Raw genomic sequence first — 72,089 nt, 5'->3', positions numbered from 1 at the left:
ACAAAAAACATTCTTTTGTAATTACTAAATAAAAAACATTAGTGGGGCAAAACAGGGCTTGCTCTGGCCCTGTTTAGCCCCACTAATGTTTTTTTAAAGCTTCTGTTAATCATCGCTATATAGCAATGTTTACCAGTGTCGCTATATAGCGACACTTATGTAGCGATCGTTCTTTTTCAATGCTTATAGCAACATAAATACCGACCTTTGCGCCCGTCAAAAAAAAACTTTTTAGTGTAAAAAAGGTCTGTTTTTTTGTCGAAAAAGGACCTATGCCTTGTAGTGGCTACTGATGACCTAGCACTGATGAGGTGGCATTGGTCAAAGATAACCAGCGTTGGGCAACCATGTGGTCATAGGTAGCTAGGATGATGTGGTAGTATATAAGGTTTAGTTGCAATGTGGCCAAACATTGATCACTCCTTAAACGTAAGGTCAACTTGGCCTAACCATGGGTGTGACCACACACTTCACCAAGGGTATGTCCATTTAACCTTGGTTAGTTGGTACCTGCCATGTGTCCAATGGGTAACCATTCTTGTGTGTCTTACTAGATTGCCACGTGTCGATCAAAGGAACAACCTTGGTGAGGATAAGATTTTAGTCAGAATCTGCCAAAGATTTCATTGGTGTTCCTTCTCCATCAATGAAATAAGCACTAATATTAGCAAAGGTTGCCTTGGTTGTAAGGCTTTCTAGAGCTGCTAGGAGATTTCGATGGTCATCGAGTGCAAAGCATGACTGCAAGGGTCATTTGTGGCACCCATTGCTTGTTGCTAGTGGGCGCTCTGGCTATAGCGATTGTGATGTTGGAGCGTATAGGAGCTCATTCATCATTGCTAGCATGTAGTTGTAGAAAGGGCCTATCATGGAAGGCCATTGAAGGAATCGTTGCTGCTGGCTAGAGTTGTGGGGAGGTCATACGTTGAAGGAGGATGGATATAGGAGGCTTGCGCTTAGTGAGCCACTTGGCTCATGGCACATCGTTAGATTTGGCATTGAGGAGGCCAGTGAGGTCGCCCTGTTCGCTAAGGTGGAGAAGCCATTGCTATTTGTTGGTGTACAATATGCCATTGTCTACATGGGAGCTATGGTTGCCGAGTTGCTTCTGTTGGCCATAAAGGGCTGATGCTCATAGCTATAGAGGTGAGTCATCGCTTGTGAGTTGATTGCTGAGAGGGTTGCTGGCCGAGGAAGCCTTGGAGGTTGGAGTTCTTTTGTTGGAGATCACTCCAGGTGGCTCTAGTTGCAGTCCTTCCTTGTGGATCCATCCATCAACCACTTGATGTAGGTCATGGTGCATTGGAGCTCGGAGGAGCTGTGTAGACGCTTGTAGCTGGTGTTCCATCGTGGAGGCATTGCAGCTTGATAGGGTCATTGGATTTGGTCAAGAGGATGGAGAGCATGGGAGATGCTGGTTGCCATCTGTCGTGGGAACTATTGATGGCACTAGGAGCTTGGCTCAATGGCGTGCTCCGCCTCTATCATGGGAGCCATTGGAGATGCCTAGGTCCTCTGCTACTTGTTGGCTGAGTTGGAGCTTGCTGAAGGCATCGTGTAGGTACCTCAAGAGAAGGAGCTCATTTTGATGTGGAGAGTTGTGTCGCCTTCATAGAGGAGATGGCTATCACGATCATTACAACATATGCAGTTGCTCTATCATGGTGGAAGGAGCTTCTCTTATGCATTGTCTATGTGCCTGGATTCTTGTTGAATAAGGTCGCTTGGTGGAGGTGGCTCATTGCATGGAGAAGAAGAAGACAACAAGCTTGCCTTTAGTTCTTTGCTTGAAGTGTGTGTAGACTTGCTCAAGATGCCCAAGAAGAAAGAAGCAAGAACATGCTAAGCTTAAATAGCACCAGATGCTCCACAAGCAGTCTTTTGAGTTGTCCTTCGATAGAACAGTTTGTAAATCTCTCTCTCTCTCAAGGAAATGAAAGCTTATAGAATCTTAGAGTCTCTTAGACTAAAAAATGAACCTTTCTCTCTCACAAAACCTTACAAGATCTCTCAAAGAAATCTACGGAACAACATAACTTGACCTCCATGAAGCGGAATGGAGAGATTTTTTATTCGAAACGGAGATGAGAAGGGGCTCTATGATGAGAGCTAGTTGAGAGATGAAGATGCCTCACGAAAGAGGGCTTGTTGTCTCGATTGAGCAAGGTCTTGTGTGCCTTAACAGAATAAGCGCCTTCATTATCTCTGATAGAAATCTCTCTGTCAATGGAAGATTCCTCACACAAGGAGGGCTTGACACTCATGAAGGGAGTGGAGCACCATCGGTTATGATACCATGATAGCGGAAGTGAGAGAGGAAGAGAGAGAGAGGAGTACACATGATATTGCTACCTGTACACACTGTGTATTGACAAATGAACATGAAGATATACATGTGTACCCCTTAGGATTAGGGTTAGAGTTTGCCCCTATGCCCTATGTGGATAGTGCAATTTGCACTATCTTTAACAATACACATATGTATGGGGTTATGCACAAACCTGTAGCATCAATGGCTCACTTTACTACCTGACTTTCATCGATGACTATAATAGCAGATATTGTTGGGTCTAATTTTTAAAAGAGAAATCTAAAGTTTTTTCCAAATTTCAATAATTCCAAGCGATGGTAGAGAACCATAAAGGTAGAAAGATCAAAGTCATGAGATCAAATAGAGGAGATGAATACATGTCTTCAGCATTCATGAACTTTTGTAGCACAGTAATGGCATTGAAAGACAATTCACATGTGCAGATACAATTGTGTCGAAAGAAAGTCTTTCTTCAATTTTTTCTTCGATTCCTTCCAAGTAGTTGATCGTCTTTTACTGATTTTGACCACATTCCACCATAGTGCTGCATTGTCAACAAGATGGTTAAGAGCACATTTAATTTTTTCTTTTTCAAGAAACCTTTCACCCTGGAAATAATCATCATGCTTACTAATCCATGCAGCTAAAACAAAATTTGCATCTTTCTTCAAAGTAAAAGATTTTCCACTAATTTTATTTTCCTTCTTTTCTCTCAATGCAAATTTAACAGCTGTATGAATCACTTCCTCAGCATTGCATCTTGAAGTACTCTCATCTCTCGCATGTCTCTTCCTTTTCTTGTTCTTAGTTCTTGAGATCAAGCTCTTTCTCTAATTTTTCTCGATGATCTCTCTCTTGCAAAAGTTGAAGGTGAAGGAGAGGTGAAGTGCATTAATTTGCTCTTGAACCATTGGAGATGGTGGGAAATGTTGTGCCATTTTGTAAAAGAAAATAAACTCTCTTACAATCAATAAAACAAAATTTACTCAAGGGTCTTTGTTTGCTTGGGTATAGCCATTTTTGGTGAGATTCAGGAACTTTTCTGTGTATGGATATCTTGCATGACCCATAACTTATGCATTGCTCAATGTAATTCGCAAAACTGTCTTCAAGTTGTAGTACACATTCCAAACTTGAACATGAGAGCAAAAAATTATAGAATAAGGATTTGGAACGAGACCGTTAAAGCATTAGAAGTGCTATGTTGCATCTGAAGCATGCATCTTGCATCTGAAGCATGCATCTTGAAGACTATAGGATATAGCAATTTATTCAAAAACATCAAAATTTTGTTCTATGTATACATGCAACCAAGTAATCATTCTAAAGTACCTATGTGAGCTTCTCCTCAACCCAAGGACACACCTAAATGAGATCATTATGCATGGATTAATGGGCCTCCAATGTTGTGCTAAAGTGATGCATATCCATTTGAGGGCACGCTCCATAACTTTTTTTTTATTTGTTGAAAACCAAAACGGATTAAAAATTTGGAATCCAAACTATTGGGACTAGTGCATGGTGGTCTTAAAACATTGATAGTTATTGGTATTGGTATCTAGATTCACCCTAAAATGGAAGAAGTTGGAAAAGTGCAATTTGTGCATGTGCAAATACATTTTAATAAATCCAACACTATTTACAATTTTGAATTGTTTCTTTTTCCATGCACTTGCTTGCTATATGGCTTATAAGCATGCCAAAGGTCATTGCATTTAATAATACACAGCATTAAACCTGATAGCATGCCCTTTGGCCTATTTGTGTTTTGAAGCATTTTAGGCCACATTGCACTTGTTTGGGATATCCAAGTCTGTTGACGTGTATCGCCGGAGGGGAGGGAATCGGCGGCTAACATTTCACTACTCCGGTGAATTTCAAATTTTCACACCTCTCGCCCATCAAATCTTGGAAGATTAAGTACCTGCAACCTCTGCCTCAGCCTTACAACCCGCACGCACCTCGATGTGACCTTGTGCAGACTTTGGTTTGCCATTGTCCTTTTTCGGGTAAGTTGTCTTCTATTCTTTGCTTGCCTTACCAGCTAGCTTCTCTTGGTCTATTATGGACTAATGGTGGCCATGGCATGAATGGCAACATGCAGCTTGCCATGGCTTGCAAGAGAAACAAACAGAGGCTGTGAGACAAGAAAGCCAAAAAGCCAGGTCAAGGCACAAGGAACAGAGTGCAGGCCGAGGAAAGCACTGGCACGGTATTGAATCGGCAGCGGAAGACACTTTTGCAACATCTGTAAAGGGAGAAACAATGAGAAGAAAGAAGACTCCTTACAGAGCAGTAGCAAGAAGAGGTTGCAGATGCATGCTTTTGATCATTGCCATTGGAGCAAAGAACACGAGTTGTGGTGTCACAATTGGTGGCACTACTACACACGAGCCTTATTTTGACCGTTAAGCACCGACGTTTACACAACAACACAAAGCAACTATAGACACGCTTGGTAGATGCGTAAAATAGCAGGCGCGTCTATAAGCGTTGCTTGAATAGAGAAATTACGGGCGCATCTAATAGCGCATCTAACAGCTCATCTATTTGTGTGTATTAACACATCTATTTGCGCATCTACACTGAGAAAATACAGGCCCGTCTAACATTGCGTTTATCAATGCATCTATTTGCGCGTGTATTAGCATGTTTATTAGTGCATTTACACTGAGAATTAGACGGGTATTTAGACACAAAACATAGAATACAGAAAGTGAGATTTTGGTGTACATCATTGCTTTCCAAACATTGCCCATGATTACCAAAGCACATAATTTTAACAAAAACATCAATGCTTTTTTGCAAGCCCACATATACAAGAATTAAGTGAGGTGAGGAGAATGAGACAATATGTAAAATAGTTTTGCCAATATCAATGATGGGCTACGGTTCAATCTCATCCTCAATGAGATCAACCCTTGCCAAACTATCTACTTCAAAATCCAAACAAGTGTTTGGATCTACAAATACATTCAACCCACTACTACTTGTGCTACTCATGTGCTCATCGAAATCAACATCACCAATGGTAGGCTCGTCCTCACGGGTAATGGCCTCAATATCTGTATCTCCTATCTCATGATCATCCTCCTCTCTCGTATCACGGTCATCATCACGTCCATGGCCATGATCATCCTCCATACACTCCATATTAGTAAATGTACTATACATCACTTTGGAACGTGGCATAAAGGTATGACATGCCACCATCTATTATTATCCACCATTGGTTGATAGACAACCTAACTCAAACAGAAATACAATCATGTTATTTTCCTTACATCAAATATTTAAAAGCGAGTATTTTTATATATGTGCATAGTACCTGTCCACATTGTTGCAGTAGTACTAGTGTGTCCTTCCTACTTTGCCAAAACTTTGTGAAGTCAACAGTTACAAAGCCACTTGCATGGCGTTTGATTGTTGCATTAGGGCCTCTTTCCACCACGTCCTTAAACCACTTTACATCCAAAACATACACAAAGAAGCATCGAAAGTCAAGCTTAATAATATCTTGGCTCCTAACTTATGCATAACATTCTATATACTGACCTTGCTCATGCATCCCCTAGCATACTCCCATTCTTCCATTATGATATGCATCCCCTCGTCTTTCTCTGCTTTCTCCATTTCATCAAGTAGCCAATCCACATGAATATCCTTTGGAAGTGCTCTTGGATACTGAGGGTATGGCAAACAAGATCCGTGGTGTGTACAAAAGAGGGCCCTTTCTTCTTGTCTTCTTGCCTTTGCATCCTCGTATCTTGTCACCCATCTTTTCATCACATCACTATTAAGCACGCAATAGAGGTTGGAGAGAGGTTGATACTATTATGCAACTCCGTGTCTATTACTTTGTTGCATCCTTTCCCTTGAGGCACAATAGAGGTCATCCTTAGGTCTTCATCATCTCTCCATAGTCGTGGGAGAGAGCTATCCACATCAACAAGAAACTCAGAAATATATACAAGTGACTCTTGTACCAACCAACCCTCTGCCATGCTACCTTCGGGTCTTGCATTTTGTCTCACGAAGCCCTTCAAGGTCTTCATGAAGCGCTCGAGGAAGAACAACCATCGTGCATGTATAGTACGCATATAGCAATCTCATCCACCAAATGCACTATAAGATGTAGTTGGCTTGTGAGAATAGAACGTGGAAATGTCTCCTCCACTAAACAAACCACCTCCACTGACATAACTCAAGCATTCTCAAGCGTGGTGGGATCTATTTCCTTTGAGCTCACATACCTAGAAATGAAAAAGTACACCATATTAGCAATATTAACACCTTGCATGGAGCATTGATACGCATCATATTTTGTATCATGTAAAGTACCTCACAAGCTCGCCCATCTTGTAAATACAATCTTTCACGTCCTTCGATGCACTACGTGAAATGCTAGTAGGTAGTATGAACTGAACCCACGAGGAGGTGGTTGATTAGTTGCTTATAATTATTCACTCACAAATTTGAAAGGAAAAAGATATTATGCACATAAAATACTTACTTGGAGCATCTTGTGCCAATCATGAGATTTCAAGCCATATAATTGCTCTACACCTCTTTTCTTGCTCTTTGTAAAGGCTCCCTTCAAACACGTCATGCATCTAGTGGGAGTACGAATTGTAGTAATAGGGTGCGTCACCGCCGCCATCTCTAGCTTTGATAACCTCCATGGTGCATGAGGTAAAAAAACACGCCCATTTGGTCTCTCTTGTGGCCAAGCTTCACGCATCCTCCTTATGGTACGTAGATCCTCCCTTATGCCTACGGAATCTCATGTCCCATTCAAATGCTCCCAAATGGTAGATGCCACATTCTTGAAGATATGCATGGGATCAAGCAGGTGATTGATCTTGAGGTGGGACCAATATGGTAAACGATAAAAGATGGAGTATCTAAACAAAATAAAGTATTAGCGGGCAATCTTTATTTCCAGCCAATATAGCACACAATAGTTACAAACCCTTACCGGCTCATGCCAAGTGGTGGAGGAGTCGTGGAACCGTCCCAAATTCTCATCCAATCTCCCACGGTGAGTGATTGTGGGAGGAATTCATTCCAAGGGGCAACATATCTAGGATGATTAGGTGGGAGAAATCGATGGTGATTCTCATAGATGATCTTATTCAATGCGTCTGCCTATGAGGTTGTCGGAGCGTGTCTATAGGCGTGTCTCAAAGCGCATCTAAGACCGTGTCTACAGGCGCGTCTAGATGTGCATCTAGCCTGTTTGTAGACATAGACAGCCGCGTCTATAAACGCGCTGTTATACGCGAAAATAGATGCACTTCTCAGATGCATCTATAGATGTGCTCCGACAGTAATCTTTTCTTCCCTTCCCCTTTCTTCTCAGCTCATCAGTAATCATCTTTTTTCTTTTTTCTAGTTCATCATGTGGCTAGGAAGCTCTTTGGGCTCACTTGATCTCCGGAAGTCTATTTTTAGGGACTTATATAACCTTTTAGGGCACCCTCCTAGTCCTGTGGAGTTATACGGGTATATGACGGGTACTCTCAACACCCCCCAGGAGTCGGCACTACAGACTCCAAACCACTCCACACCAGCTGAGATTACTCCAGCAGAGTCAGCACAGCCCAGCTGGCTACATAGTGCGAGCCCATCTCCCATGCCGTCTTATGCTCCTTCCCCCATGCCGTCTTATGCCCATTCCGCCATGCCATCTTATGCCCCTTGCCCCATGCCGTCAGGAGGTCCTTCTGTCTCGCAGAGCCGTCGGCGTACTCCTGTGCAGTCGAGACTCGGTTCTCCAGCTACGAGTGGTCCACGTAGTCCCGTGCAGTCTCCAGCTACGAGTGGCCAGCGTACTAGCTCGACACGACACAGTAGCAGGGAGAGCGATGGGGATGCATGGCACAGTGCTTTGGGAGGGGTGGTGGTGGGGATGATGATGATTCAGATGATTTAGACGTGCCCCCGGGTGATGGTACGATATTCTATGACATTACTCAGACAAGAGGAATCTTGATGGATGCACGGTGGAAGGACATCATGGCCTTCATGCGCTCTGTAATTGCTAACAATTACAGAGATTGCTTTATCCACTACAAAGACTAGCCAAAGAGGTTGGCTGATGAGACCCTCGCTGCTATTCGCTCTAGGTATCCTAACCCCCCCAATCGTCAGTTCACAGATAAATGGGCCAAGTCAAAGATTGTTATGATACTTGGTAATAAAAGATCTTTGCTTAAGAGGTAGGCACTAGCGAAGCTTGCCAGGCTCGAGGGAGGTCAACCACCAAGGGGCCCGCCCCACACCACTCACAAGCATGAGTGGAAGAAAGCAATGAAGTTAGCAAGGGAGGACCCCAGTCTGTAGCATGTAGAGGCATGAAGGATCCAGATGGAGCAATATGGAAGCGTACAGTTTGGAGCAGGGGGTGTTGAATCATGGGAGGTCCAATTTGTAAGTATCGATCTCAAATTATATTGCTTACGTAGTTTATTAGGAGGTTGTTTCTTTGTACTAACCCCTCCGCAAATTGTGTCATCTCAAGTGCAGCTTGATATCGTGGGCAGATACCCTACTCCTGTCGAGACAACCTACCACCGCCACCATCGCAGAGGAGATACATGGAAGCACTTCTATCATGACGGGTTGATTACTGAGGAGCAGTATATCCAGGCTACTGGAGTGGCCCCCGAGGTATTTGAAAGTAATTAAATAATGTCAATATTATAAGTAAAGATTTGATTTTCCATACATTGATATATGTTGTCCCTTATTTAGAGGTCCCTGCACAAGAAGACGAGGAAGGAGGTGGAGAAGGGAGCACAGAAGGGAGCGTAGTGAGGATTAGTCATAGAAGTAGTGCTAGCTACTCTTTTTTGTACTTAAAGCCACTGGCTTGGCTTCATGCCTCTTGTATATACACTCCTCTTATTTTTTGTACTTGAATCCACATGACGTGGCTTAGCTTCGTGCTATATGTACATACAAGCACTTTTTGAGCTTTCAATTTTATTGTGTTTTGGAGTTGTAATGTTTTATTTGGAATTGTAATTAAAATGCGGTTGGCTGTAAGAATTGAATTACACAATGTGGAAATGGGATTCTTGTAACTATATAGCATACACAACATACACAGCATTCTGTAAATTTTATAAAAAAAATTATGTAGCGTGTCTATCAGTGCGTCTATAAATGCGTCTATATACGCGTCTGTCTGTTCAAGAAGCATTTATTTGCACATCTATAAATGCGTCTATAAGACCGTTTAAAAACACATCCATACACGCGTTTAACGATGCATCTGTCTATTTTTTAAATTTTTTAGCAGAGCATGTATTTATGCATCTAGATGCGCGTCTATATGTGCGTCTGTCTGCTATATAGACGCGCTGTCAGATGCGGGCCTCTAGATATAGAAATAGATGCACAAATAGATGCGCCCGTAAGTTTTTTTTTAGTTCAGTAAATGCGTCTATGTGCACGTCTGTGGATGCTTTGTCTTGTTGTGTTAGCGTGCACGAGGCGCTAATCATCGGTATGCAAAGCGGGCTTAAAAAGTGTTGCTATATAGCAACACTTTTATAAACATCATTATATAGCAACACTTGCTAGACTTGTATAAGGTCATTATATAGCGACATTTTACAGAGTGTTTTTTTCCCCATACCGACCTTTAAAGATAGTTTTACCCAATGACAAAAAAAATTTCTTTTCATACATGTTTGATCCTTTGAAATAATAAAAGTACAAGAGCATGTACATCAAGTTTGAAGCTCATATATTCATGTCCATGTTTGAGACTTGTTTGAGACTTGGCTCCATCCTGAGCCAAGTCTAGTGTGCCAAACAAGTCTATCTCCAACTCTATATGGAGTTGATCTCCTATATCATCATCTTACTCTGGCATCATACGTTCACCATAGACTTGATCATTTTCTTCAATAAAGTGGGGTGATTCTTGATGATCGTCATCTTCTTCCTCAATATTGTGACCTCCATCTTCCTCCCATATGATGTCATTATGCACATCTTCCTCTTGGCTCATATTGTGATCTTCATCTTCTTCTCTAATTAATCCATCTGGATCAATTCGATCCGGCATTGGTAGTGGCATCTCCATATCCACATCTCTATCTTCAAAAATTTTCTTACTTCATGGTATAACTTGGATCATGTACCACCATCTTGGATCAGAATGATTTCGATGAAAAACCACCTATATTGAAGATGGGTGCCAAATGCCATCAATTATATGAAACTATGCTTAAGTACATGTACCAATTGATATTTAAAAATAAAAGATTCAATTAATTAAATCATTAGTATCCGCCTGCTCACAATGCTCGGGAAGAACAAAGACCGTCGTAAAATAGTTCTAAACCTTTTTACATCAAGAATGAAAATACTAAACGTCTGAAATCAATTTCATAGATTTTGTGTATGGTCCCACAATAATCCAACTGTGAGAAGAGAAGATTGGTATCCGAAGCACTTGCTTGGCTATCTTGTGTGAAGTTAGCCATGACTCTACAATCATATGCGACTCTCTTTCAATCGGTGTGTTCCACACAAAAATGTCATTGGTATGTCTAGGAGCTCTAGAAATATCAAAGATCCGTGTCATCATCTAGCACATCCGGGAGACTATACTCCTTCTCAAAGTGTGAAGGTGTACGCACACCACCCTCCTCATCCTGTCTCAAGGTTTCGTGTAAATATAAGATCTTCTCTCAAGATTTTATGTCGTGTACGCATGCAATATTAATCATGAACTCAAATAGCATTGACTTTCTGATGATCCATCACCACGTGCACTACCAATGGTGGGTACTCGTTTGGGCTCCTCCACATACATCCTCAAGTGGCGCATGACAATATGGCGTTGATGTCATACTTCTCGCTTGCAATGAGTGCAATGACAATACAACCTCTCTGTAAGCCACTCTGCGCTCCCAAGCATTGGTGCATCATCTAACAAGCTTCCACTCCCTTCCATCTGCACACCTCCAAAATCACAACACAAAATGAAAGGAAATCCATTAAGATCCAAAAAATAGGCACCCATGAGCTCCTTCCCTCTCTTCTTAGATCAAGTGCCCTGAACCGTCGCTATATAGTGATGCTTTGCCCTACTTTGTGTGAAGTTAGCCATGACTCCACAATCATACGTGACTCTTTCAATCGATGTGTTCCACACAGAAATGTCATTGGTATGTTTAGGAGCTCTAGAAATATCAAAGATCTGCACTCCTATCCATAAGATCTGTAACTCCTCTATCAAAGGTACCATGTACATGGCCTCACACTCGGACATCACGTGCATTGCCCCTAAAAATAGAATCCATCATGTCCATCATACCCTCCTCATCATTTGGCACATCTGGGAGACTATACTCCTTCTCAAAGTGTAAAGGTATACGCACACCACCCTCGCCACCCTCCTCATCCTATCTCAAGGTTTCGTGTAAATATAAGATCTTGTCTCAAGATTTCGTGTTGTGTACATATGAAATATTAATCACGCACTCAAATAGCATTGACTTTCTGATGATCCATCACCACGTGCACCACCAACGGTGGGTATTGGTTTGGGCTCCTCCCCATACATCCTCAAGTGGTGCATGACAATATGGCATTGATGTCATACTCGGTTGCAATGAGTGCAATGACAATACAACCTCTCCGTAAGCCACTCTGCACTCCCAAGCATTGGCGCATCATCTGACAAGCTTCCACTCGTCCCTTCCCTTCTTTTCATAAGCATATGCATTTGCCTATGCTTATGCTCATATGCTTATGCTTATGCATGAGCATATGATCATATGCTCATATGCTTTTCCCCTCTCTTATTTACTTCTCTTTTCTCATCTTCCTTTCTTCTCCTTCTCTTCTTTTCCCCTCTCTTATTTCCTCTCTTTCATCCTCTTTTCTATTCTTTTCACAAGCATATGCATTTGCCTATGCTTATTCTCATATGCTTATGCTTATTCATGAGCATATGCTCATATGCTTTTCCCCTCTCTTTTTTCCTTCTCTTTTCCCCTCTTCCTTTCTCTTCTTTCTCTTCTTTTTCCCTCTCTTATTTCCTCTCTTTCATTTTCTTTTCTCTTCTTTTCATAAGCATATGGTTTCTCTCTTTTTCTCTTTTTTCCCCTCTTTTCTTCGTCTCTCCTCTCTTTCGAAAGGGTAATTTTGTAACAAACAATGTTGTATATCTTGGACATGTATATGCTTCTGTCGCTCGGTTCGTTTGAGCGATTTTGTATCACCCTTTTCACAAAGCAAATTTTGTAACAAACGACATTCTTTTGTAATTACTTTAAAAAAACATTAGTGGGGCAAAATAGGGCTTGTTATGGCCTTGTTTAGCCCCACTAATGTTTCTTTTAAGCTTCTATTAGTCGTCACTATATAGCGATGTTTACGAGTGTCGCTATATAGCGACGTTCCCTAGTGTTGCTATATAGCGACGTTTATTAGTATCGCTATATAGTGACGCTTATATAGTGACCATTCTTTTCTGATGCTAATAGTGACGTTTTTGGGTCCATTAAAAACAAACTTTTTAGTGTAAAAAAGGTTGGTATTTCCGTCGGAAAAGGGCCTGCGCCTTGTAGTGTGGGAGTATTTGAGGCAACAACATCAGGCCATTCAGATGATTACCAATCTTGAGTCTTCACAAGCCTTAGCCTGCATCCTAAAGTTCATAGAGTAACAACCCTCCCAACACCTAGGGAGATGCACGCCCAAGAGGCGTTGCTCTCCAACCTGAGAAATGGCCTACAGAAAGTGAAAGGGGTGCACATCTTAGATCAACCAGCTGCAAAGAGGGCGACATTAGCTATGTTGGTGTCCCCTAAAACAAAGGAGAAATGGCTTAGGTGCACACAATGTCGAAGATGTTAATCAGAAGGAACAACATGGCGTGAGTGGTTGAACATAGAGCAGAAGCAATGCACAATCATCTTGATTCGGGAAGTCTGTGGGCTTCAACAGAACGCAAGAAAAGGAGAGACAGCCTAAGTGTGGAAGTCATTGCTACAGTGAATATGTTTTGGCATGAAAATACGAGAGTTTCTCCAAGTAGAAAGGACATCTCTAAGAAGCGAACGGGACACAAGGTGTTTGAGGAGTACGTCATACACATGCTGGATACAACATGGGTCAATGGTGCCTAAACCAACCCGGTGGTTGTTTGTGATTGAGCTTTGGGATAGTTTACTTGTTTCATTTCTTAAACCAGTCTTGGACTAAATGTGATTGTCCTAAACCAACCCGGTGGTTGGAACATCATGCAACCGTAGGTTGGTTTAGCTCAATCGCCAGTTATGTGATTGTCCTGAACCAATGTGGTTGAATAGACATTAGTTGTTGTCCAACCCGGTGGCATGGTTGAGCAGAAATTAATAGCAATATATTTCTAATATATTGTTATTTTACTAAACTACCCCCGTGGTTAGAACATCATGTAACCGTGGCTACTTCAGCTCAATCACTAGTTATGTGATTGTCCCAACAACCACCGCACTGGTTTGCCATAATGAATCCACACATCCTGCAAATCCATTCATCTTGTAATAATAAAAGCAAACCACTGTGCTGGTGGCTATTCATATCCTAGTGCAAACCAACCACTGCGCTGGCGATAACTTATCCTACACTACTACCGTGCTATCCCTACACTACTGCCATGCTAACCTAAAATCTGTTGCTCAATACTATACTAAAATAGTGCCCTTTAGACTGTTTATCGTTTCGTTAGTTAACCATTAGATTTCATCCCATGCTTGCTTTTAGTATATCCCAACAACCACCATGCTAGTTTCCCATAATGAATCCATTCATATTGTACTAATAGAAGCAAACCACTGCATTGGTGGTTGTTCATATTCTATTGCAACCAATCACCGTGCTGGCGATAACTTATCCTGCACTACTACCGTGCTATCCCTACACTACTGCCGTGCTATCCTAAAATTTTCTGCACAGTGCTAGTGCCCTTTAGACTGGTTATAGGTAACCGTCAAATTTCAACCACTCGGCTACTTAAAACATTTAAGTACTAACATGGAAGCAGGTCGATACAAAATCAGGTATTACAAGCACCATGAGAATATCCAAAATTTCAAGAAATGTATGCAAGATTTTTATTATTTCAAAACACACTAACATTTTGCTTTTTCAAGGAAATTCTAGACTCCCAACTATCTTATCAACCTCTCTATATTATACAGGACGAGGACGTAAAGGTGGTCACCAGATACACGAGGAGGTTAGTGTTCCCAAATGATATATTCAAACCTTGGAAACAACGGGACAATAGACCAAAGGAATCTTGCATAGATGCCCTCAAGAGAAAATTTCCAAATCCTAAAGGGTTTGAGTTGAACAAAATGCCATGCTTCCTTCCATGGGGCATCTCCTTACATCTTGTAGATACGAACTAAGGGATGTTGTAGTCAAAGGTAAGCACAAGCCAGTGTGGGTGGACCCGAAGGATTGGAAGAAAACGAAGAAGTTTTACAGGGACAATCTAGATGCGTATGAGTCTCAGCTGTGGGCAGCGAGGATACGCCTTGAAACCATAAGTCCTTTGCAACTATGTTCAATCGTTCAAATGTCTTGTAATTCATATCTAACTAATTGAATTGGGATCCATAGGAATCTATGATTGGAAGGCCTAGACAAACAGGTATACAGGAAGACCAGGAGACTACGAGAATCTAGTCTAGACTATTGCCATCTAACAGCGAATTCTAACACTAGAAAAACTTCAGTCAGTCTTACTTGGTGAAGAAAGAAAAAGAGACTGTCGCTTTGTATGTTGAGAGATTTCGACAATCTGTCATTCAACTTCAAACCATAGATAGGATTTTTGAGAAAGAACAAAAGAGGAAATTTGTATCTGGTCTTAGGGCTAAAGTAAAAGCCGAGATTAACATGTTTAATCCTCATTCCTTAAGTTTGGCTATATCACTTGCTAAAATTTGTGAAAGAAAGAACGGGATACCCAAGGATAGAGAAAAGAATAAACCTTTTGTTCCTTTTCAAGTTGATTCTCAAGGTAAGGATTGGGATAAGTATTTGCATCTATTGCAATTTGCTTATAACAACACAATCCATTCTGCTACAGGAAGAGCTCCATTTGAAATAATATATGGAAAGTTATTACCAATTCCTATCACAAGAATTAGTCAAAAGATTGAAGGTGCTGATGATTTTACAAGAAATTATGATCAAATCATGAGAGAAGTGACTGAAGCCATCAAGAAAGCTCAAGAAAAGTATACTAAATAAGCAAACAAGAAAAGAAAACATATGATGTATAAAGAAGGAGATTTTGCCCTTCTATGAATTAGAAAAAGGAGTTTAAAGAGTATTGATAAATGCCCTACAATAAAATTAGCACCAAGGTTTTATGGACCTTTCAAGGTTATCTCTAAGATAAATGATTTGACTTATCCTTTGGAATTGCCCAATCATTGGAAAATTCATAACGCCTTTCACATTCATCTCTTGAAACCTTTCAAAGGAGAATTACCAACGCATTCTATTTATGAAGAGCCACCTTTAATTGTGGATGAAGTTAAAGTTATTGAGCCTGATTTATTGTAGATGATCAGCAAAGAACAACGTGCAAAGGAAAGACTTATAACTCCTATTTATTGAAGTTTAAAAAATCATCCAAAAGAAAATGCATAGTGGTTCCTTGAGCAGTTTTTCCGAGACCATCCTGATATCCTTAACTCATATAAACAAAATCACAACTGAGGTCAGTTGCACCTTAACCAAGAGGGAATGTTGTGCAAAAGTATTTCTCAAAGCTCTCGTTCGAAATGACGTAAAGTATTTATAGGATTGCACCAAACATGGCAGGGGTTCTATTTAATACTTTGGTTTAGTCAGGGACGCCTAACTGAACGTGTGCCATTAATAAGTATCATGGGTGATGCCATTAAGAAATACTCACAATAATGGGTAGTCATTTGTAAAGACCATTACTTAGCATGATTGGCTAATCATTTGATGTATATCATTGTGTAAAGTATTTGACTAATGGTGAATTGGTTTATTGAGTACAGGAAATGTCATGGACAGATGGGAGTAAACAAGCTCAAAGGAATAAAGGCTAAATGCCATGGTTTTATGCTAAGCTATCTAATGTATTAGATGACCAAGGGTCATTACATTTTTTATAAGGGAAAGTGCTGAAAAGCCTTCCACTTTTGGCATGTAATTTTGGATGAGAACATGGACAAAGAGAAAAGTATGGTAAAAGGATGCTCAAGAGAAAAGTATGGAAAAGGGATGTTCAAGAGATGAATATGTGACTTTGCAGTATCGATGGCTCATGCTCTTATTTTAATATTATAACTACTCTTGGTGTGGGATCATGAGCCACACACCTCGAGGGAGGAGATTGTACCCAACGATTGCCTCTTGTCTTTTCATGAGTTTTAGTGTATATTCGATTTTTGGTGCTATTGTACGTGTTAGAATTGTTATTCACATTTTATATTCCCTTCTTACTCTTTTCTTCTTTACTCCTCTTATTTCTCCCTCTTTGTATTCCTCCTTCTTTCCTACCCTTCTTTCACTTTATCTTTGTTTCTTTCCCTCGCTCTCTTTTTTCTCTCTTTCTCTCCACTCTTCTTATTCCCTTTCATTCCTACCCTTCCTTCACTTTGCTCCTCCTTCCTTTCCTCTCTCTTTTCTTTTGCTCTCTTTTCCTCCCTCTCCTTTCTTCTTTTATTTATTCCGTTCTTATTCATTCTTGCTTCTCTTTCTTCCTCCTGCCTTCTTCTTCTTCTCTTATTTCTACCTTCTTCCTTTAAATCTCTTTCTTTCTCCTTTGTTCTTCTACTTATTACCTTCTTATTTTCTTCTTATTTGTATCTCTCTTCCTACTCTTATTTTCATCTTTTCTCTCATTCCACCCTTCCTCTCTTTTCATTCTTCCTCCTTCCTCTCATTCCCAAATTCTGCCATTCCTCTCTAAAGTATTTATTTATTCATTTTACATTTCTTCCACAAGTAAGAAGTTATTGTTTTTCCCACTTCTTATTCTATTTTGTGTTTATGTTTGTTTTATTGTTTTTGTTTGTGTGTCCAATCTTGTTGAATTAGACATGTCATCATGCCGCACGTCCACTCCCATTGATGATGGGACTCCTCATAGGAGGAGAGCACATGGGATCTACTCTTCAGAGGACATCGATTCCACTCAGCCGACTCCTCAGGGGACTACCCCTCGGGGGACACTTTTGCTAGTAGCCCATGGCTTTGTCAAGAGTCCTGATGAGTTTGTCATAGCCATGAGTGACGCAGAGACAAAGAGATTATTTTCTCTTCTATCCCAGAGGACCTCCACTATTCCCTCTCCTACACCCCCTAGGGGGTAGATCAAGGACATCGATGGCTTTTCCTACTCGACAACCGTCTCCTCTTGCCCCTTCTGAGGGTTCATCCCCTGGGCATCGCCGTCGTAGGTCAAGAAAGATTCTAGCCAAGCCTTGTTTAAAGGAGGAGCAAGAAGGATATACAATCAATTGGCAAAAGGTGGTAGAGTGTCATGTGAGTATACCGTAATCCTCATCGTTGTCATTTGGGTATCGTCGTCGTCTTACAATCGACTCTCTTATCTTATTTCCTAACTTGTTTGTTCTTAGGGAGGCAGCTTTTACCCATCCAAAGATCTAGACTTGGAGACTGGATCTTAAGAAGAAGTAGAGAGGCTCGTAGAAGAGGAGGGTGAGGGATCAGACCTACTCGAATAGGCCAAGAAGGAGGAGGGTGAGGAGCAGGAGGGTGAGGAGGAAGAGGAGAGTTCGGAGGAGGAGGAGCACTACTATGATAGGTTGGTCGTTTTGCATTCCGACACTTTTGCCATTTTGTAGGGCAATACTTTAGCACATTTACCCTTTTTTAGTTTGGCACTTTTGCCTTGTAGCACATTACTTTGACAGATTTGCCATTTTTAACTTCAACACTACTTTTGCCATTTTGTAGACTTTTTTGTAACATTGTTACATGATTTTGTAGACCTCTTTTGCAACATTTAATCATGATTCCAATGGAAAAAACAATTGTGGGGCAAGATGGGACTGAAACAAGCCCCACCCTGCCCCACAATGTTTTGTTTTAATTTTCTTAAAACGGTGGTATATACCAAAACCGATATCAACACTGCAGTGTCGATATATACTGACGTTATTACCTATACCCATATCAACACTGATTTGTTGCACTAATCGACGCTCATACCGACGATGATACAAACGGTTTCTTTATGGCATACACACCGACAGACATTCTGACACTTTTCACTTGTTTTTAGAAACAATTCTTTGTAAATAGTGTCAGTATCGGTGTCAGAAAGCGGTGGGTCTCTTGTAGTGATATGGGTTTTACAAATAGGCCTTGAATGCATGCAATATATAGGGTTTGTACATAGTGACGCCCCCCCTACCCCCAAAGCCCCCCAAGTACTTCCAATGTAGAGAGGATGACCAAGGGCACATAGCTGCCAAAGGCCCTACTAGATTGATTTCGGGCCGAAGAATTTCCAAAATAGACATACTAAAAAAGAGTGTAATAGCTATTTTAAAAAAAAGAGAGTGTGTGTGATAGCTATCATGTAGTCTAAAATTTGAGACTTGTGAAATGCTTCTCAAATTAATCTCACAATCGCTAGGAATGTTAGAATTTATAATTTTATAAAATCCATTTATGTACCCACTATCTTAATATACAATAAATTTGTCCTTTTTTCAATATATAATAGATGTTTAACTAAAGGCATGGCAGAGAGGTTAACTCTATAGAGCTGGGGGAGCATGATCTATGGCCATTATTTTTCCTCATGGCTCTGGCAAGGGTTTAAAAGCCACTACATCTTATTTCAAAATATTATTATATGACTATATATCTTTTTTTTTTATATTAAGAGGAATTGAAGTCAATGTGGTGCTAATACATGGCCATCATCTTGAATGCAATGATGATATGTAGCAAGGAAGCAAGTGCTACGATCTATGAAAAGCTAGAAACAATTGTGAAATTATGTCCTAGGTAAAAGTGCTTTTAGGTGCCCAAATTAAATGCATTTCAAGCTATGGTTAGAATTAATTATCCCATGAATTTGAATACACTTATCTATAATTAAGTATTTTATTCATAATCTTTCATAAACCTTTAAAATTTCCTCAAGATCCCATTTTAAAATCCCTTCTATAGTTATAATTTTGATTTTAGAAATGTGTACTTCATCTAATTAAATCACCTCTTTGATAGATCATGCTATCTTACATATTCCTTAGTGGACCCCTCCAATTAATTATGTGATAATCAAGTATAAGGTTTTGAAAAAGTGCTTTTCCTTTACAAGAATGCAAACTTATGTGAGAAGGGGACATCCTATAAAACTTGGAGCGTTGTTTAATGGACTTACACTTTTTAATAATGCATAAAGACTAAGTTGTTAAGAGTCTATAACATTAGACTGAGGAGGCTTCATCTTTAAAATGTAAAAAAAAAAAAAGAAGTGAATACCTCAATCACTAAGCAAACCCACAAATGTACAATGCGCGACAATTGGCTTTATTATGTCGACAAGATAAGCATCTCTTGTCCAACTGAAAAGGCGACTGCAATGCCTTCTAGACGCTTGATTGTTCACCATGGAGTACATACTTGTATTAGAGTCCTTTGATCGACGTAACCGCAAGTTAATCAGATGAAATGGATTGCGAAGACCATTGGATTCCGCTGAAGCTCGAAGGTAACTTCACTGAGGGGATTTTCCTACGCGCAAGGCTCTTTAAGCATACAGCGGGATTGGTCACGTACGGGGACTTCCAGTATAAAGGTAATAATATTGTTTATCGTTTAATCGGCAGGCATCCTCCTCCAGATTTTCTGGCAGAGTATGTTAAAAGTCATAGACCCTCATTCTAAAGTCGAATGCCTGCAATTCTGCTGGCAGATAATCATTTTATAAAAGGGAATGCAAATGAATGATCTGTGGAAGCACCATTTCATCGAGTCCGTGAAGTGGGAAAGCTCTAAAAGAGAAAGTATACTAATTATAAAACGTGAGAGCTTTGGAAGCAGATCATAGAATGTAAGCTGAAAGCGTAATTACTGTAATCGTCAGGGATTTTCCGGGTTCTTTTTTCATTTCAGGCAGAAGTTTAATCTTTTTAATCTTCTTTCTGACTATGGTGTGCAGAGTCCCAACTCCGAAGTTCAGTAGAGTAACATGCCAATTTACAAAGATATACACCAGGACTGCCAGAACTCATAGATCAGATGACGAAAGCTACGGACTTTGCAGGAGCATGAATGAAGAGACTGATGCACACAGACAAGTAACCGATTGCACTGAGGCAGTGGCCCTCAGGTGGCTTAGGGCACGGACGGAAATGAAGTCAGAACTTTCAAGTTGAGCTGTGAGCTCGTTCGTCGGTGTAGTCCTGATTGTCCCTGCTGTCCGTCCATCCTGTCTCTGGTAAATGGATCGAAGGTGTAAGCAATATCGTGATGTGAAACCGTGACGCGCGACACAAAAGAGGCCGGCACCTGTGACCTGTATCAGCACCAGGTGATGGACGGTTAACAAATTGGAGAGCGACAAGCAACAGAAACGCATCCGCATTCTGGACTCGTCAGCTTGTGGCTGGCAGGGAGGGCACTTATTAATTCGAATTTCCGGTGTGTAAGGTCCAGTAGATGGACGAGATTTTTATACGGTGAAGGACATAGTCTTACGAAAAGCAGAACATGGTGCTGAAGGGTCTGCAACAAAGTAAATTCTTAGTAGAAATAACACAGCATTCCAAATCACGTTCAGAAATCCGTGTTCAACGATTGGTTTCTGAGGGCCTACGTTGTAAAACAAGTCTCGGCGGAATTGTGACATTAATGGCATTGCAATTGCATCTTTGTAAAACGGAACCTTGAAGGCCGCCTGAATCGATATGAAAGGTTCGTGAACGAAGCTGCATTCTATATGGTTGCAAGTTGCAACACAACACAATACGTAAACAGAGAGCTTGCTTCTATTGATGATGGAGGTTGACATATGGCGTACTTGTTTTCATCATTGAAGAAAACTCAGAAGCCTGGTTCCTGGACATTGGCCTCAATTATACGAATTTGCAATAAGCAATTTTCCAATGCATCGACAATGATTTGGCGGGTCAACTGGGTGGTCAGGTAAATGATGGACCGAGCGCATACGACAACTATATAACCGGTTAGTCTGTTTAAAAATTATTGCTTGCGGGTGGTGTTCATCTTCACGATTGATGTACGAATAGCTCAATTATCAGACGGGATTCTGGAATCCGGCTTGCAGAAAAGGTCTCTCTTGTAGAAGTTAAAAAAGAGCCATCCACCGTACTTGCTACGTAAATTTGTGGGTCTGTACAAGCTACAGATTAAACTTACCTTTCTTTACTATGCAACTGAAACCGATAAATATGCTTTAACAAGTACGCTGCTCAATCAGCAGTTCTCGAAGAAGGTGTGCTAGTGGAATTAGGAGGGGCCATTTTTGAACGGTGGAAGTAAGAACGTGGAAGGAAAAGCTTACCAGAACGAAGTACACATTTCGAAAGCTTAACTGCGGTGCCATAGACGGTAAAACACAAGTTACATGCGGCTGAAATTTTGTGAGCCTTTGAAACAAATGCCATTGAATCGTTGATCAGCAGCGGGGATTTGGGTCTATACTCGTGGGCTAAACAGATTTCGAGTAACGTCATAGAAGTACCTTCAAAAGCAGCCGTCTGCTAGGCGTTTGATGAGAATTGACCTGCAACTGTTATAGATGTGTTACTGTGAGCATTGGATCCTGATGAAGACGGTTCATCCACTATGCTAAGCTGGGGGGCAATGGATAAGTGGGGAGCATAAAAGGAAAGATAAAGACATCTGAACTAGCCATTTGAATTTTTTGGAAGTGATGAAGGGAGGATGTACACAATTGAAAGAGAGAGAGAGTGTGTGTGTACATACATATATATATATATACATATACATTTGGAAAAAAATGTGTGTGTATATTTATATGTGTACTGTACGTATCTATAATTATGTAAAATGTCTTGCCTGGAAGCCGGGCTCAAATATATCAACCTTCAAAAGGAGTGTGTTATATTTGAAGAAAAGATATCTATATATATATATAAGATTTATTAATAATTATGAGTTTAAACTTTATATGTTTATAAACATGTAAAACGCAACTGGTAAAACCCTGGAAGCTCATGCTAAAATCTGGGGCCTTGCAATGATATGAGCCTTGTGGGCCCTCATGATGACTCATCATTGCGTCGCCACGTGGCAGCTCCTCGCACTTGCCAGCTGCCTTCTGTGGACCCGGAACTTCTTAGGCAGACGTGGACGGGACCGTATACACACGTGTGTGCGGAGCGCCGCCAAATGTAGCGGGTGGGCACTGGGCAGCCAAATGTGGCGAGAGGGACGCCATATTTGGCGCTAGTTGTTGGTCAGCAGGTCTACTCACACAAAAGAGAAACCTCGGCCGTCACTTTTCTACTACAGCCTGCACGAGGTCCAATGTTCACCACCACCACCCAACACCGCCACCCCCCACCACTTCACCTTCACCTTCACCTCCACCTCCTTCTCCACCTTCAGACAGAACTTTGACAACCCATCCCTTCACGGCTTGCCCACCTGCAGACAAACTCTCATGATTTTCAAAAGTTGCCCGTCCCTTTTGCATGCACGCTTATCTTGTCTACTCTACTTACAGGCTACTTCCACCACGCCTCTGCCCACACCTTCCATTCTACAGCTTCAAAACAATTCATTTTACAGCTTTGTCTCCACAGTCCCACAGTCACACACTCTCTCCTCTCTACTTGCTTTTTCCTCCTCCACCGCATCTTGCCTTTGCACTTGTTAGGCTCTTGTAGCATTCCCTTAAAGCTCCTGCACGTCGTTTCACTTCCCTTCTTTTTTAGCGCAGCCATTGGTCCCCGCCCCCCGTCCTTGTTGCCCAATCCTTCCACGTCTCTCATCTCCTCTCATCGCAATCCCCCTGCCGGCCACTGCCAGAGCTCGTGAGTCGTGATCCGGGTCAATAACTCGCTTGTAATATTAGAGGACCTCTTTGTGGCTTCCATGGCCCTACTGGTTATGCAAACATATGCATCAATGTGGAGCTTCCATCTAACCCGAGGCTTGCATCTAAGATCGTCACTTCTTCGCCCAACTACGTAGCCTCTTGGGAAGGTCCAGTCCAACTCTGATCAGGTTCCCAGAGCAGACGCGAAATCCTGCAATGCAGCATATCTGGAAGCTGCATAGTCGATCTCTTAATCTCCTTGCATAGCAGAAAGAAATGCTACCCAGCTACACTATAGGTTTCATCCTAGCACTCCTCCAGCCTCCGGACTCTAAGTCTTTGATATTGCCACGCCACCCATAAGGATGATGCAACTTCTAACTTCATGAGATCATCAGTTTGACCAGTAACCGCCTGTCTATACTCCAACAGCGACATTGGCTGGTAAATCAGGCATCAAAATCCTGTACCAGCTAGGGGTCGGCAAATTGTTATTATGCGCTTATTTTCAACATCTTGTGGTCTATATAAATTGAGAGTGGTGGAACATTCATGACAGACGCCTGCTGTGATAGGAATGAAGCTCCATGCACAAATCACAAAGCGCAATTCAGTCTGAGTACACTGAAATATCGTATGGCCCAAACCAGTTCGAATTCTAAGTCCGGTGGCTGGCCCCAAATAAACCAACGGAACGCTTCACCTGATCCAGAAACTCTGGGATTTACCGACGATGTCCGTGCCCAGCCAGAACGAGGATATGGTGCTCCTAGTTCTGCCGCTACGACAGTGGAAGATCAGACAAAGATCGGCATGCCAATTTGGATGGCCAAGTCTTCCTCCAAGCAGCACTCTCCGTCTCAGACCCGCCTTAAATGGTGCGGATGTCTTGCTTCCTCTCAGTGCTCCCATTTCAGCGAATCCTCTATACCAGACTCTTCGCAATCCAGCCAGTGCGCGCCATTGCCTTTCTTCAATCCTGATGGAGCTCAACATCACCAACAAGGTAACCTAGCCTCCGAAATGCTCACTGATCACGATGTGAAGCCGTGTTAGTGACCGAGTACTTACGGCGAACCTTACGGAACGTTCTCACCCGCGTGTGTGCAGGCATGAGGAACACTGCCAGGATAGTAGGCGAGAAGAGGGAGAATTTCCGGGAGCCTTTTAATCGCTTCGACATCAGGCAAGTCGCAAAGTTCAAAGCGCAGATTTTATCGCATCCGATGTACGAGCAAATGCTGGCAGCACACGTTGGATGTTTGCGTGTGGCCACACCTGTTGATCATCTCCAAACCATAGAAGCACAACTTGCAACGACGCATCATATAGCCACCAGATATTCTATGCTTGGCCACAACACACCTCTTGTGGGCGAAGAGAGAGAGGAGCTTGATCGCTTTATGGTAAGCTTCAAAACCCTTCCACTTATACTTCGATTCAATTTTGATGCTCTCTTCTGTTTTCCGTTTAGAAACCCTTGACATGCTTTGTCCGAGAATTTCACAATAAGTACCCAGTCAAAACTGCAGATCACGGTTTCCCTTACCCAGATACTCTTTAGAACCACAAGAAGAAATCGTCTTGCTTTTATTTGGCCCCACCTGACGGAATAAAACCAGTAACATTTTGCTGCTCTTCCGTCCTACTTGCGACCCTTGCGACGGAATCTTTTTGCAGGACCGCAGACTATAACTATACGCTATCTTGGTAGTGCGACACACTATCTCAGAGCTGAAAAGTTCGTCCTATCCCAGCAGTTTTGATCGCTAGGTTTCTCGTTCATCTGATACGTGAATGTAGGTATCAAATGAAATAGAAACTACAGAATAATCACTGTCCCCTCGCCCACACATACACCTCACTTTTTGTCATTGTGACGTAGCAACGCGGTTAGTTGAAAAGGGATCAATGACTGAGCAGTTCCCATTCGCAGTCTTCTTGTATTGACATAGCGACGTACCCCAAATACTATATCAGAGCTAGATGCACCACTCACACTGAAGGTTACGAGCAAGTCAATGATAGATCGAAAAATGAAAACGCCTCTTTTGGTGTCAAGCTGGGTGTTTACACGTAGAATCCAAATATTCACACAGGCTAGAGCTTGTCACAGGCTGAGAGCTGAGAGATAGGGTCCATAGTCTAATAAGGCAGTTGCCCTCACGTACTGCATTGAAAATATTAAAAGCGATTATATAGAGTTTTATGACATGCTTTTAGTGTGCCTAAAAAGATGATGACCCTGATTTTGAAGAGTAAATGGGGCTCTAGTTAAGGCGCAGAAAGAAAGCCAATGACCGAGTTATAGAAGTGGCAGAGTAGATAAGCTAAAGTTGATTCCATATTCATAGAGCTGAACCCCATAGAATGAGCTCCACGAAAAGAGATCACTAGTTTGATGTTCAAGTATTATTTTGTGGAATTCAAACTATGAGCAGAGATCAATCAGAGTAAGGTACTCCATATTTATAATAAGGAGAATCTACCAAAGATCAAGGATGGGAATGACTTGAAGGAGCACACCCATAGAATTGTCTAAATAATTCGATTATACGGGTCGTTATATTATAAGGTAGCGGAGCAGCAACAATAGTTGGACTTGAAGCCATATCCATAAAATGCTTACCCAAGGTGCTTTAATAGTACTCTTGGCCAACAAGGGAATCAGATGCGCTATTTAGTTTGGCAACAACGTCAAATAGTTTGGCAACAACGTCAGATGAGCTATTTAGTTTGATAACAACCTACTTGAACCCATATCCATAAAATGCTTACCCAAGGTGCTTTAATAGGCGTACTCTTGGCCAACAAGGGAATCAGATGTGCTATTTAGTTTGGCAACAACATCAAATGAGCTATTTAGTTTGGCAACGTCTGTGCTTATATGCAAAGAAGCCACAACAAAAGAAAGGAGCATTGAACAAACAACGAGATTCCTCTTCAACAAGACATGAGAAAGCCAAGAGGCATGATGCAAAAGACATGGTTGAGCTAGAAGTCGACACTAACATGAGAATGCATGTTGTGAGATGAGGAGAATTATTTGAGGATTTTTATTATGGGCATCATAATTGATTCTATTGCTACAAATCACATTAGATGTTAGAAGGATTGACTTGCAAGCTTTGTGAAATGCAAACTAATCAATTCATGCACTAGAGGATAATATGAGCAAAAGGATCACTTCATGCCTTCCTTGAATGCAAGGGCAATAATAACAATGATAGTTTTGCTTGATAGTGATGGAAAAGGCACTCTGTAGTGGCTAAAATCTTTGGGAGAAGAAGATGGAACTTCTATGTTTGGAAGTAGGAGGATTTAATGTCCATCAGTTAATGCTAGCCACATCCTACAACTATTAATTCTAGCTCTAAGTATCCAATAGATGGTAGAGTACCGTAGACAATAAGGGCGATTTCCTCATAGCAGCGTCGAAAGAAAATTGATGAATCTTTCATAGATGCCAAGGTTAGAATGAGACTTTAGCTGCTTGCAAAACTTACGAACATGGAGATCAACATCAAAATCAATATTCATGAATCCATCTTCAAGTATTGTTCAACAAGGTGATTGATAGCACAAGGCATCTACAAAATGTCATTTGTATATGCTTAACAATGATAACCAATAGCTATGGTATTATGGGCCTACTAAGTGATCGTGAAAAAAATGGTGATATATATGACCGATATAATTACCAAATGTGAGAGAAATCAAGGCTAATATTAAATATTCATAGCATCTACATTAGGAAAAACAACCTATCTACATTATACACAAGAATGAATGGAGTTATAAAGCCATAAAAAGAGAATAAATTATTTAAGAAAAATGATGTGGCATTATATAGGTTCCTAAGTATTGAAGCCTATATAGAATATCAAGGCAAAAATAGAATAAGAAGGATGCTGCAAAAATTGGAACGGTACCACAGAAACCCTACATCTTAGTGGAATGATCTAGGTTACTCATATTTTGTATATAATCATAAATATTCAATGTAATTTGAAAGAGAAGGCATTGGATTATACTCATGGAATCTCATACATAAAGGCTAATAGGTGCATGAACCAAAACAAATTACTCGAGGACGAAAATTAGGGGAAGATATTTTCTGATTTCCTACTTTAAGCGACTGTTTAACGACCTTGGATAATCTATTATCATATAGCTTCCTTTTTTTAAAATCCATTTGTGTAACAAGCCTTTAGACTCATAGATATCACTCATGATCCCCCATGGCCATAGCATGGTACTAACCATTCAAATATTTTCCAATAAGACAATATAGATATTGGGCTACACAAAAATATATTATAGACTAGTAGAACAACTTCACATCAATGGGAATTGTAGCTTTCATGAGTCCATGTATTTGTAACATGCATAAAGTTTCCTTGACCCCCAAAGGTGAGCATTGAGGAAATGTGTGCATAATCTTGAGGACATCATCATGGATTCCTTTTTTAGATAAAATTAGTGAGACTTGATCTGGCCAGCACCTCCAAAGGAGTGGAAATGTTGGTTCACATAAGCTTGAGGATGCCCTCATGGCTTCCTTTGAGGTAGCATTACTGACTTTTACTACTATTAAGGATACCGTCATTCATGGTTGAGTTTTCTATGACCTCTACAATAGACTGAGATGAGTTCATGAATCTTCCATCATCACTTGTGTGCCTAAAATAGAAGGACATGATTGTATGGTTTATGCTAAATCTACTACTTGGTAAAGTGATCCCATGTTTGTAAACAATGTCAAGTTCGTTCTTCTTAGTACTTAGTTCATAGAAGATTAATGAATCCTGTCCTTGTTATTAAAAATACACACATGAACTTTCTTCCTAATTGGCTAGTCACAAAAGGACAAATATATATGTATCTCTTGGGAATGTATTTTCACTACTCTCCAAAATTAGTTTCAAGGCAACATGAAATTTTAATACCAAGAACATGATCTATTGGTGGATAATACTCCAATTCACTAAAATGTAATCATGTTCATCTAAGGACAATGATGTTTTGAAGTGGGAATTGCTAAATAGTAGAAATAACAATGTTACCTTATGTGGATATTTTGTAATATTGGTGGTGGTTCTCATATTCATATGTTCTCCTTTTCCTTGATTTATCAAGAATCTAGTTTTATTTATTTTCTACTCTCTCAAGATGTCCACCTTTTCTCAAAAAATTGTATTGTTAGCCTCATGTGAAAATTGTTTTTCCAAATCTTTTTCTATTTAACCACACTTTATTCTAGATTCTTTGATATTTTATAGCATTATTTTAACTAAAAGAGGAATAAGTAAGGCATCCTTAAAACATTTAAATTAGTGATTTTATATTTCCTTGTGTCAACACAAACTATTGTCTTATGCAAAGTGGTTGAGACAATATTTGATTGCAAGAGGTCAGATGGGTGCTCTTGGTAATATACAAGTCTACCATACCTGCACTCCATAAATCGATACATCATAGAAATAATTGTTTGAAACAAAAAGTAAAACCTTGGAATAAGAATTTTAATCAAGTAAGAATATTAGGAGTTTCTAAAAAACAAATAAATCATTTTGATGTCAAAGAATTATGAGAAAAAAATCATACATTCCTTTAAATGTGAAGCATGTTGTAGTGAAAAATAAAAAACACATCATCAAAAAAGTCAACATTTTGATTGCAAATTGATCCACATTACTTTCTCTAGGAAATTGTTTGAGAAACCTACTTTTTAGCTATTTCTAAGAAAAGATTATCTAGATTCTAGTGTGCCTCAACACAAGGTATCCATTACATATTTTTATATTTAGCAAGTAGTTCAAAACCATAAGACAATAATAGGATATGATGGAGAGTTTTGTAATATAGCTTCTAGATTAAATAATAGAATGAATACAAAGTCTTCTTTTAGGTCAAAATTCAAAGCTTAATACCAAGTAAGAGGGAGTGATACTATTTGATGAAACATCAAGGCATTTGTAACTTGATGGGTTGTCCATTAAGTATATGATTTGTATCCAATGAGATTAAACGTGTGAAGATGGAGAATTCTAGGCTTGTGATGCTAGAAGCTACACTAGGCATATTGTTCAACTTCCCACCCAATACTCACGTTGCTAATCACACATTCTAAAATAGTGATTTCCCCTTACTATTCTATCGTAAGTTCTGGAATTATAACATCTCAACTCCTTTGACAATACAATTGTTTAGCTAGTGCAATATGATTGACTTATTATAGACACTAATCAGAGACCTAAAGTTTTTTTCTATTGTCTAGTTATATCTTTGTGATCTCCGTAGTACTGGGTAAAACAAAAATGTTGCACTTGTTCTAAATCTTGTAAGTGTAAAAAGCAATGAATTAAGATAGCATTTTTTAAAAAGACATTAACTAGGGATTTACAAATTTGCCTAAACAATTTTATCAAACCATAAATATTTGATGGAACAATTTTAATATTGTAAGATGATACGAAAAACCACATTCAAAGTGCACCATTTGATTAAGATTAGTCAAAGGATTGCTAATGTTTGTTACTCATATAATGCCTTCATTTAAGTCTTTGTCCCAATAAGACTAAATTAGTAATTTTGGGGAAATTTCTTGATCCAAGGATAAATTGGATCATCTCTCTCCCTCTCTCTTTATCCTCCTTATTGAAAAGTATATGCTAGTGCTCGATCGAGCATGAAACATTTCAAAACTATAGGCCATGCTTGAACTCAAGTTCAAACATGGCATGAAAGTAATAGTGAATTTCCTATAACATTGGGACGTCTTGGAACGTCCCAAAATTGGAACTTGAATTTTCTATAACATTGGGACTTGGAACTATCCCAAAATTACAAAAACGGTCTTCAATGTTGTTGCATTGTTAAACCTTATGCTAGCTATTCTTGCAATACATATTGATTTTTGAAATGCCTTTTAGGGCGCTTCAATAGATAAATTCAAATCTTTACTATGATAGGCAAACTAATGAACACTAAAAAGACACTTTTAAACACCCTTCTCCCAAAATCTTGTTCGAATGTCTACTATTGTATGGCTAGTCCTATAATGTTTATCATTGTCATTATTTTACATCATGGGGATTGCTATAACATTGCCCACTACTAGATCATCGGCTAATGTCATTTTGCCTACCAACTTGCAATTGGCAATTGGCATGTAGACAGCTATATCACTATCCTCAACCAATGGATAGATGATGATGATGATGATGATGATGGAAGCTTGAAAGTATATTAGAAAAAATTTGTCCACACAAAAGTGATTCCAAAAGCTAGTATTCCCTTCTATACATTTTAAAATTAGTAGTTAATGTTACACATCCCACTAGTCACCATACGTTTTAAAGTATTCCCTTCTATTCATTTGAAATATTAGTAGTTAATGTTGCAGATCCCACTAGTCACCCAATTGGTTCTAGGTGGTTTATTCTTGCATTCAAGGCCTTGGCAAGGTGCGTGCATCTTGATCACACATGCATGGGCATGTGCGCACACACACATGCACATACATAGGCGGCCACACACACACACATACAAACCCTACAACCATAATGCTTATTCTAGCTTGCATTTATGAATTTGTATAAATGATTACTAAAATTTTATGGATAATTAGATTTATTCAATTGTACATATGGCATAAGGAAGACAAGATGGAATGACACATATAGCCATTATCCTCAATTAATATGCCTATCTTCAATGGTATGATTAGTTTCTATTTCCCCCCTTTAGTAGCTTCTCCAGGACCTTGATCATCTACTAGGTGGCATTCTGCTCGAAAGCTTCTATTATAGGCAGGTGATTTCTAGTACTGGGCGATCCATACAATAGACACATACTGAGAAGGACTCCTCCAACATTAGGAAAGCTCTCACAGCCCTCAAAACAACTCCATAGAAATTGCATGAGAAGCCATTGCTTGCTCATTGATTATAGCAGATCGAATATTGAGCTATCTTGAGATTTTCATCCACGCTACCTTTACTACAACTTCTTTACACCTTCCAATAGCTCTTCTCTCACTTGTGGCATCTCCCAAATAGGTTGCCTTGCTCCCTACTAAGAACCTATAATAGCTACCATTGAGGTAACCATTTCCTTGTGCTGAAGGTGGAAGAGTCCTAATTACAGTCACTACTTTTGACTGTTTGTAGAAATTTATGCAACCAATCCAATGAACCCTTCTTTAAGGAGCTTGAGAGCTCTATTGATTGAAGACCTATCAATCTCTAAAACTTCTTTAACTCTACAAAGTTGATTTTGCTAAGATGATGCATGAATGCATCGTTGAAGCCACTAATAGTGGTTAAATTACATGTATAGGCTGGAGGGCTCACTAAGAAAAATGTAATGGCACGTGCATTCATAATTAATTGGAAATTTTACACTTTTTTTACAAAAGTATATACTTAGAGAAGAGATTTTTTCAATGAACTTTAGAAAAAAATAAAAAGTTCATAAAGGATTCCCATGCATAGTGAGGGTATTAAAATTGAGCAACTACATGATTGTCCAATCGAGGATGTTGAGGCCCCGTAAGTTTCTTGGAACACTTTATTTAAGACTTTAATGAAGCGAAAATTTGTAGTTGAAATAACAACTCAAATAATTGAGAAAAATATATGTTAGTGTCAACAATTATGTTTGTAAGATCTGAATCTTGTCTAACCAACTTCGTAGCATTGTTGCACAAGATGACCTCCTCTTAGTCACCTTGCAATGCCTTCCCAAGGAGTACAATCCATTTGATAGTTTGATCTCTATTCATGATACCAATCCCATATTTCAAAGGTTTATTCCCCTCCTTGTCACATTTTCTTATTTAGATACTTCTCATAGTAGAAAAAGACATATAATTACAAGCAAGGGCAAAGCTAGAAGCTACAACTCAAGTAAAGCTAAAAGGGCCATGGTGGAGTTTGATTTGAGTAAGCAAGGTAGAGGCCAATATGGCCAAGGCTAGCCCTCAACTAGGAATTCCACCGAGGTCAATAGCAACATGTCCAGCATCAAGGCTAGCAACTAGAGGTCTTGAGCTAGAAGGAACTACCAAAGCTAGGAACAAAGTCTATGTTCATGAATTCAGTGTGGCAGTAGAGGCCACGAGGAAAACTAATGTCACAAAACCAAGTGACATAAGATCTATAAAGTTTCCCTATAGCAATGCATCCATGGACAAAGTTAAGGGTGGTAGGAATAACTCTTCATCATGATGCATGTTATAGGAAATATAGATATCGTAAGGCTACTGGATTGGTGCATTGAAATCTATTACACATATTATGCCTCAATAGAAATGGTTCAATTATCAATATGATTGAGCTAGAAATTAATCCCTCTTTCATGTTCATAGGGGATGACTCATAGCATGAGATTATCCACATGGGTAGGATAACAATCACACTACCATCTGGCGATGTCATCTATTGGTGATAAACTTCATGTTCCAAACTATATGAAGAATCTTGTCTTAGTGGGAAGATGGTAGAATATAATTGGAAGTCTATTTCAAGATGAAGGAATGATTTATTGAACACCTATCATATGGGAACGAGTTGAACAAGTTGATTGCCACTCGAGAAACTAATTGCACCTAGGATAATCACATTTGACTAGCATGTATACATAAGGTATGGGCAAATATCATACATTGAGATATGTCATATGAAGATTGGACCATATGTTTTATCAAAGGCTGAAATTCATCACCGCATCATGCATTGTCATTAGATACCTACATTTAGAGTGCCAAACCCTTTAGGTGTGTGTAGCATGCTAATTGGTAAGAAATCTAAATGATTATTCCCAAAACAAAAAAGAGAGCTCAAGAGCATTCTCGAGATTGTAGATAGTAATGTGTGGATATCAATTCAACCTAGTGTCTATGGGTATGAGTATTATTTGCCCTTTATTGATGATTATTACAAGAAGACTTGGTAAAGTCTTTGAGAAATTCCAAGAATTCAAGGCCAGGGTAGAAAAGTAGACCAGCAAGCATATCAAAACCTTTGGTATAGATGTGGGGGATGATTTGCATTTCATGTTGTAAGTGAATACATAATCTTAAGACGTGTGGGGATATGCTCATCTTATGATGGGTCGATGCCATGGATGATTTTTTCCATCAGTTTCATTAAGAAGTGAAACTTTTATACTGGTGTCCAAAATTTCTTAGTTTGTATGTCCTAATAAACATAAAGGTTTGAAACATTTGCCAAGATTTGAAACTTTTATGTGAAAAGTTTTAATGTTATGCCAAGATTTACAACTTTTTAAAAGAAAATATGTAAAATTGTAATGTCTTCTATCAACATTACGAAACTAAAAAATTATCTTGATAAACTTTTGCCAAGAATTTATATAAATATATAAGAATAGCTAAAATAAAAACATCCCTGGTCGATGCCTTTAATTTGGCAATTCCACTCACCTACCAAAAAGAATGGGGTGGAAAGAAGTTCAAGATCCAATTCTCAATAGAAATGGATTCAAAGACATGCACATAATCCATACCTTAAACATGTTCCTATAGCATATAAAAATTTGATCAACCTAGAATGCTATGCCATATCCATCTCAAGCCTACCAACTCCACTCTAGGGTACAAAAGGCCATTGGGTTGTATAGACAATGAGTCATGAAGCAAATTAGAAAGAAGAGATATCTCTCTACATGCAACATTTACTACAACAAAGTCTATGGATGCTAAGAAATTATTGTTAAGTTGCAGATTTGTTAGTAAGATTAAAGAATTAGTGATCTATGTTCCATAGATACAATTTAGTCTATTTACAAACATAGATTTGAATTAATGGGCCATGGGCTCTAATGGTTGTAATGCCAATGCTGGCTATATGTACACGATGTCAATTAAAAAAAAAGCAACACGATTCTACCTAAGTCCTTGTGTCTCTTCTTTTTCTTGGATTGATTGCTCGTTTTCCATCCTATTGTTCTAGTACTTTGTATATTGAATATGGTATTAGAGTACTTCATCTTCTCATGGACCTTATGATCAAGCTAAGATCCAATTTAATGATGGTGGATGAGCAACGACATAAAGAATACAGTGCTAGGAATGCTTTAAGGCTTCCTTGCACATTAGATTTGTGAGAAGACCAACCCATTGAATTTCTTCATCATTAAATATTCTAAAACATGTGGAGTATGGCCAATTGTTAATTGATTTGATGGAGATAATTATCACCAATGGAATCCACACCTAATTGCAACACTTCAAGAAAAAGATTTACAGCGGTAGATTGTGATACTAGAAGATGAGATTTGTGTTATATTTTTAAAAATATTGGTGTCATGATATGACCATTTGAATGTACTGCCAAGCATAATTATAGAGGAGATGAAATTCAAGGAGTTGGTAAGTGTTCTTCTCTAAGAAGAGATCCAACTATACTAGCATGCATCAATGCCCTTGTTTGTAGAAGGAAAACAATTCAAGAAGAAAGGCAGTTTGAAGGCAAGGTCTTGCTCATGGAATGGAGGCCTCCTTGCTCAATTTGACATGAGAAAGAGGGAGTGCTCTTGTGTGGAAGGCTTAATCACTTTTCTTGAAATTGTAAGAAGAAAATGGAAGACACAATAAATCAAAGGACATGAGTTAATTCATCAACATTAATCAAGTCATAATTGCTGCTAGAATCAATGATCATAGTGTTGCTATCATATAGCCACTGAGAAAGGTTTTACCAAGAAAGAAATGTAAGATAGTCAGAGGGAAGGTAGTGCCCTAAATGAATAACAAAGACAATTAACTTATGAGAAGATATTAAAGGACAATTGTTAGGTCATGTATTTGTTGGTAGAATTAGTGAGTTAGCCTACATTATATAGACATAATTTAGTCTATTTACATAGTCATATTCAAATTGATGCCATAACCTTTGATGGTTTTAACGCCAATCACTTGTAAGGCATGAATGTTGTCTATACATATGTGATGTTAATAAGAAATATATAATGATGGTTTTTCCTAAAGTTTCATATCTCTTCTATCTTGGTTTGATTCCATATTTCCCATGTATTGTTCTAGTAAGTCTATATTTCAAATAGGGGAGGTAAAGGAAGAGAGAGAGAGAGAGAGAGAGAGAGAGAGAGAGAGAGAGAGAGAGAGATAGATAGATAGATAGATAGATAGAGAGAGAGAGAGAGATAGAGAGACAGAGAGACAGAGAGACAGAGAGAGAGATTTCGTGTTTTATTGTGGATAACTGAGCCATTTCACATGTGACAAGGACATCCATATCAACAAATACTATTAGATGCATATCAAGGTATCCCTTATACCCCTTAAGTATGTATACTTTCTATAACTCCACAAGAAAATAAAATCACTCTTATTGAATGCATGTGCTATCTTACATATTGTTTAGTGAATTTTCCTCAAGCTCAATCAATAAGAGTTACGTGTGCTCAAAGGAATTTGACTGACCTATAACAACAAGAAGTGTCTACACATGGAAACTTGAATTTAAAACAAAAACTTTATGTAATTTCTTTTTTAATCATATCAATGATCACTAAGCCATTGTAAATGCTATAATTCATGTGAAGGATGGATATAGATTATTCAACAAAATCATACAACTATTGAAAATATTGTTATGCCTTGGATGGTATATGTAAAATTATGTTCCCATGTTCTACAAATATGCAAGCAAATTCGAGAGCCTAACCCATAACATTTTCTAGATTTTTTTGAAGCTATAATGATTTGGAAAGACACACTTCACACTTATGGAGGTACTACATGGTGATCTTGGATCATTGGCCTTTGATGATTATAGAGCTTGATTCACACCAGTAAAATGGATATAATATAGGGAGATGTCCAATGCTCGTTTAGTAAATTAAACATATTTTTTAAATTTTCATTACTTCCTTTTCCATGCACGTTCTTGCGATGAGGCCATGAACATGTCAAATATGATTACATTTCTTAGTTCATAGCATTAGCGATCCTATTAGCAATATGTCATTTTTCCTTTCTTTTTTTTCAAATTAAGCATCTTAGATTTTTTCATACTTCTTTAGGGCCTCTGCAGGCATGCACTTTGGGTTTTACACAGCCACAATGAGTCCTCATCCAATCCTTTCAGTGAAGCATCATCTACCCTTGCTTGTGCCCTTGATCATAAGATAGCTGGTATAAGACTATTTTTTCTCAATGAACTTCTTTTCAATAAGATAGCATATGGTAGAACACATATGCCATTTTTCCTTTTATTTTTTTCAAGCATCTTAGTTTTCTTCATACTTCTTTAGGGTCTCAACAGCTCCTCTATAGGCATGCACTTTGTGGGTTTTGCATAGCCACAATGAGTTCTCGTCCAACACTTTAAGTGAAGCATCATCTACCCTTGCTTGTGCCCTTGATCATAAGACAGCTAGTATAAGACTCTTTTTTTCTTAATTAACTTCTTTTCAATAAGATATAATATGGTAGAACACATATTATCATGGTCTAAAAGAGGTCTAAACATAGGTTGTGATATAGCAAAGCTCAAAGACCCAATCAAGATACAAGGAGGAGAATGGAGAGGGAAAACCAATGTTATAATATTGAAATCTAAGTAAAACACGTAATTGTTATCTTTGTGAAGGGAGAAATTATGCCGAGAAAAACATCTCCCCATGCAAGAGCATGCCTTAGAGGTAGCTAGAGTGAAACACAGTAGATGCTTCTATTTATGCATTTTCACCCTTCAAGGCAAATAATAGGAGATATGGTGTCTAAATTGGAGCAAGAAGCTGGTTCATTCACATGCTAATAGGCCAGCATCTTCAAAATCTTTACCTTCTACCTAAGGATGACAAATCTACAATGGACTTGGAATCGCATGCCTAGTAGACTATGCTCTCTAGCTAGAGAAATGACCTATGCAATGCGAAAGGGGCTAAAGCTTGGATCATGTAGCTATTAAGAGAGCAACATAATCTATGTTCCCTTTGAAACAACATGAAATAGATAGGGCATAGAGAATCAATAATATTGTCCATCAGAATGACCAATTTGAATTTGACTCCATGGTTTGGCCATAGAGTAGAAGCAATGCATCCCAATGTAGGAAGCCTTTAAGATCGATAGAAGACACGAAAAGGGGAGGAAGTTATCATAATTGGAAAATTTGTATAGAAAATAATTTTCTTTTTTAAAGCATATGATATAAATCGTATTTCAATTTACGATAGAAATGTTTCCATAACAATAGGCTAACAGGTTGAAAGTGAGTTGTGTAACAGTCTGAATGGCTTGCTATCATGAATCAAGCTTATAGTGCCCTAGGAGTCATTCCACATCCTAAGTAGGAGTATACATAGGAGACATTGCTCATCTAGGCTACTTCCTAGGACTCTTCATTTGTGGGCTTATTTCTAGCGGATCTAGTATATATGCATTTACCCTTGTTATTGATATTCTCTCCTTGTGGATAGTTTTAGCAAAAAGCACAATTGCTTTGTCCATGACTTTAGGTACTCCACTTGCAGATGCTTGTAGTAGTTTTATGATAGCCTGTGGCAGTCCAGGGTTTACAAGCTCTTACAAATTACGGTGACACGTATGTGATCGTAATCTTTACTTTATTTACATTCCCTACGACAGGAAAATGCAACATTTTGGCACCAAAACACTTTTCTTTCATGACCAGCATGTACGTTTCTTTTTGATTTCATGTATGCATACGCTAAAAGTTTTGGACTACGTGAAGTTTTCCTAAATTCCATTCAGACCAGAAGGTTTAAGACGTATCTCGACATAAAGCTTTCGATAATCAGCTGACTACGTGTAATCCTACATGGAATAATGTTGCAGTCCGCAAGCATCTCAAAGCTCCTTTGCTCTCATCTTCGCTCAAGTGACTTTTTCGTTTTCCCAGCTAGTTGATGCTTATTGTGCTATTTTCAGGCTGCTTATACAATGCTGCTTTACGCTTTCAAAGAACAACTTCAGGAACACGTGCGCGTTCAGGCCATGGAAGCTGTGGTGTCATGTTGGGAGCTTGAACAAGCTCTTATCGGTTTAACTGGTAATAAGGTTAATCAGCTGTTCACGTTGTGACTTTCTAAGTGCGTCACGTGTTAACATTTCTGATGGAGACAACCCACACAGGATGAAGAAGGAAGTCTATTTGCATACCATCTATATGACATATGCATGCACTCAACACTGTGAGAGACTTGGAAGAACTAGTATACACAAAACCTACACTAAAATCCTTATGCGTGCAGTAATCAATTTTCGTCTGACGGGTTGAGTTTGTGATAGGAGTGGCGCCTGGAGAGGGCAGCGGCGCAACCATGTCGGACGAGGAGGAAGAGGCGATAGTAGAAGCAAGTATGAACTACTATAATCCAGAATTTTTCGAGGGAGGCGACACTCTAGAACTGGGACCGCTGATCCCCACAGAGTCGGAACGCTCGCTGATGGAGAGGGTGCGGCAGGAGCTGAAGTTGGAATTGAAACAGGCAAGTGCTGCACGAATTAACAAACCCAAAATAAACAAGGCGAACGCAGCAAGGTGGCAGAAGGCTGCCATGAGAGAAGATGAAACATGCGTTCGTGATATCTAATGAAGGGCTGACGAATATTGCAGGGCTACAGAAACAGGATTGTGGACGTTAGGGAGGAGATCCTGAGGAAGCGGCGGGCTGGCAAGCTCCCAAGTGAAACTACTTCCATCCTCAAAAGATGGTGGAACGCTCACTCCAAATGGCCATATCCCACGGTATTTTTCTAGCCTTCTACTTTAATAGTTGTTTAATAACAATCTATATCTTATCTTATCACATATGTTGATAGTTGTTTTATATTAATAATCTTTCTCTTATCTTATTACATATCAAAAGGAACCGTTGTCGTTAATGTTAAGGACGTCATTGTTCCTTCAATGGCAATGTAGGTAACACATGAGAGGAAAGGGTTGGTTAGAATTTAACACATGGGGTCGTGAACTAGCCTTTTTAAAGGGTTTGAATAGGCTTTTTTCAATGGTTAATGTCTATCTTGGGAGCTCCAATGAGGTCTCCACTCCATTTTTTTCCTCACTACTATTGGCTTAGAGCTTTGGAATAGGTTCATAGAATGGAATAGTCGATCTAGGTGGCAACTTGCAAGACATCAAATGCTTGGTTTGATGTACCAATTCATATGTGTTGTGATATAGGCCATGAATACTAGTGGGTAAGGAGGAAGCTTGAAGATGCACAAAGAATATTACAAAAAACTTGCAACTTATTATAATGGGGGGTATAAAGAGTGCCATCTTTTAAGGGGCTATGCAATCTTCCATATAATCAAATTCATCAACAAAAATCCACCATTTTTGTTGTAAACCCATATCAAATGAGGCAAGCATCAGATCCTTCCATTTCAATGTGTTAATCAACATTGAAAGTCATCGTCTATGTGTGCTAAGTTCCAACGTCCAACCACAAATTCTTTGCAAGTTCACGATTTGCCACCTCAACATTCACATGAGAACTAATTATATTCTATATTGTTTTGGGTAGCTATGCTTGCATTTATCCCTACCTTTTGGTTGCTTATGTACATAGTAAAAATAGAATTGCTAACTAAGTACAAACATACTAAAGTAGAGTCTTAAAGAATCATATTGTCTTGGTAATAGATAGCAAAAGTTTACAATAGAGGATCTTAGAGGCCCTTGACAAGCATCCTCTAATCATGAGCATATGTTTACCATGAATTGCATAATGTCCCATAGTTGTATATAGAGACATTGCTAGCTTTGCTTGGACGGAAGAAAGATTTGAGAGATTTGTTAAACAAACTATCTAGTCAGAGAAAAGAGCTGATCATCCTAACAATGATCTCAAATCAAGCACATTTATAGCAAAAACTTTGAATGAAAGGGGTGGCAATCTCCAATTATATCATGGTAGTAATTCCTAGTGCAACATGTTCCAAAAAATGAAACGGATAGCAACATCCAGCTATATCATAATAGTTCCTACTAAAATACATCCCAAAGAATGAACCCTTGGAAGATGACAAAAGATTGAAATTTCTCCTTTGGTGTCCCTGTCACAAAATTCAAGTCCAATAATGATTAAAATTGCTCCTTTAGTAGAAACTTTACAAATTTTGGGTGAGTAGATCATATTTCATATTCTCCATGATACTTTATGTGTGGGATCCTACTTGCCACAAGGAAACCCACTATAAATTACATTATCATGAGGGACATTACCTTACAATCAAGCAAGGATAGCTATAGTGTGGTCTTGATGAGTGAAACATTGACGTGTGATAAAACAAAGAGGTACCGTGATGAGATAAAAGCTAAGCCTAGGAGATACTATGTTATAGACCTATATTAAAAGGAAGCGAAGTGAAATTTCATAAGTACATGTGGTTAAGAGGAAAGCAAGTACTATGTCAATAGGCAGTAAATAAGGCTTCTTTGTAGTGGTCTCTAGTTGTGGAAAAATCTAGGGAAATTTTTGGGCCATATGGAGAGTAAACACCAAGAGAGGGCTAGGGAAAAGCTACGTCTATTCAGCCATACACAGGGCAAAAGAAAGATATCATTCTTTATACAAGGGGGGCCCGGGGGAGGGGGGGATAAGTTTGTGTGTGTTGTGTGTGTGTGTGGGGGGGGGTGCATACGTGCATGCTTCCGAGATCAAAATTTTGGCCATCCTTCTAGGATTCATAACTTTTGATCCAAGGGGAATTTGGAGGTGATCAAAAAAGAAAAAATGCTTGCTAGCTCGTGTTCTATGCGCTGAGCACCTCAGATTTCACATTTGATATTTCCACAAGCCAATATCATTAAATTCTCATCATCACAACCACCTCCTGATCCATTGTAGCATACCTAGCACATAAAATGAATTAAGATAAAATTCTTCTGCTACATTTGACGCTCCAACTCGTAGTCTAGCTATAGACTAGCTCACCCATAGAGGAGATCCAACTCCACCAAGCCAAGTAATCCATTATTGCATTACCCGATTAGTTCCCACCAGTGTCAATCCATGTAGATCTATCTTCAGTATACACTCTCACATGTCCAACACCAGTTCAATTCTCTTGGCATTTGGCAATTCATCCTAAAATGAAAGAAGTTGGAAAAGTGCAATTTGTGCATGTGCAAAGATATTTTAATAAATCCAACACTATTTACAATTTTGAATTGTTACTTTTTCCATGCACTTGCTTGCTATATGGCTCATAAGCATGCCAAAGCTCATTGAATTTAATAATACATAGCATCAAACCCGATAGCATGCCCTTTGGCCTATTTGTGTTTTGAAGCATTTTAGGCCACATTGCACTTGTTTGGGGTATCTAAGTCTACTGACATGTATCGTTGGAGGGGGAAAACCGGCTGCTAAAATTTCACTATTCCCATGAATTTTGAATTTTCACACCTCCCGCCCATCAAATCTTGGAAGATTTAAGTACCTGCAACCTGCCCCCGCCCTACAAATGCCCCACAACTCGCATGCACCTCGACGTGACCTTGCACAGACTTTGGCTTGCCATTATCTTCCTTTGGGTAAGTTGTCTTCTATTCTTTACTTGCCTCACCAGCTAGCTTCTCTAGGTGTATTCGAGACTAATCGTGGCCATGGCGTCAATGGCAACATGTAACTCGCCATGGCTTGCAAGACTAAGTTGCATTAATTCGCTCGAATTTTTTTCGATTTGAAAAAACGTGAAAGTCGTGATTTTCCCGATTTAAAATAAATCCAACGATTTTTCCTAATTTATTTGTACGAATAACTTATTTGTACGAATACATTAGGGTTTTTTTGGATCATATATTGGGCCATTGAATAGATAATAAAAAACCACACACTTTCCCTTTTTTGAGTTCCTCAATCCAAGCTACGGATCTCAAGTTATGGCCATGGGGATCTCCATGGACATAACATGTGATCTACATCTCGAATCAAGGAACTGCAAAAGGAAAAAGTGTGTAACTTTTTATTATCTACTCAATGAAGTTATTTTACTTTACCAAAATATTTGAATTTATATTAATATATTTTATATTATAATTACTATGATATTTATTTAGTAATATATTTACGCGTTTACTATAGACATACAAATGATGCACTGCTAAGTTATCGACATTCATGGTTTATAGCTTTATTTCATAGAATTTATCCATTAAAAATTTATTTACATAAGAATAAATTTTAATTAACGCACATAAAAAATAAATGTATTTCACAAAATTCATTCACGTAAACTTTTTCACATAAGAAATAAACTAGTATTTATTCACATAAGAGAATTACAATTACAACCCAAACAATTTGCTTATATTTTTTTTCACAAAAGAAAGAACACAAACAATCACATTTCACACAAATAACTTAAACTATTATAAACAAATACACAATTTGCAATTTACACAAGAGATGAAGATCTCAAACAAGATATCCTAAGAACTCTAACAAATAAAGACACAAAAATAATTTACACAAGAGGTTCTAAGAAATTTAACAAACAAAAACACAAAAGCACTTTACATAAGAGATCTTAAGAAATAAAAGCCAAGAGATCTTAAGGACTCTAATGAACAAAAGCACAAAAACAATTTACACAAGAGATCCTAAGAACTCTAATAACAAAAACATAAAAACAATTTACACAAGAGATCTTAAGAACTCAAAAAAGAGATCCTAAGAACTTTAAAAAACACAAAAACACAAAAAAATATCACAGGAGAGATCCTCTAAACTCTAACAAATAAAATTACAAAAACAATTCACATGAGATCTTAAGAGCTTTAAGAAAAGCTCCTAAGAACTCACACATACAAAAACAAAAATTCCATCTTATTTTAGACCTTAGAGATTGCTTGAGCAATCTAAGAGGCCTTCCTTGTTTTCTTTTCCTCCTTTGATCTCTATTGCTTAGCTAGAGAACCAAGTGCGAGATGAGCAAAGTACAAACAATTGTTGGCCTATATAGGAGAATTATTCATACTATTAGCTTTATTCATACGAATAAGCTATCCATATGAATACTTATTCGTACGAATACTTTTTATTCGTACGAATATTGATGGATGACATGATGAATTGTGAACAAAAACGTGACGTGGCAACGAATTTTTGCTCTTTTTTTTTTCCCAAAAGAATTATTCATCCAAATTTCTTGAATTTTTTGAATCACGAATTCAAATTTTTCTACTTGGTTGCAAGAGAAGCAGACAGAGGCTACGAGATAGAAAAGCCAAAAAGCTAGGTCAAGGCACAAGGAATAGAGTGCAGGTCGAGGAAAGCACTGGCACGATATCGAATCGGCAACCGAAGACATTTTGTAACATCTGCAAAGGAAGAAACAACGAGAATAAAGAAGACTCCTTGCAAAGCAGTAGCAAGAAGCGGTTGCAAATGCACGCATTTGATCATTGCCATCAGAGTGAAGTGTTAACATGAGCTGTGGTGTCACGATTGGTGGGAGCATTTGAGGCAACAACATCAGGCCATTCAAGTGATTACCAGCCTCGAGTCTTCACAAGCTTTAGCTTGCACCCTAAAGTTGGTAGAGTAGCAACCCTACCAACACCTCGAGAGATGCATGCCCAAGAGGCGATGCTCTCTAACCTAAGAAATAGCCTACAAAAAGTGAAAGGGGTGCACAGCTTAGATCAACTAGCTGCAAAGAGGGCAACATTAGCTATGTTGGCATCCCCTGAAACAAAGGAGAAATGGCTTGGGCGCACAATGTTGAAGATGTTTTCAATCAGAAGGATCAACGTGGCTCCAGCGGTGGTTGAACGTAGAGCAAAAGCAATGCATGATCATCCCGATCTGAGAAGTTTGTGGGCTTCAACAGAATACAAGAAAAGGAGAGGTAGCCTAAGTGCGAAATTCATTGCTATAGTGATGATGTTTTGGCATGACAATACTAGAGTTTCTCTAAATAGAAAGGACATCTATAACAAGCAGGTGAGACAAAAGGTATTTGAGGAGCACATCATACACATGCTAGATACAACGTAGGTCACTGGTGCCTAAACCAGCCTGATGGTTGTTTAAGATTGAGCTTTGGGATAGTTTACTTGTTTCTTTTCTTAAACTAGGCTTGGACTAAATGTGATTGTCCTAAACCAACCCAATGGTTAGAACATCATGCAACCGTAGGCTAGTTCAGCTCAATCGCTAGTGATGTGATTGTCCTGAACCAGCATGGTTGAACAGACATTACTTTTTGTCTAGCCCAGTGGCATGGTTGAGCCAAAATTAACAACAATATATTTCGCAATATATTGTTATTTTGCTAAACCAACCCGGTGGTTGGAAAGTTTGTTCAACCACGTTGGTTTAGGACAATCACATAACTGGTGATTGAGCTGAAGCAACTATGGTTGCATGATGTTCCAATCACCGAGCTGGTTTAGTAAAATAACAATATATTGCAACATATATTGCTATTAATTTTTGCTCAACCATACCACCGGGCTAGACAACAACTAATGTCTATTCAACCACGCTGGTTCAAGACAATCACATATTAGATAATAATAAGTTATCTCAACTTCACGTATTAGACAATAACAAGTATATTTCTTTTCATTTCTGAATTTCACCATTAGAAAATAACAATATATTGCTTTTCATTTCTGAATTCCACAATTTAATAGTGGTATATGCCCTGAATAGAAGGAAATTAAATTTAACGAATTTAAGTACTAAGAAACATAATAATTTCAACCATCGAGTTGGTTAAACTAATGTCTATTCAACCACGCTAGTTCAAGACAATCACATAACTGGTGATTGAGCTGTAGTAGTCATGGTTGCATGATGTCTACTGGAAATACATCTGGATATCGTTCATGGAGGGTCCTCAATCCACACTCTACCATTGTCCCAGCCAAAAATTGTACACCACTTTCACCATTGTTGAAAGTTGTCTCAATGATGTCCTGATCGACATTCATTAAGAACTGTACATTCTCATTTTTTAGCACCTTCCTCTGAGTCTTACCTTGATCAAGATGCTGAAACTTCCTCTTCTAACTGGCGTGAGCCATCTAATATGCAATAAGTTGCAACACAGAATTCAAAAAATAATTCAATGCCAGGTGCGATAAAAAATTGATTGAGCCATAACAATTAATAATGTAAGAAATGTCAAAAATGACCTAGGTATAACCTCTCAAGCTCAAATCATGTAACAGACTACAAAAAATCAAATCACAAAAAATAAGTGTGTAACCTTGACTAACCGTGGTCTTTACATCTGAGTTCCTTCCCTAGTGTGGAAGGTTGTGTGCAATTACAAGAGGCTCAACACCAAGTTAAGTTCTCTCCCAGTGCCTCACGGTCCATGGAAAAATGATGACCCATTTCCCTTGGCTCCCCATCCTACAACATGGTTGGTCATGAGGTTTTTCTTTCAAGTCTTTCAAGGAATTTCCTTTGTCATAGCAACTTCTTTCAAGGCACTAGAAGGGTTATCAAAGAATTGCTTCTTTCAAGGCACTAGCAGCAGAGAGAACTCAACTTAGCGGTGAGCTCAATCGAGTAGAACATTCGACAGTGGTTAGGGAATTCAATCTGGTGGTGAGCTGTTGACCAGCTCGATAGTTGAAATTATTGTGTTTGTTAGTATTTAAATTCGTCAAATTTAATTTCCTGCTATTCGAGTCATATACTACTGTTAAATTGTGGAATTCAAAAATGAAAAGCAATATATTGTTATTTTCTAGAAATTCAAAAATGAAAAAAAATATACTTGTTATTGTCTAATATGTGAAGTTGAGATCGTCAGGCTAAACCATCCCGGTGGTTGAAACTATGACATTGTCCTAAACCCCATCCCGGTGCTTGAAATTGTGACTGTCCTAAACATGTCCTAAACCAGCCTGGTGATTGAAATTGTGACTGTCCTAAACCAGCATGATGGTTAAAAATTGTTTCGCTTCATTATATACTTTAATTAGACTGTGTTTTGTATCCTTTTAGTAGTAGCAAAAAGGGGGCTCATTGTTCTGTTGTTCCCACATGTTGAGTCAGTAGATGGAGTTGTATCTCAAGTTTGTGGATAAAAATCTGGACATTTCAATTGGGCAGGGAAGCTTTGAGCATTGTAATCCCTAACACATCAGGAAACTCAAAGACAGGAATGTTTGTTGTTGCAAAACCCACAGACTTTGACCTTGCCCGAAAAGCTATAATGACTTGAGATCTGGTCGTGTTGGAGCATTGCTCCATGGGGATCGACGCCCATGCCTCCCCAATGAATGTGCAGTCTATATGCCACCTGGATCCTCATCATGTGTTGCAAGGGAGGATAGGTTTTGTAGCCTAAGTCATTGTGGGAAATAGCGGTTTGTCCAAAGGGAGACCATGAGTGGCATAGGATTGAATGCATTCGCGACACATGCAAGCATTGCAATTTGAAGCTGAAGAAGAATACAGTCAATTTCTTTCCAAATTAAATGAGGGAAGACAACCACATTGCTCTAAATGGAGGAGATTTGAAAATGTCAATGTTGAAGGATCCGATAAAAAGAGATGGCTACTGTCATATAAGAGCACCTAGCCAAGGGAGCATGTAAGTCACATGGTTCAATCCATCCAAAATATGTGCTTCACAATTTCACAGCCAGTTAATTGGTAGGATAAGCAGTTCAGGACATGCCTTGCCAATTTTCCCTGTGACACTATTGTATCTATCCTAGATTTTGCAAAAAACTATTCTTTTCAAGAACAAAATGAGATACAAAGTGCTCACTGGTACAACAAGCAGATAACAATTCTTGTGCATATCACGTATAGTCATTTGCTTGATTCTTCCATGCCTGATGCCAATCTGCTTCATGACTCATAGGAGTCCAGGTCAGTGCAACGCACTTACTGTTTCTACATTTCAAATGATAGGGAACATGACTCCGTATTTGTGCAACATGCTTTTCTACTACATTGGGAATGGCTGAAGAAGGAAAATCCCCATGCAGAAAACATAAAACAACATTGGGTGTGGTCAGATGGTGCTACCTCTCAATTTAAATCAGCACGTGGATTCTACTTCGTATCAAGGTTCAAAATTCCTTGACCAGTCTAGACATGATGTGGAATTTCTTTAGGTCTAGCTGTGGCAAGGGTGAACATGATGGATGTGGTGTTGTTATTAAGCAAGCTTTGTTTAAACACCAATTAGCATGCCCTCAAGCAAAACTCAATGATGCCCATGATGCTATAACATGGCTTACAGCCAACCTCTCCACAGGAGCGCATTCAACATATAGTAAACAAAGCCTTAAGAATAATGTAGTACACAGAGTGTTCCATGAAGTGAAAGTGAACATGATTGCGAGAAAATTAAAGGAGTTTGTGGTTTGCACAGCATATGGGGCTTTTCAAACAACCAATTGATTAAAACGAGAAAACTTTCTTGTTTCTGCTCTGCGTGCATCATAGGGGATCATGATGATTGTGAGAACATTGCAACTGCAAAGATATGGGATCAAGTTCAAGTTTTTCCTCTATGTTCATATGGAGTCACAAATAATGGAGAGACAAATGACTCGCCACACTTTGGGGAGAGTTTTGATGACCTCACTGACTATCTAGAAGAAGGGGATAACTTTGCAGTTGTCGCAAAAAGCACAAAACCTAAGTACAAGGTTGAGGAAACATTTAAGGATAACTGGGGAACAACCTATGAGAAGTGGGATGTAGTAGTTGGAGCTTTTTGGTATAAAAAAACATCCAAGAGAGGCCACAATTACGAACTGCTACATAAACATCCACAAACATGTGTATACTCTCATCTAGTAAGAGCTATTAAGTTCCAGATGCAACCTGTGCCACAATGAAAGAAGGGCAAGAGTGTCTTCAAATTGGATTTAGACATGCATGAGCACATCTTGGGGTGTTAAGGATAATCCGGGAACAACCTATGAGAAGTGGGATGTAGTAGTTGGAGCTTTTTATCACAAAAAAACATCCAAGAGAGGCTGCAATTACAAACTGCTAGATAAGAGTCCACAAACATGTTTGTACTCTTATCTAGTAAGAGCTATTAAGTTCTGGATGCAACCTGGGCCACAATGAAAGAAGGGCAAGAGTGTCTTCAAATTGGATTTAGACATGCATGAGCACATCTTGGGGTGTCTTGGAGTGGTGGATGAGGACGATTGAGATAGTACTAAGAAAATATATGTAGTCTCATTGTAGGGAAACAATGTCCACTTGTCCTAGAAAATGGAATTCGTATTGAGACTACTTCTTATATCCCAAAAAACCTAAGTACAAGGTTGAGGAAACATTTAAGGAATGATTAGGGAACAACGTATGAGAAGTGAGATGTAGTAGTCAGAGATTTTTGTTACAAAAAAACATCCAAGAGAGGCCACAATTACAAACTGCTACATAAGAGTCCACAAACATGTGCATACTCTTATCTAGTAAGAGCTATTAAGTTCCATATGCAACTTGTGCCACAACGAAAGAAGAGCAAGAGTGTCTTCAAATTGGATTTAGACATGCATGAGCACATCTTGGGGTGTCTTGGAGTGGTGGACGAGGACAACTGAGATAGTACTAAGAAAATGTGTGTAGTCTCATTGCAAGGAAACAATATGTCCACTTGTCCTACAAAATGGAATTTGTATTGAGACTACTTATATCCCAAACAACCGCCGTGCTAGTTTTATTAAATTATTTTTATAAATCCCAAATGGTAAAACCCATGCTTTTTTTTAGTATATCCCAACAACCACCGTGTTGGTTATGTTAGATATCAATGCTCCACTCTCGTGTAACTACGCGGGAACCAGCTAACTCTACTTGTAAGCTCCTTATATGAGGAGAAGGCATTTGAGTAGCTCGGTTATCTGGTAGGTCCTGGCTTGAACACCAGATGGGGGCCATGTGTGGCCTGATGGCTAGACAGGCTTCAGATAGAGTTGGCACGCCACCAACTAGGCTACATGTAAGTGCGGGAAGGCATCCCATGACTAACCGCACTGAGGGTAGATGGAGCATTTCCCAGGGCAGCCCACTCTTGGGTTGCAGGGCCCGTCTGGAGCCTTAGATGATCCCGGATGGCTCTGGGCCGAACAACGACTATAGGTGAGTTGCTCTATTTTGTGCACTGGTTCTATCGTGTGGTCCGACCCCCAGTCAACCATTTGGTGCGGACTGGGTCGGTCACCCAATTTGGTCCAACTGACTACCACTACTGGCTATATAAGAGTAAGCCCGTGAAGCCCATTTCATCACTGGCTACAGCAATCCTGATACCTTAGCATCCAGCCTTCGTCTTCTACTGTTTCTAGCTCGCCATCAAAGCTTCTTTCACGGGAGCGCACAGTTGGGAGGCAGTGCCATCTATTGTATTAGTTCTACAGTAATCAACTTTTTGACTCTGCATACTATCTGTTTTCTCTCTTGCGTACGAGATCCCGTTATCTGTTGAGCATAGACATTGTATTGTTTTCTTACATGAGTCTCACATGCTATCAGAGCCTGGACTCTAGCAAGAAGATTTGGTAGTGTGTTTCTGTTTGCGAGTAGATTGTGAGAGATGGCCCAACCCGCAAGACTGCAAATCCCACTATTCAGCAAAAGCAAAAAGTTGGACAGATCTAACTATCCACTTTGGAAGTTCAAGATGAAGACCATTCTAATTGCATATGAGCTTTGGGATACTGCTACTGGGGTGGACATGAAGCTGGGTCCCGAGACCAAATCCAGCCAATGCAAGACAACAGATAGTACCAACTGCAGATGAGATTCTCACGTGGACAAGAAGAAATGCAGATGCGCTGTGTTCTATTGTCTGTAGTGTAAGTGATTCCGTCATGGCGTTAATTCAACATGTCACCACAATGGAGGAGGCATGGACGGTCTTGAAAAATTAGTACGAGACCACGAATCAGACGCGGATTCAGAATCTGGAGACTCAACTCGTGAACGAGAAACTATCTGAGTCTAAAATGGCAGAGAAGTTCATCACTAGGGTGAAGAATCTGCGCGATCAGATGACTGCGATTGGCATCACCATCACCAACGAGAATCTAGCACGGAGGTGCATACGGATTCTCCCACCAAAGTACGATGGTCTTGTTATAGCGTTGAATACACACAACAGAAATCCACCCCTCAACTTTGAGGAATTCAGTGCAATGCTTCTGGAGGAGGAGATGCGTCAAAAGACAAGGACTAGAGAAGATTCGGCTTTCTACACTAGATCAAAGAAAGGTAAGGGTAAGGATTCTGGTAACCCATCTTCTTCTGATGATAAAAGGAGAAAGAAGAAGATCAAGTGCTTCTATTGCAACAAGGCAGGACACAAGCAAAATGAGTGCCGGAAGAAGATTTCAGATGAGAAGAACGGAGTAAAGAAAGAGTCCAGCAACAGCACGCAGGCAATACCAGTAGAGTTTTTCGTAGTAATTGAGGAGATTTGCACGGAGGCATTCATGTACCTACGGATGAACCGTGGATCATTGACAGTGGTGCATTGTGCCACATGACCAGTCAGAAAGATTGGTATACCTCTCTATAGCCAGTAGGGAATGACATCCTGGTAGTAGTCGACAATGATGCAAAATGTCCAGCAAAAGGAAAAGGTACGATTGCTCTCAAGTCAGATGGAGTTGTAAAATAGTTGTCCGATGTTCTTTAAGTGCCAGATATCAAGAGGAACTTGTTGTCCATTTCTGCGATCACAGATCAGGACCTCAAAGTTCACTTCGACAAGAATGGCGCATAGATTTTGGATTTTCAAGGGAGGGTCATTGGTAAAGGTATACGACGCAACAACATTTACGAACTCTCAGCTTTCAGTGCTCGAGCAGATGTGAAGAACACTAAGCTATGGCATGAGAGGTTTGGTCATCTAAACCTTAGTTCTTTAAAGGAGATGCATAAAAGTGGAATGCTTGCAGACCTACTAGAAATTACAGATCTGTCCGATGTATGTGAAGCGTGCATGATGGGTAAGCAGCATCGGCAACCCTTTCCTAAAGAGGCCAGCAGGGAAAAGGCTCCTCTAGAGCTCGTTCACACGGACCTCTGCGGAAAGATGGAGATGGAAGCTTTGGGTGGTTCCTACTACTTCATGACACTGATCAACGACTACAGTAGAAGGATATGGATGTACTTCCTGAAGACTAAAGACGAGGCTTTTAGTAAGTTCAAGGAATGGCATGTAATCGTCGAGAAAGAATCGGGGAGGAAGGTGAAGAAGTTGAGATCAGACGGAGGTGGAGAGTTCACATCAACTGAATTTGAGAGTTACTGCAAAGTCATGGGATCAAGAGGCAGAAACCCCTCCACATACATCACAACAAAATGGAGTAGCAGAACGCAAGATGCACGTCATCTGCAAAATGGGTAGGAGTATGATGAAAGGGAAAGATTTGCCAAAGACTTTCTGGGCTAAAGCATGTAACACGCAGTTTACATTCTGAATCGTAGCTACACGAAGGCTGTGAATGGGATGACTCCACTGCAAGCCTTTTCTGGTAAGAAACCTTTAGCTGCACATTTCAAATTTTTTGGATGTGACTGTTTTGTGCATGACCCTGATGCTAACTAGACCAAATGGGATCCGAAGTGCCGAAAATGTATTTTCTTGGGCTACAGTGAAGAGGCAAAGGGTTACCATCTCTATAGCCCTGTTACCAAGAAGGTAATAGTAAGTCGTGATGTGGTCTTCTCAGAACATCCGTATCAATTGGAGGAGGATGCTTCCTTCCCAGACAACTAGGACTAGGATATCCATCCAGTACCGCCACCAACAGCAGACCAAACTCCCCCAACGATGCTTGGGAGGATTCAAGACAAAGAAGAGGAAGAAGAGCCTGCAGAACCACAATAGCAACGGCCATTCTCGAAGTGGGTAAAGTAGCTTTTGGATGGTAGAGAACCTCTAGCCATTGAGGAGGAACCTGTTGAGATATGGTGCCATGAGCACATAGATTAAAGGGCTAAGGTATGGTATAGGAAAGAATTAAAGTAGCCACCCTAGGATGTGGACTACATGATGTGGAGATGTGGATTGAGGATATCCACAAGGAGAGATGTGGATGAGAGGATCACACAAGTGTTGACTATTCAAAGGGCACTCTCTATATAAGAGGCCTATCATGTATTGTTGAGAACACACATTATAAGAGATATAGATTTGCTATCTCCCTCTCATGTCTTATTTAGTGTGCTTTGAGCCTCCTTAGTTCTTCTGCTGATCTTGTGTGCACTAGGCTAGTACGATCCGCACTTTGTCATGGTATCAGAGCTTAGGTCTAGCTCTCCTTGAGTTGTAGGCACACCTTAGGTACTCATGGTTTCTCTTGGCTAAATATTGAAACTCCATTTAGAGATTTGAGTTTCCTCTAGAGTGAACTTCACTTCCATTCCAAGAGAGTGCAATTTCTTCTTGAGAGATTTCAGTTGAGAGAAAGAGATCTTTGTAGGGTTCGTTGAGAGGAAAAGAGAGAGATCCTCATTGAGATTGCTTGAGTATTCAGAGATGCGAGAGAGAAAGATATAGCTATACTGAGATTTATTTGTAAGGGAGAGACCCTGAGATCACTCGCCTTGCCTAAAGCTCTGCAAGCAACAGCATCAAGGTAGCAAGCCCTACAACCAACTCCATCACATCCAAAGCTCTCGGCTTCTCCAACTACTCTCATGGGCTCCCTATGGCAACTACAAAGAAGCAAGGCACATCCAACAACGATGTTCACAGCCTCTCTATAGCAAAGGATTGACCAACAGCTCCGAGCTCCCTACGCGCACACAGACATCGCCAACTAGAAGCCTCAGAGCGTACCAGCTACCTCCATCTCCAGCGACGCCTATTCTCTCTACGACCGAGCTTTGCCCAGCAGCTTCTACCCTTGCAATGTCGATAGCTCCATGGGAAAGCAGTCGCTATTCACGACGCCCTCCATTCTGCGCCTCCAACCGCTCTTCGTCGCTCCAAGCTTCCATGCACTCCAGCGCAGGCTCTCTGCAACCAGCCTTCCAATCGGCATCTCCAACAAAGCCTTCTACAAGGCTCCAATGACTACTCTGCATAGGCTACCTAGACTGCAGCCAGCAGACTCAACTTCTCCTACGCATGCGAACCACTCAGCGGCAGAGGCGCTTCCACAGCTCCTGCCATCGCCAGCCCGCCTTGAATGTAGCTTGTCGAATGGGATTGTGAGTCCTTCAAATCTCCAACACGCTCGGCTCCAAAGGTCGTCGCGCCATCGCCTCTGTCCACGCATTCGTCGTTGCATCCCTGCTGCAAACAAAGGTTCTTTCAAAGGTTCACTTGACACATGGTAGATAAGGTTGGTTAGATAAATCATGCTGGATTTGGTCAGTGGTCAATGGAAAAGCCACGTGGCAGATAGGATCCATGGTTCAGTTTAGCTAACTCCTCCTTGGTTTAGTGGTCTTTGGTTAGCAGAGTGCCAGGTGGCAGATAAGACTTAACTCTAGTAAGGTCAAACATAGCTATGGTTAAGTTATGTGGTTAGTTAAAAGTTCCACCTAAGCACACAGCTTCTTTCTAAGCACAGTGTGAGTGTAGCATGTGAATCCCTGTGCCACATCATCAAAGGCCCTCTTCTTCACAAAACCTTCAACAAGCCATAACTTCCAATCCAGGAAGAATTTGCACACGCTCCAAAAAGGAAAAGTGATCGTCTTTCCGAGCTCTACGCGCCTGTCAGATCAGAATCATTGTATGCAATTAGACACTGCCAATATTGAAAGAAATCAATTGGTAAGACCTTTGCAACAATTGGAAAAGCAAAGCATGAATGCAAACATCGATGTAAAAAGCAAGCCAAAAGCACAAGTGCATGAGATGACCATAGCAGGAAGCATGGCATCCACACATAAAGCATTAAGGCACATGGTAGAACAAAGCATCATGCATCAAGCAAAGAAGCCAACAGGATCATTATCAAGCCATGAGCAGAATGATAGGAACAACATGTATTGAGAAACAAAAACCTTGCCAACCTTGCCTATGTTTTGTAAATCAAACCTGACCACCTGAGAGTAGCTATGAAAGCACCCAGGGGAGGTATTGACATGTAAAAGCCACACTTGACCACCTTAAGTAGCAATGTATGCACTAAGGGGAGGTGATGGAATGTAACTCACATCTGACCACCTTGCAGTAGCCAAAGGATTATGGCACCAAGGGGAGGTGTTGAGATATGGTGCCATGAGCACATAGATTAAAGGGCTAAGGTATGGTATAGGAAAGAATTAAAGTAGCCACCCTAGGATGTGGACTACATGATGTGGAGATGTGGATTGAGGATATCCACAAGGAGAGATGTGGATGAGAGGATCACACAAGTGTTGACTATTCAAAGGGCACTCTCTATATAAGAGGCCTATCATGTATTGTTGAGAACACACATTATAAGAGATATAGATTTGCTATCTCCCTCTCATGTCTTATTTAGTGTGCTTTGAGCCTCCTTAGTTCTTCTGCTGATCTTGTGTGCACTAGGCTAGTACGATCCGCACTTTGTCAGAACCATCCGAACACCACCGGTCCAAGAGATTAGAGGAGCAAAGAAGGGCACAGGAACACTTGGTCAACTATGCATTGATGACAGAGGTGATCCGTGCTAAAGAACCCAAGTGTCTTGAAGAGGCACACGGTGATGATAGGTGGATGGAGGCTATGCAGTCGGAGTATGGCTCCATAATGAAGAACAACACTTGGGACCTTGTGGATCGACCACCAAAACGAATCAGTTCAGGTAGAATGCTTAAATGCCTACGGACTGACAATGGTGTAGAGTATCTCTCTCATGACTTTCAGCATTTCTGTGATACATGTGGGATTAAGAGGGAGCTCACATCCCCTCGTACTCCAGAGCAAAATCTAGTTGTAGAAAAGATGAACCACACCATTCAAGAAAGGTTGCAATTCATGCTTTCCAATGCAAGTCTTTCTGGTGGTTTTTGGGTTGAGGCAATGAAGTCTACAGTACATGTGATCAATAGATCACCTAGTAAGAGTTTGGATGGTGGTATTCCTGAAGAGGCATGGAGTGGCAAGAAGCCCTCTTACTCTCATTTGCATATATTTGGGTGTGAGGCATATGCACATGTGCCAAAAGAGCTTCGAAAGAAGCTAGATCCTAAGTCTAGGAAATGCATCTTTCTGGGTTATGGTGAAAGTGGAGAGATGGGCTCTCGTCTCTGGGATCCAGAAGCAAAGAAGATCATACGCAGCCATGATGTAGTCTTCAATGAGAAAAAGATGCATAAGGCACCCATGAGGGATGTGGAAACGAGGAGAATCACTTTCCAAGATGTGAATCCACCTGCATATGTTGATAGACAGCAAGTTGTCCATGCACCAAATGTGCAAGAAATGGTACCACCAAGTACCCCCATAGGTATACAATCAAGGGTAGATGATGGATCATCTATTGGTGGAAATGATGAACCAAATGTGGCTAATATGCAGGTGGGATAGCAAGCTGAAATGCCCTTGAGAAGATCTTCTAGAGTGTCTAGACCGCTTGATAAGTTTATTCCAGGGGTAGACTATGTGATGCTTACTGATTGCGGAGAGCCTTCTTGCTATAGAGAGGCTATGATGCGTGAGGATCAACGCAAGTGGGAGTATGCTATGCAATCAGAGATGAGTTAACTTATGAAGAATAAGACTTGGGACTTGGTTTCTTTGCCACATGGAAAGAAAGCATTGCCATGTAAATGGGTCTACAAAATGAAGGTCACAGGTGATGATGTGCCTAGGTACAAGGCGCGTTTGGTCGCTAAAGGGTTCAAGCAAGAGAAGGGTGTGGACTTTGATGAGATATTCTCTCAGGTTTTGAAGATGACCACACTTAGATGCATGCTTGGACTAGTCACAATAGAGGATATGGAGCTTATGCAGATGGATGTCAAGACAGCTTTCTTGCATGGGGATTTGCATGAGGAAATTTACATGGTGCAGCCGGAAGGCTTTGAAGAAAAGGGCAAAGAGCATTTAGTTTGCAAGCTGAAGAAGAGTCTCTATGGTCATAGCAAGCGCCTAGAGAATGGTATCAGAAGTTTGATGCTTTCATTCGGTCCCAGGGTTTTAGAAGGAGTGAAATTGATCACTGCCTCTACACTAAAAGGGCTAAGGATAATAGCCTAATAATCTTAGCACTATATGTGGATGATATGCTATTGGCTAGCAAGAATACTTATGAGCTAGATGCATTAAAGGCCAAGTTGCATGAGGCCTTTGATATGAAGGATTTGGGACTTGCAGGTCATATTCTTTGTATGCGCATCATGCGTGATCGGAGTAGGAAACTCCTTTGTCTTTCACAAAAAGAGTATGTTACCAAAGTATTGCAGCATTTCAATATGGAGGGGGGGAAGGCAGTGAGTACTCCATTGCCTCCATATGTGAAACTGAGTCATACAGATAGTTCCAAATCAGATGAGGAGAGGGCCATGATGGCCAAGGTTCCTTATGCATCAGCAGTTGGGAGTCTTATGTATGCTATGATAGCTACTAGACCAGATATTGCATTTGCAGTGGGAGTTGTTAGCCGGTATATGGCTAATCCAGGAAAGAGGCATTGGGAGGCAGTTAGTGCATCATGAGGTACATGAAGGGTACCAAGGAGATGTGCATATGCTTTGGTAAAGGAGACATGCATGTACTTGGGTACACAGATTCAGACTATGCAGGGCATGTGGAGGGCATGTGGATAGTAGGAGATCCACTTCTGGTTATGTGTTCACCTTTGCAGGTGGTGCAATCTTGTGGATGTCTCACGCACAGAAGTGCGTTGCTTTGTCTACCACAGAGGCTGAGTATGTTGCAGCCACAGAGGGTTGCAAGGAGGCTAGATGGCTTGATCGGCTAGTGGGAGATTTGGGGATTCATACAGGTGTACCGACATTGCATAGTGATTCCATGAGTGCTATTCAGCTAGCACGGAATCCGGTCTTTCATGCAAAGACCAAACACATTGAGGTCAGGTACCATTTCATTAGGGAGGTACTTGAGGACAAGCGCATAGAGCTTGTCAAGGTTCATATAGATGATAACCCTGCAGATATGTTGACGAAGAGTCTACCTAGTCAGCGGTTTGAGTATTGTCATGTATTGATGGGCATTGGATGGTATGCTCACTGGTTGTTCTCCCTTAAAGGCACATTGTCCTTTAAGTGGGAGGTTGTGGGGGGTTAAAGGTCACTGTGCCTTTACCCCGGTTATGTACAATACTCAAACACATATATAAATGAATAAAAAAGAAGATTAGGGTGGTTCTGCACCCACCAAAACTTGTGTGGCTCTTTGTTTCTCTCTCTCCCTCTTCCATTCTTGCTTCCATTGAGAGCATTCTCAACCGGCTCGCTAAGATTATAGCCTCTGATGATCCTTTTCTTCTCCCTATGCTTGATGACAACATCACTTGGGATGTTACCATCTTCATTCTCATCTAAGGAAGGAAAGTATGGTGTGGTATCTTGGCATAAAAGCTTCTTTCTAATGTCCCATTCTCAATGATAAATATCTTTGTCAGTCAGTTCGAAAGCAGCAGGAAGTGAAGAGGTGCGTGAAGTTTATTACCTCGAACTTCATGTCACATCTTTTGGTGGAGACACCGGGTACATTTGGTATTGGATTCATCCCACGTTACTAAATGATCTCGAGTGTACTTGATTGCATGTTATGCCTAAAAGAGGCATGTGTTTTGATGAGATAAAGAAGATGCCTAGAAGAACTCCGTTAGAAGAGATTGCAACTTGTTTAAGAGAACTTGAAGATTGTGAAGGTGATGCTCAAGCTATTCGCACAGTCACCATGATCATATCCTTTATGTTTGCACTGTTCAATATGTTGGTGAATCGACAACACCGGCAGCAGGCACAATGATAGATTGGGGATTGTTCCATGCACTGGCAGCTTGGTGTGAAGAAGAGTTGAGTCTTTGGGTAGTTTTCGACTATAACAGTGGAGTGGTGATTCTTAATGCTTTCAACTTCTTTTGCTATGCAAATGATGAAGAGTACAATATCTTGAAGCTTTTATGTGCACTTCCTATTGTGAGAAGGGTGATTCTAGAATGCATGTATACACAATGTTTTCATGGTGTTGGTTGCTCACTTATTTTTGAAGATTTTGTTGAGGATCACATTGTGGAGGATTTTCAACAAGTGGTTATGCATAATAAGTTAGTCTTGGTATACTAAGGCTCTATGGGATCTTGTTCGGATCTTGTTTGGGATATTATTTGGATCTTGGTGTTTCCTTTTTGTGTTTCATCATGGTGAAGATTCCAGTGTTTCGAGGGACCCAAGGGGAAGACCCGGAGTCTTATCTTCGAGATTTTGTTCGAGGATACCGGCTTTCTGGATGGTCCATGAAGGATCGGGCAGAGATTTTGCCTGATTTTCTTAAAGGTGTAGCCTTGAGTTGGCATGAGACCTTGCCGGACTCTACCAAGGAGGACAGGGACCAAGTGGTGGCAGCAATGAAGTAGAGATTTGGGGTAGTGGAGTCGCCAAATCCTTTGATGTTGCAGTTGGACCGATTCTATCAAGGAGAGGGTGAGTTGGTCTCTGCGTTGGCAATCTGATATGAAACTTTATGGACAAAGTATGAAAGGGCAGCTTTGCGATCTGTGGCATTTGCATCATCGGTCCCTCAAAGTCTCTCAGGGATGGAGCACTTAAAGATGAGCAAATTTGTTATGGCTTTGGAGCCTCGTCTTTGCTCAAAATTAATGAGTAAAGATCCAACAACATATGTGGAGGCACTTCGCATTGCAACCAAGAAAGAAGCTTCTCTAAAGATCGAATCCTCTTTTGTATCTTCAACAACTTCAACTTCTAAGGTGGAGGTAATGGGCACTCCTCAGGTACCAAAGTCCTCTGAGTTGGATCATAATATCTCCCAATTGATGGCAGAGTTTGCTGATTTGAAATTGCATTTGGTTAATGCACGACAACCTAGAGCACCAAAGAGTGAAGATAGGCCTCAAGATAGGAGTGGGGTCACTTGCTATGAATGTAATGAAAAAGGTTACTATCGCCCCGAGTGTCCTAGATTGAGAAAGAAAGAAGAAAAACAAGTATCCTTGTTAGAAGCCTCTTCAGGGGATGAGGAAAGAGAGGTAATGATGGCTAAACGGGGGCGTGGTAAAGCAAAAGAAGAAGAAGAAAGCAAGGAAGAAGTAGATGAGGAACATCAGGAAGAGAAATACCATAGTAAGAAAAATAAGGCATCTAGAAGGAGAATTAGCCAGTCAGACTTTCCTTTAGGATAAGAAATTGGAAGCTATGACTTGTTGTCCGACCTTAAAGAAAAGGAAGCTCATATCACCTTTGGTCAATTACTTGCTTTGTCTCCTAAACTATGGAAGGAATGGGGAAAACTAGCAAGCACAAGAGTGTCAAAGAAGAAAAAGAAGAAAAGTGCCATTCCTGTTGTTCAAAAAGTAGATATAGATGTTGATGATGATGTACCTGTGGTTGATGTGATCATTGATGGTCAAGTGATTTCTAATGTGTACATTGATGGAGGTGCATCGATTAATGTCATGAGTGAGAAGACCATGATAGATGCTGATTTAAAATACTCTAGTACTACCTCTCCTTATCGCATCAAATTGGCTGATAACACTAGGGTTAAGACCTTAGGAGTTGTGAAGAATCTAGAAGTGGATGTATGTGCCCCCATTTATAGGTTTGGGTCTAGTAACAATAGCAACATTACTTATGGGACAGCCTCCCTAAGATGCCACGTGGCAACATATGGCTTCCCACTTAAATGCTACTCAATTACAAGAAATTTTAAAAGAACCTCCTAGGCTAAAATGACTAAGTAAGGATCACCTTTGTTACACTTGCAAATAGAAAGACAGGCAGTAGGCAACAGGGTCTAGCTATGGCAATGGAAAACCAAAAGCGGAGTTCACTCACCCAAAAATAGAGTTTGGGAATTTCAATAAAGTTAAATAAAAATAAAATAATCACAAAACTTGGCCCCAACTCAATCCTTAAGCACTGTCTCTAGGAGTGCCATTGCTAACAAATAAAAATTTGAAATTTCACTTCTTAGAGAAGCCAATATCCAATAATTTGGGGATTCATACAGGTGTACCGACATTGCATAGTGATTCCATGAGTGCTATATTCAGCTAGCACGGAATCCAGTCTTTCATGAAAAGACCAAACACATTGAGGTCAGGTACCATTTCATTAGGGAGGTACTTGAAGACAAGCGCATAGAGCTTGTCAAGGTTCGTATAGATGATAACCCTACAGATATGCTGACGAAGAGTCTACCTAGTCAGCGGTTTGAGTATTGTCGTGTATTGATGGGCAGTGGATAGTATGCTCACTGGTTGTTCTCCCTTAAAGGGGCACATTGTCCTTTAAGTGGGAGGTTGTGGGGGTTAAAGGTCACTGTGCCTTTACCCGGGTTATGTACAATACTCAAACACATATATAAATGAATGAAAAAAGAAGATTAGGGGGTTCTGCACCCACCAAAACTTGTGTGGCTCTCTATTTCTCTCTCTCCCTCTTCCGTTCTTGCTTCCGTTGAGAGCACTCTCAAATCTAATGAAGAGGTATTGAAGCCACCTAAGGCATGGTACTAAAGCAACTTGGGAGCAAGGAGAACAAGGTGCTAGATCAACTTCATGGCCATGTACTAGAGCAAACTAGGAACAAGGTATTACAGCATCCCAGAGGCTAAAACATGGAGCAAATTGAGGACAAGGCACTATTGCATGAATAAAGTCTTAAAGCAACCTAAGAAGAAGTCTATGAAGTAGCATGCTATGCAACCATAGGAACATTTTGCATTTTTTGACAAGAAGAGATTTCTTGGGAATCGCCATGAACTAGGTAACAGACATCCACCAATGATGTCAACCAAAAAGTTCCAAGTAAGAACACCAAGATCAACTTGTTGTTTAGCCAAAGCCACCTCCTTGAGGCATCTTTTACACCTCCATCTAGGCTCCATGCACCTGTTTGATAGTTCTAAACTTGTTGGTTGTCCACACTTCCTTATGCAGTATCAACCATAAAAGGCAACAATATTTTTCTAGGAATTCTCATAATTCATATCCTATAAACTCTATCCATCTTAATGTGATTGGGATCCCTTTTGTGCCATTTCTTATTTAGGCGCTCCATGACTTCCTATTCATGTTCCAAAAAACTTGGGAGTGGAAAAATGTCTCTTTGTCTTGTCCATTTGAACTCCTTGATAATCTTTACAAGATCTTGACCATGTGAAAAGGTTTCTTTGTCTTGTCTATTTGAAAAGGTTTTGTTGTCTTTTCTATCTAGAATGTCTTGTCCATTTGGTCTCCCTGAGATTTGGCTACTATCTATCGCCCATCCAAAATAAAGTTTCTATGTCCCATGGTCCCCTTCTCTCTTGAATAAGCATAAGCTCAAATTAGGTGATATACATTCTCTACAACTCTTGGCTCCTCAATCCAAGTTTTAGGCTACCTAATCCATAGACCTTTTTTATTGAACCATACTACCCCTTTCAATGTGGCACTTTCAATGGTGCATTACCCTACATAACTGAGAACCTAATGAAATCCCTCCTAGAGAAGGTCCCTATTTTCCTAATGAACCCCTTCCAATGGAGTCTATAATATTCCTAGGCCTTCCACATAACTTTCCAAAGTTTTGTTCCCTTAGTAGTGACTAGCTCTAGTTGAAACCTATGGGAACAAATTTTTATGTTTGCACCTGAGAGGTTTTACTCCAAATGATTCCTTCTTACCAAGGTAGATTAATTGGCATCAGTCTTTTAGAATGCCCTTAAAATCTACTGACCCATCAAGCAATGGAGGATCTCTCTAAATTCATTGCCCCTATTCCTCTTGATTCTTTGGCATTGTAGAGAATTTCCATTGTCCTATAGCAACCTTATTTTGGCCTGCTTCACCTCCCCATAGAGAAGTATGGAATAAAGAGTTTATTTGATGAAACCCTTTCTTTGAGGAGAACTAGCAAGATATAAAATAGATAATAGGGATATAAGAAACGATTGAGAAAAAATTTCCTTCTTTGGTAGGGATGACTAGAAACCTTTCCACCTAGCAATCTTTCCTTTATCTTTTGAATCATCCAATCCAATCTATCCCTAGAAGACCATTTGAACCCCATAGGTATGCCCAACAAGTTACATACTTCTCCCTCCTTGATTAGCTTATAGGACTTTTCTATTCCCAAGTTTGGAGGGGGTTGATTTCTCCCATAAATACTCATCTTACTTTGAATAATGCTAGAGTTTGATGCTAGAAAAAAGGTGTCTATGAACTCGACATTGAAAGGTCATCATTCTAAGGAGTCAAATTTGTAGCATCAGCAACTTGCTAACTAACAATTTGTTTCTCCTGCTCTAACTAGATGCTCTTAGGCAACTATGCACCTTTCTTGAATTAACCATCCCAATACATCAATATATATGGCACAAAATAAGGGCAGGACAAAAGAGGGCGTCCTAGCTTGATGGATCCTCTAAATAGAAAGGGAGGATAGGTCACAGACCATTGCCTTCTACCTTAGCAACTTCTTAGTTTAGTAGCACCGAGGTAGCACCTTAACAAATCTAAAAAACTTATTACCAAAACCCAAATCCTTCAAGGAGCTTAGAATGAAAACCCATTCCATTCTTCGTATGCCTTATGAAAATCTACTTTCAAAATACAAATATCTTGTTCCTATTCCTTTGCAAATTCAATCCCTTCCTAGAGATAAAGGTAGCCTTGAGAGCATTTCTTCCTCTAATAAAGCCCTTTTCTTCCTCCCTTATCCACAACTACTTTTTATCGAATCTCAAAGTTAGAGCCTTGGTAAAGATTTTGTAACCAGTGTTCAACATTTTGAGAGGCCACTTGTTCCTAATCTAGTCTATATTCCTTCCTTTGGGGATCAAATTTACCATCCTTGTGTTAATTCTAGTAGCCATTTACCATCTTTTAGTCGATTCTTCCATAGGAGTAGAAGCTATGGACCAATAGGGTTCCAAAAACTTTTATAAAACTCAATTGGTAGGCTACCCTCACTGAGTCTTGCCCTTTTTTGTACTATTTTAAACAACTTTGAGCTCCTCTCTATCTAAGTAAAGAGAAATTAAAGTTGGGAACCACTCTAGAATGAGCTCTCTACATTACTATTTTTATCTTGCCATCCACTACTAATTGATGAGTAAGGCTCACTTGTGCATGTTTCTTTTGTATGATTGTAAACATTTCCTCATTAGCCATATCACCTTTACCACCCATTATTTTCTAGTGTATATCTAGAGTTGTTGTGAAGCTTTCTATTCCTCTTTCCTTAGCTCTTCCCTAAAGCCTTTAAGCTATATTTGGCCCTATTCTAAGAAATCAAAGGCCAAGGCATGAATATGGCTCTCCAAATTCTACATCCTCTTTACTCTTGCTATTCCTTTTCTCTTGCTACATCCTCTTTACTCTTGCTATTTCTTCTCTCTTTCTTAGTACCCTTAAAAAGATTCTAGTTCTATCAATGTCTCTCAACCATTTGTCGGTGTAGCTAGATGTCCCCCAAAAGAATCCTTCAAGTTGTTCTTGATCTTGTTTTGTACACAAGGCAACTAGAAAAAAAAAGGGTTGGACTTAAACCAATACTTGACCTTCTTCCCTAATCCTCTATCTAATCTCATCAAGATACGATTATGATCAAAAAAGGATTGGCCTTTAACCAATACTTGACCTTCTTCCCTACTCCTCTACCTAATCTCATCAAGATACGATTATGATCAAAAAAGGAAAAGATATCTCAATATAAGGCAATTGTATTCTAGTGATTCATTACTAAGTGTCTTAGACATGTAGAATCTATCAATCCTAGCTCTTTTATGGCATTCCCAATTTGATTATAGTCCAAGAAAAGGAAGTACCCTCTAGCATATCTACTAAATCTATATCCTCTTTAAAATGTTGCCACGCATCAATTTTACTCTCCACCATGTTGAAATCACCCATGATAATGGTAGTGTCCCTAAAGGGACAAGAATCCCAAAGAAGCATTCTATCTCTAACTAGATTGGTTGCATAGATGAAAAAAACTCACAAGACAATTTGCTATGTAGAAATTCAATGGCAATCCTTTTCACTCCTAAAATAAGGATGGCTCTATGGATGTAGTTTTCTAGATGGCATGCCATCCCTAATGCTACAACACCTTTTCCTATAGCATGGTCAATGATATGAACCATTACTTCCTATTATCTACCTATTGCAATTGCCACTCGAGATTATCACCCCTTACTTTCAACAAATGTAGGTTAAGAAATCAAGCCTAGCATCCAGGCCTTTCAACCTCCTTTCAACCACCTCTTCAAGATTGTCAGTTTGAGGTCATTTGTCAATCCTTGAACATTGATGCTCAATAAAAAGATTTTTTCTTGTGTGGTATCTAACATGTCTAACAATTATTTAATTCCACTTTTTTTTAAATTGGATTAGGCTAGCTGGGAAACAACAAGCCCTTTGAAAGTCATTTTTCCTGTCAAGTTTCTAGATTAGTGACTTCCTTCAACTTGACCCTTTCCTTGTGTGTGCTTTCATCCCATTGAGAGATCTTCTAAACTATACTTCCTCTTTTCCCTCTAACCACTGTGAAGGGTGGACCTTCATTCTTGACATTTTATTAATCAACCTCATGGAATTGACCCTCAAATAGTCCTATCTGATTCCACAGCCCACCTCTTCATCCTTGAGCACTTTAGAGGTATTATGATTTTCCACTCCCTTACCTTTCATCTCTCTTACATCCTGCTTTTTGTTTCCCTTGGTGGCTTTGGCTTAGGGGGTTCTGGCAAACTTTCCTTAGTAGCCTCTAATTTTTCTTGAGGCATCTCCTCTTTCCTTTGTGCTACCTTTCCATGCATATCCTAAGATGGGAAATCCCATATGAAGTGGTCTCCCAAGCCATACATAAAGCATAAATTAGGCATTTTCTTAGAGGACACTTTTTGAACAAGTTCATTATGTTACCCACTCTCTATTCTGATGACACTATGTGGGTCAAATATGAGGTCCATAAACACATAGGCATGAGGATTCCCTTGTGTATTAACAAACTTTCAAACTTCTAAACCTAAGAACTATACTAGAGGTGAACATAATGCCTCAATTTGAGGAATTAAGGAAAGGGGTAGGTTGGGGAATTCTACCCATATCAAGTCTTTTGAGGGGATCATGTCTGAATTAAAGGAAGGATCCCATATTTGGATAGAAAGAGGATGATTACAAATGTTCCATGTAGCATTCCTCACAATAGCACTTTTGATATCTACCTTCTCAAAGAGAAAGATCAAGGATTTGGTCAATTTATGTTCCGAATTGTTAAAAATAATATCTTATGCATCTCTACCTATAATTTATAAATGAATTAAAATAGGATCCCATCCAAGAAGACCTATAGGTATTTTGTAATGGGATCATGTGTCATGTTTTGTGTAATGTTTTACCTACCTTAAATAAATTATGTGGGAATTATAAATAACTTAGCATCCTATCTTACCCTAGTTTTTTATATGTATGATTACACTAAGGGATTAGCACAATTCTCTCATTTGCAGGAAGATGAAAAGGCTCGATTAGTACAAGAAACAGGTTTGGAGTTGAAACAAATCAATAATTGGTTCATCAATCAACGTAAGCGCAATTGGCACACTCACTCCACGGTGGCCTCAACAAATATTCAAAAAGGTAAGAAATGATCTCCTTTTAATCATACACAAGTGATAGGATAGAAGAGGTACTATGCGTGATAGTTTGAAGTCTATCAGACAGCTCTTAAAAGTTATTGCTTTCTTGAATAGATTTTCTAAAACATATTTCTATTAGGATTCTCCATTCAGCTATGTGTGTTGAACATAAGACTTCAAAATGCTAGTCAATATTTTATTCTTATTATTTTGATAGCAGCCGATGCACTTGGGAGTGTTGTTGATGGGCAAACATCCCATGTCTCACTAACCTTGAGTTACGATGGGGATAAGAGACCAATGGATGCAGATCAAGAGGGTAATTTTTAAGTGCCAATGTCTAGTTTGAGAAGTGGGCTATGTAAGATAAAGTCATTGAAAATTTGCGAATTCAAGTGTATACAATGACCCATATTCCTATTGACATGGCCTCATGTAGAGGCCTTACGTAAAGCACTCAAATTAAAACAATACTCCTTTATTTCCTTTATTACACATTAGGGGTGGCCTCCTATGGTTCACGCTAAGTCTTGTCCACCATGGAGTATCATGAGGTAGAACATATCACAGTATACTATTTACTCTGATGTATATTTTGATCTTATCAAGGGTACAAGGATTTCTTACACATGGAAGTAGAATGATGCTAAATTTCATCTATCTTATAACATAGCTAATTTTAGATATTTTCCTATGTGGTATAGCTTACATGTTGCTTCATTTTCATGGATTTTGTTATATAAATGGTTGCTTAAGTTGTGTGTTAATTGGATCTATGTAGTTTTTATTGGCATGAAACTATGTTGTGATTGATATATTAAAAAGTACTAGATCATGAATAATTGGTCAAATTTTGGTTTTAAAAGGAAAAATTAATACAAAATTTCCAAAAAAGGAAAAATGGAGAGAGAGAGAGAGAGAGAGGGGGGGGGGTGGGGAGAGAGAGAGAGAGAGAGAGAGAGAGAGAGAGAGAGAGGGAGGGAGGGAGGGAGGGAGGGAGAGAGGGAGAGAGAGAGAGAGAGAGAGGGAGGGAGGGAGGGAGGGAGGGAGGGAGGGAGAGAGAGAGAGAGAGAAAGAGAGAGGGGAGAGAGAGAGAGAGAGAGAGAGAGAGAGAGAGAGAGAGAGAGAGAGAGAGAGAGAGAAAGAAAGAGAGAGAGAGACAGAGAGAGAGAGAGATTATGCATATATTCATTGTGGGTTTTTGCTACAATAGGAAGTTTAAGAAGCAAAGGCAAGCTGAACTATAAAGGATTTTGCTACTATGGCGAGTTGTCAAACCAAGGGAGGGAGGGAGGAAGAGAGAGAGAGAGAGAGAGAGAGAGAGAGAGAGAGAGAGAGAGAGAGAGAGTGAGAGAGTATGCATATTCATTGTGTGTCTTTGCTACAATAGGGAGTTCAAGCAGCAAAGGCAAGCTGAACTATAAAGGATTTTGCTACTATGGCGAGTTGTCAAACCAAGGTACAAGTCATTAAATACTTTAAAAAAGCAATAAGTACACACATAAGGAACATGTAAGAGACCAACTAGCTAGTAAACCATTGAGCTCACAAAAGAAATAAACTATTAACTATTGAGACCTATTAAACGTCACTATCAACATTCTAAATCTACAATAGTAGCATGTAGTAGTACAAGACCAAGCTGATCTAAATCATCTTTTCCACTCACATTTGTCTACTATTGTAGACATGCAGTAGTACAAGAGTAGAGATGTAGTAGTACATGACCAAACTAATATAGATCATCTTTTCCACCCACACATCTAGTTGGGAAAGTTATTGTGGGTGTGATATAGGATGCCATATAAATATGGGAGCCACACACTTGGATAACAACCAAATCTACTAAATATGCCCATGTATAGTGATATAATATATTCCTAGGTCAAAAAGGGGTGATCAAGCTAGCCAAACAACTGGATTTGACTCTCTCTCTCTCTCTCTCTCTCTCTCTCTCTCTCTCTATATATATATATATATATATCTATCTATCTATCTATCTATCTATCTATCTATCTATCTATCTATCTATCTATCTGTCTGTCTGTCTGTCTGTCTGTCTGTCTGTCTGTCTGTCTGTCTGTCTGTCTGTCTGTCTGTCTGTCTGTCTGTCTGTCTGTCTGTCTGTCTGTCTGTCTGTCTGTCTGTCTGTCTGTCTGTCTGTCTGTCTGTCTGTCTGTCTGTCTGTCTGTCTGTCTGTCTGTCTGTCTGTCTGTCTGTCTGTCTGTCTGTCTGTCTGTCTATCTATCTATCTATCTATCTATCTATCTATCTATATGTATGCATGCATGTATGTATGTATGTGTATGTCTATCTATCTTTGTATCTGTCTAACTATGTGTCTGTCTGTCTATCTATCTATCTATCTATCTATCTATCTATCTATCTAATCTATCTATCTATCTATGGATTGATCTATCTCTATCCATATCTCTATCCATATATCTATCTATTTATCCTATCTAAACAAATCTATCTATCTAATCCATCTATCTAATCTATCTATCTCATCTATCTATCTATCCTTCCATCCATGCATCCATCCATCCATCCACACACACACACACACATGCTATAGTTAAAAGAGGGTGATTAGGATAGCACTTGTAGGCCACACATCTAGCCCTAATTAACATACAGAAATACTAAAAATTATTTAGAAAATCACTCATCTTTTTTATGGAAAAGACATTGAGAAATTTTTCCCTAACTCCATTGCACAGTCCGTTGATATTACAGTTGATAACAAAACATCAAAATCAATGTTCCAAATGATGTCAATATTTGTATCAATAAATTCTATTTCAATGAAAATAGCAACATTGATATCAACGATATTTTTGATACTTACAAAATTTTCTAGGCTTGTTTTTTACACTTATTTTGATGCTGGTAAATGAATTTCAACACCAATATTGACACTAATATCAATGTTGGTAAAAATTCCTGAAGTTGTTTTGATGGAAATATTGATGCTTTCTTATTGGCCAAAGTCTTTCAAGGCAGATTAGGGCTTTGCCATATTATATGGTTTACATTGTTTGAGAACAAAAATTTCATGTTACATTGTTTGAATACAAAGTTTTCCTATTCTAGCCTACTCATATCTACATCCTATATACAAGGTTTTAGTCAGACTCACTAGTCCCATCTACCTCGTCATCATCACTCCCATCACCTTGATTGTTTGCTCCTTATTGTCACCTTCCCTTGCTCTTGCTTTTCCACCTTCTTGTTCCTCTTATGAGCTTGATCTAGCTAGTCATCTCCATCCTCTCATTAAACCAACACATATGTTAGAGGTTAATATATATTTTAGTTGTTCAATTCAAGCACTTGAAAATTGATGTACTAAGGTCTTACATTATATTTTAGTTGTTCAATTCAAGCAGTTGAAAATAAATGGGTGTATTAAGGTCTTACATTAAGCAAGGGAACGAGTTCCCTTCTCTTTGTGAGCCAGTCTAGAGCTTGTGTACTACTATTGTATGCATATCTATACTCCTCATATGTACACTGCCTACCCATTATCATTTCCTAACATTACGAGAATACACATCAATTTCAGTGATTTACATGTTGTATTCCTAACATTATGAGAGTACACATCAATTTCAATGATTTACATGTTGTATTCCAAAAGTACATACTAAGAGAAGTGAAGCAATAGGTACTTACAAAAAATTATAGTATTGGGCCTTGCTACCCAAGCCCCAATGGAATTGGCCCACTTTACTCTACCTTGAAACCGCCTCCTACTTTTCTGGATTATACTTCTTGGGATCCTTTAATTCCTTTTTCACAATTTTTCAATATTCTAGGTGGAAAGCAAGATTTAGTTCCCCTTTATTTGGCTACTTGCAAATTTGGTCTTTTTATGACTTGAGCACAGTAGCCATCTTGTTCAAGATCTAGTAGGATTTGCGTTCTAGATCCTCATGGAACTCCTCCCTCAATGTATATAAAATTTGTTTCCTTTTGTGGCTATTTCTGAAATTCCATCACCACACCCTTAAATTCATAGGAGCAAATTCCATGCATTTGACTAATAACCTGGTTACCTCTAGTATCCATGATTATCTCAAACTCTCTATTAGGAGAAAGTGGTGGAAGTTTGGGAGTCGACTTGGCTACCCCCAGTGGCACTCACTCTACCAAAGCCAGAGCATCTATGTCAGTGCTCAATCTTGCTCTCCCTAGCTCCACCATGAGTGGTAGCTTGGGAGATCTCTATAAAGGCAGTCATACCAGACACTCACTCACTCTCCTCCTCAAATGTGTGTATAAATATTTTCCTATCATTTGGATCTAAGTGCATGAGTAATTTTCCCTATCATTTGGATCTAAGCGCATGAGTCTTTCCCTATCATTTGGATCCAAGCGCATGAATCATTTCCAAGCCTTCTCCATACTACTATGCAAGGTAGTAGTGTTATAGGGTCTTTCTTTATCCCCTCCACTTGCTAGCTTTCACAAAATCAAAGCAAGCATTACATTTAAAATTTAGACTCCAAGTTATTAGAAAAAGAGATGTGACATTCACTCAGAAAAAGAGATGTGGTATTCACTTAGAAAAAGAGCAAGAAAAACGGGAACGAAAAAGGAAAGGGGAAAGGGAAGGGGAAGGAAATGGAAATCCATGGTAAAGAAACGAGAAGAAAATGGAAATCCATGAATGCCCTCATGAGACAAAGGAATAGCAGTCTAGAGACCGAGTCCTTCCATCAATAGATATCACCAAGGAAAGGAAAGGGGAAGGTACAGTGATGTCCAATATCCTCTCTACCTCTTGGAAGAACCCATTAATGACTGCTCTTCTTCTACCTCTTGGTTCTTCAACCCCTCATGTGTTAAAGGAAGAGCAGTCAAGATCGGGTCCTTCCATCATTCAATAGATATCACCAAGGAAGGAAAAGTCATGTCAATAAGGGAAGGGGAAGGGGAAGAGGAAGGGAAAGTGGAAGGGAACAGGGAAGGGAAAATAGAAGGGAAAGGGAAAAGGAAAAGGAGACCATGCATTTTATTTAAATAGGCATTCTATTTAACAAGCATTCTAATCCAAACAAGGGGAGGGGGAATGGGAAATGGAAGGGGAATGGGAAGGGAAAATGGAAGGGGAAGGGGAAGGGAAAAGGGAAGGGAAAAGGGAAAAGGGAAGGGCAAAGGAAACATGCCCTTTCCCTTCTCCCTCACTTTGAACCTTGCAGTGAGAACCTCCACACCATGCAACCACCTCTATACCTTGCAAGCACCTTTTCCTCTCTACTTGGGTTGCTCTTGGGTTGTGAGACATCCATTGGACTGAGGAGACACATACCTAGCTCTAAAAAGTGAATTTGTGCACCAGGTATGTTGATTTTATTTTTTTATTTTTCTTCTAAGTTTCTCTTTCCCTTCCCCTTTGCCTTTCACTTCACCTTCCCCTTCCCCTTTACACTTTCTCTTCCCTTTCCCTTTCCATTCCCTTTCCCCCACAATAATGATATTAGCATTAAAATTAGTGTTGCTAGTATTGTTGGTATCTCTGTCAAAAACAACATTGAAAATCAAGTAGGCATTAATTTTCTCAATTTTGAAATTGAGCTCAAAATTTTAATGCCTCTTTCTATTCTAGTTCTTAATAGAGTTTATAAGACGTGAACACATAGTGGATAGTGAATTTTGAGACTTATGAGCCTTGGTTTAGGGTCCATATCCCTTTTTAATTCAGTGCACCAAATTTGGCTAAATTTTTTATAGGGTAAGGCTAAATCCATGGCTCCATGACCTATACTAGAACAAGACTTGGTATGTCTCTAGGTCACTAAGGACCACAACTTTGTACCAAATCATCTCTACAAAATAATTTTGCACGTCCATCTTTTTTAGAAAAACCCTACATAATATGCACCGGGACATTGTGGGTCCATGATGTTGGCTTTCCATGGGCATGTTGGGCATCCATGGGAAAAATGGTA

General features: G+C 39.6%; 1 protein-coding gene across 2 annotated transcripts; it reads left to right on the top strand.

Annotated features, from left to right (window-relative positions):
• Positions 1–23,107: 23,107 nt before the first annotated feature.
• LOC147891104 (homeobox protein knotted-1-like 7) lies at positions 23,108–66,696 on the top strand. Of its 2 annotated transcripts, none has more exons than XM_087389217.1 (7): positions 23,108–24,393; positions 24,498–24,793; positions 38,332–38,452; positions 38,692–38,891; positions 39,020–39,151; positions 66,004–66,133; positions 66,353–66,696. In XM_087389217.1, exons 1-7 carry the CDS (start codon positions 23,940–23,942, stop codon positions 66,460–66,462), a joined length of 1,443 nt encoding a protein of 480 aa, XP_087245343.1. In that variant the 5' UTR covers positions 23,108–23,939; the 3' UTR covers positions 66,463–66,696. The 2 variants fall into 2 exon arrangements, with proteins under 2 accessions (XP_087245343.1, XP_087245342.1); XM_087389216.1 differs by having other exon boundaries at positions 66,350–66,696.
• The last annotated feature ends 5,393 nt before the right edge of the window (positions 66,697–72,089 follow it).

Source organism: Dipteris shenzhenensis, chromosome 18 (assembly GCF_047967505.1).
Source record: "Dipteris shenzhenensis isolate YYH24624 ecotype China chromosome 18, Dip_SZ_1.0, whole genome shotgun sequence".
NCBI classification, from domain to species: Eukaryota; Viridiplantae; Streptophyta; class Polypodiopsida; order Gleicheniales; family Dipteridaceae; genus Dipteris; species Dipteris shenzhenensis.
This window is presented reverse-complemented; position numbering and strand designations above follow the sequence as displayed.

Bases quoted from the DNA above. Each gene is read 5' to 3' on its own strand.
- LOC147891104 (XM_087389216.1), top strand. From the start codon at position 23,940: ATGACAGACGCCTGCTGTGATAGGAATGAAGCTCCATGCACAAATCAC. The intron at 38,453-38,691 runs GTAATAAGGTTA...AGTTTGTGATAG, and splicing joins AGCTCTTATCGGTTTAACTG to GAGTGGCGCCTGGAGAGGGC. The intron at 39,152-66,003 runs GTATTTTTCTAG...TCTCATTTGCAG, and splicing joins CCAAATGGCCATATCCCACG to GAAGATGAAAAGGCTCGATT.